Source organism: Nicotiana tomentosiformis, chromosome 11 (assembly GCF_000390325.3).
Source record: "Nicotiana tomentosiformis chromosome 11, ASM39032v3, whole genome shotgun sequence".
NCBI classification, from domain to species: Eukaryota; Viridiplantae; Streptophyta; class Magnoliopsida; order Solanales; family Solanaceae; genus Nicotiana; species Nicotiana tomentosiformis.
The window spans coordinates 40,891,977-40,964,065 of record NC_090822.1 but is presented as its reverse complement, the minus strand read 5'-3'; the positions used below and the strand labels follow the sequence as shown (position 1 = coordinate 40,964,065).

Here is a 72,089-nt window from a genome sequence, read left to right as displayed (position 1 = left end):
CATTTTAAAACATACTCGAGCATCACACCAATGACAATGGTTTATATCAACGCTTAAAATCCAACATAAGAACTATTGACATCTTTCTTCAAAATTAGGCTCATGCAAAGACTATTTAATATATTTGTGTGACTCTTCTAACATCCTAACCTCAAAAGATGACTCCAATACATTCCCTACTATAACTCACTTATTGTGCCAACTCAAAGTGCTTGGACTTTATCAATTCTTGGTAAATCATGTGCCCTCACCACAAATCAGAGATAGAAATTAGTCCACACACTCAAATATGCATTCAAGTATAATTTAAGGACTTACAAATCAAAAGAATTCACTCTCTCAAATTAATTCATGTGCATCCCGAGGTCGTACCATAGGCTTGCTCATAATGTATATCTCTACTAATCTAAGCTTGCGAAGTCCAGGATCAATTAGGTCTTTTCAGGTTGAAATGTAGGCTAAGGGATGGGTAGGATATATTTTGGTATAGTGACTAACCCTCTTAAGTGCTTTAATACACTACACTTAACTTTCAAATGCACTCTCTTCATGACCAATCCAAGCAATGCCACGAAACCATGTACAATTCGGCCTTTCTCTTTAAGCACAACTACACCTTCACTAGCCCGGATAAAAAGAATATGAGGTGAATTTTCTTTTCTTTTTTTCTTTCTTTTTTTTTCTTTATTTTCTATGACCTTCTTTTTTTTTAAACACTCTCCACATTTAGGTTGTCCAGCTAATGATCTTTCAAAACACACGTGAAACTTTGGCCTTTCTATGGTTCCACTCAAAAGCTACCTCAACTCTCACCTTACACTTCTAGCGACTTAAGTGCTTTTGGAGGTAAAGGTTCAAGAAGATCTAGTTAGAACAAAAAAGGGAACCAGCTTGTAATGTGGGTGCCAAAGAAAAGGTTTATAGGCTTAAATGCACTATCTAAGGATAATTTTATTTATGGTGGGATACTAGCTCAATGGAAAATCAAAGAAATGCCTACATCATCTCCTAGCTCACAAATCTTACTTATTTCGCTTCAACAAACACACGGGGCAAGTTCTAGACTAACACAGTATAGCACAGAATGTAATCAAGACCTCACATCACACAATGCACATGATTCGCTACGGACGGCTCAGGCCCGACTCTCAAGTTAAACAACTAAGCATAGTCATCATAACAATTAGGAGTAATCACAGGAGTCAGCAAATGAGCTTAAGCATCAAAAGAAAACCACACATATTATCAAGGCATGTAAAATAAAGATTATGACGAAAGTACTCAGTTCAAATGCTCCAGACTTGTAACGACCCGGCCGGTTGTTTTGAGAGTAATAGCTTCGATCCCCTATTTATTGCTTCTCCCATATCTATTTCTGCTATTATGACTTGCCGGAAGGTTTCGTTTTGGTTTTTGAAGTATTTTGGAACACTTAGTCCCTAAATGGAGGTTTATACCTTAGGATTTGGACCGTAGTTGGAACTATATGAAGACAACATCGGAATGGAATTTCGTCAGTTCCGTTAGCTCCATTAGGTGATTTTGGACTTAGGGGCATATCCGGATTATGTTTTGGAGGTCCGTAGCTTATTTAGGCTTGAAATGTCGAAAATCAAATTTTTGGAGATTTTAACCCGTAGTGGACTTTTTGATATCGGGCTGGGATTCCAATTCCGGGAGTTGGAGTAGGTTCATAGTATTGGATATGACTTGTATGCAAAATTTGAGGTCAATCGAACGTGGTTTGGTTGGTTTCGGCATCGGTTGTCGAATTTGGAAGTTTCAAGTTTCTTTAAGTTTGAATTGGAGGGTGATTAGTGATTTTAGCATTGTTTGATGTTATTTGAGGGCTCGACTAAGTTCTTACAGTGTTTTAGGACGTGTTGGTATATTTGGTTGAGGTTTCGGGGGCCTCGGGTGTGTTTCGGATGCTCAACGGATCATTTTGAACCTTGGAAAGATAGCAGATTTTTCTGGTTTTTTTGTTGCAGAAATTTGTTCTTCACGTTCGTGAAGGTGTGGCCAGTGGAAGCATTGTGAACGCAAGGAGTAGGACACGTTCGCATAGAGAAAAAATGGAATAGTTGGGACCCCAAGGATTTGTTCTACGCGTTCGCGTAGAGGAGAACGCGTTCGCGAAGTGTCTGGCAGGTGAAGCTACACGTTCGCGAAAGAGGAATTTTGATCAGTGGATTTTTGTTCTACGCGAACGCGAGGAGATGGCTGCGTTTGCGAAGAAGGATTTCCTGGGCAGTACTTAAACATTCCAAAAACTGGGGTTTTGCCATTTTATCAAAAACTTGAATTGGGAGCTCGGATTTGGACGAGATTTTGAGGGAATTTCAGAGATATCGATTGGGTAATGATTCTACACTCCGTTTTGGTTATACTCCACTAATCTATCATTAATTTCCTTTTTAATTTCGGATTTTGGGGTTGCAATTGGGAGAAAAATGGAAGAACGTTTTCAACAAAGATTTCGAGTTTTGAAAGGGGATTTGCAGTCGGATTTGAGTAATTTTTATATAGTTAGACTCGTGAGTGAATGGGTGTTTATATTTTATGACTTTTACCCGATTCCGAGACGTTTTGAGTTAATTTCGGAATTTTTGTTAAAGTGTTAATTTCATTAATTAAATGAGTCTATTATGGTTGTATTTATGATATGTAATTGCTTTTGGCTAGAGTTGGGCCATTCAGAGTCGAATATTCGTGGAAAGGGCATTGTGACCGATTGATTGAGCTTAATTCGAGGTTTGCCTAACTTTGTGTGGGGGAAATCCTCTTAAGATTTGGAACTATTATGATATGTGAGCGCTGTGTACTTGAGGTGACGAGTACGTACACGGGCTAGTTGTGGAAAAACTCGATTTTCTTACTGAGCAGCAACCTGTTTTCTTTTTATTTTTAGTTATACCATTTTAATGAGTATTAATATATTTTCATTCTTAATTGAGTTATTCCAACATGTGTAGCTATCCTGTTTAGTCTAATACAGCATGTCTACATGTCTTAATTGCTTATGTGAACTTTGTACAGCATGCTTAGTGAATTTCCTGCTCCTTCCTTGACTGGTACTTAGTCTAAATCATAAGGGTTCATGATGTAGTTGTATTTCTATTGTTTGCGCTTCATATTTACTTTGGGACTACGGAACGGTATTCCGGGAGATCCCTTTGTACTGCATATTTACTTTGGGACTATGGAACGGTATTCCGGGAGATCCCCCTGTACTGCATATTTACTTTGGGACTATCGAACGGTATTCCGGGAGATCCCCCTGTACTGCATATTTACTTTGGGACTACGGAACGGTATTCTGGGAGATCCCACTGTACTGCATATTTACTTTGGGACTACGGAACGGTATTCCGGGAGATCCCCCTGTACTGCATATTTACTTTAGGACTACAGAACGACATTCCGGGAGATCCCCGTGTACTGCATTTCTGTGTATTGAGCTGTTACCTTCTATGAATTCTTTCTTGTTAAATTTCAGTCTTTATTTTACTGCGATATTCATTCTTGCCTTGCTTTATTTTCATATTCGGCCTAGACCTGACCTCGTCTCTACTCTACCAAGGTTAGGCTTGGCACTTACTGGGTACCGATTGTGGTGAACTCATGCTACTCTTCTGCACATGTTTTTCGTGTGGAGATCCAGGTGCTCCTTATCAGCCGCACTATCAGTGAGCCGGGACAGCTTTGGAGACTTCAAGGTATATCTGCCGCATCCGCAGACCTCGGAGTCCCCTTCTACTCTTCCCCATGTCCATTATTTTCTGTATTTTTCTTTTGTTAGACTCTCATGTATAGAGGTACTAGATTTTTCCTTCTGTAGTTTATGATTGACGATGTTCCGGGTTTTGGGATTGTTGTGTATTTTTGAATAGTTGGTTGAATTTATATTTTCATTTCATTATACTGCAAAATGTTATGCTTACCTAGTTGTAGAGACTAGGTGCCGTCACGACGTCACACGGAGGGGAAATTGGGTCGTGACAAGTTGGTATCAGAGCTTTAGATTCATATGTGTTGTGAGTCACAAGCCGTTTTATTAGAGTCTCGTGGATCAGTACGGAGACGTCTGCACTTATCTTCGTGAGGCTATGGAACTGCTGGAAAATTTCACTACTTTGATTCCTTGTCGTGCAAAAATTGTTGACTTCAAAAATTCTAAACTTCTGTATTCTATTCTCTCACATATGGTGAGGACACGTACAAGCGGATCTGTTGACCAAGCACCTGCGCCCCCTGCTAGAGCCGCGAGAGGCTGGGGCTGGGGTAGAGGCCGAGGACGTCCACGTGGTGCAGCCAAAGCATCCGCACGAGCTGCTACAGAGGAGCCCCCAGTAGCTCCAGCTGGAGGGAAGACACTTGAGGCACCTGTTCCTGCACCAACCCTCCAGGAGACTCTAGCCCAGTTTCTGAGCATGTTCAGCACCTTAGCTCGGGCTGGTTTGATTCCACTTGCTCCTACCATATCTCAGACTGGGGGAGGAGCACAGACTCCCATCGCCGGTACTCCAGAGTAGCGGGTTCAGGTCGACCAGGTTCCAGAGATTGTACCAATGCATCCGATAGCTCCAACTCGGCCCGAGGTTAGGGCAGCAGCTTCTGAGGTGGAGCATCTCAGACTTGAGAGGTACAAGAAGTACCACCCACCTACCTTCAGTGGATTAGCTACAGATGATGCTCAGGGTTTTCTGGAGGAGTGTCATCATATTCTTCGTACCATAGGCATAGCGGAGATGAGCTGGGTTTCTTTTACTACATTCCAGCTTAGAGGAGCAGTCTATCAGTGGTGGCGTGCTTATGACTTGAGTAGTCCGGCTGAGGCAGCTTCACTTACATGGACTCGGTTCTCACACATGTTTTTGAGGGAGTATGTCCCTCAGAGCCTTAGGGACTCATGGCGCGTGGAGTTTGAGTAGCTGCGCCAGGGTGCTCTGACTGTGTCAGACTATGCAGTTTGCTTCAGTGATTTGGCCCGACATGCACCGGCCTTGGTTTCCACAGTTCGAGAGAGGGTTCGACGGTTTATTGAGGGACTCTACTCCAGCATACGGATTAGTATGGCCAAGGAGTTGGAGATGGATATTTCTTATCAGCAAGTTATGAGTATCGCCAGGAGATTGGAGGGCATGCTAGCCCGGGATAGAGAGGAGAGGGAGGCCAAGAGGTCTCGAGAGACTGGTTCTTATTTTTGTGCTCGTGCCCCAGCAGCTCGCCATGGTAGGGGTTATGTGAGTCGCCCCGTCCATTCAGCTCTTTCAGCCGCCAGTGGTATTCCGGTCCCTTCTAGGCCCCAGGATCCATATTATGCATCGCCAGTATCTAGTGTGCCTTCTGCATGGGGTGTTCCTAGCAGCCAGTCCAGCAGATCTGACCAGAGCCAGTCACAGAAGCCACGCCCTCCCAGAGCTTGTTTTGAGTGTGGCGACACTCGCCATATAGTGAGAGATTGCCCCAGATTTAGGAGGGGTGCACCTCCAGAGACTTCTCAGCCACAGCGTGCTCCATTAGGTCCTCAAGCTATGATTACAGCACCAACTGCCACCCCACCTGCTCACCCAGCTCGAGGTGGAGGTCAGGGAGGTAGAGGTGGCCCTAAAGGGGGAGGCCAGGCCAGATATTATGCCCTTCTTGCTCGTACACAGGCAGTTGCTTCTGATTCTATCATTACAGGTATTGTTCTAGTCTATCATAGAGATGCGTCGATATTATTTGACCCAGGCTCTACATATTTCTATATTTCCTCTTATTTTGCCCTATATTTGGGCGTATCGCGGGATTCTTTGAGTTCCCCTGTTTATGTGTCTACTCATGTGGGAGATTCTCTTATTGTGGACCGCGTGTATCGATCGTGTTTGATTGCTCTTAGTGGTTTTGAGAATAGAGCCGACTTATTATTGCTCGGCATGGTAGATTTTGATGTTATCTTGGGCATGGACTGGTTGTCGCCCCATTATTCTATTCTTGATTGTCACGCCAAAATTGTGACGCTGGCTATGCCAGGTTTACCGCCATTAGAGTGGAGAGGTACCTTAGAGTATACTCCCAGCAGAGTTATTTCATTTCTTAAAGCTCAACGAATGTTTGAGAAGGGGTTTGACGCGTATCTAGCTTATGTGAGAGATGTCAGTATTGATACCCCTACAGTTGAGTCAGTCCTAGTAGCGAGGGATTTTCCATATGTATTTCCAGCTGATCTTCCGGGCATGCCGCCCCATAGAGATATTGATTTTGGCATTGATTAGTTACATAGCACTCAGCTCATCTCTATTCCTCCATATCGTATAGCTCCTCCTGAATTGAAGGAGTTAAAGGAGCAGTTACAGGAGTTACTTGATAAGGAATTCATTCGTCCCAGTGTGTCACCTTGGGGTGCTCCTGTCTTATTTGTGAAGAAGAAGGATGGTTCTATGCGGATGTGTATTGATTACTGCCAGTTGAATAAAGTCACAGTGAAGAACAGGTATCCATTTTCTCGTATTGATGACTTATTTGATCAGTTACAGGGTGCCAGAGTATTTTCCAAGATTGACTTACGTTCAGGATATCATCAGTTGAAGATTCGGGAGCCAGATATCCTAAAGACTACTTTCAGGAACAGATATGGTCACTATGAGTTTCTTGTTATGTCTTTTGGGTTGACCAATGCCCCAGTAGCTTTTATGCACTTGATGCACAGTGTGTTTCGGCCTTATCTTGACTCATTCATCATTGTGTTTATTGATGACATTCTGGTATACTTCTGGAGTCGGGAGGATCATGAGCAACACCTGAGGACTGCGCTTCAGACCATAAGAGAAAGAAGTTATATGCAAAATTTTCAAAGTGTGAGTTTTGGCTAGATTCAGTGGCATTCTTGGGTCATATAGTATCGAGTGAGGGGGTCCAGGTGGATTCGAAGAAGATTGAAGCAGTGTAAAGTTGGCCCAGACCGTCCTCAGCTACGGAGATCCGGAGTTTTCTTGGTTTGGCGGGGTATTACCGTCGATTTGTAGACGGTTTCGCATCTATTGCAGCACCTATGACCAGGCTGACCCAGAAGGGTGCTCCGTTCAGGTGGACAGAGGAATGTGAGGAGAGCTTTCAGAAGCCCAAGAGAGCTTTGACTACAGTCCCAGTATTGGTATTGCCTACAGGTTCGGGGTCTTATACTGTATATTATGATGCATCGCGGATTGGCCTAGGCACGGTGTTGATGCAGGACCGTAGGGTGATTTCCTATGCGTCCAGAAAGTTGAAGGTACATGAAAAGAACTATTCTGTCCACGACCTTGAGCTAGCAGCCATTATTCATGCCTTGAAGATTTGGAGGCACTATTTGTACGGTGTCCCTTGTGAGATCTATACCGATCACCGGAGTTTGCAGCATCTGTTCAAGTAGAAGGATCTTAATTTGCGTCAGATGAGGTGGTTAGAGCTGCTTAGGGATTATGACATCACCATTTTGTACCATCCTGGGAAGGCCAATGTGATGGCCGATGCTTTGAGTCGTCGGGCTGAGAGTTTGGGGAGTTTAGCATATCTACCAGCAGCAGAGAGGCCGTTGACATTGGATGTTCAGGCCTTAGCCAGCCAGTTTATAAGATTGGTTATTTTTTAGCCGAGTCGAGTATTGGCTTGTGTGGTCTCTCGGTCTTCTCTTTATGATCGTATCAGGGAGCGTCAGTATGATGAACCCCATATGCTTGTCCTTAAGGACATGGTCCAGCACGGTGATGCTAAGGAGGTTACTATTGGGGATGATGGTTCATTGAGGATGCAGGGCAGGCTATGTGTGCCTAATGTGGACGGTTTGTGTGAGTTGATTCTCCAGGAGGATCGCAGTTCGCGGTACTCTATTCATCCGGGTGCCGCAAAAATGTATAAGGACTTGAGACAGCATTATTGGTAGAGGAGAATGAAGAAGGACATAGTAGAATATGTAGCTCGGTGTCTGAATTGCCAGCAAGTAAAGTATGAGCATCAGCGGCCAGGTGGATTGCTTTAGAAGTTGGAGATTCCGGAATGGAAATGGGAGTGGATCACTATGGATTTTGTTGTTGGACTCCCATGGACTCAGTGGAGGTTTGATGCGGTTTGGGTGATTATAGATAGGATGACCAAGTCAGCTCATTTCATTCCTGTGATGACTACCTATTCTTCCGAGCAGCTAGCTCGAATCTACATCGGTGAGATGATCAGGCTTCATGGAATACCAGTATCTATCATCTCTGACCGGGGTATGCAGTTTACATCACGGTTTTGGAGAGTTGTACAGCATGAGTTGGGTACTCGGGTTGAGTTGAGCACAGCATTCACCCTCAGATGGACGGACAGTCCATTTCGCGCTTGTGTGATAGATTTTGGGGGTGCTTGGGACCAGTTCTTGCCACTTGTGGAGTTTTCTTACAACAACAGTTATCATTCCAGCATTCAGATGGCATCATATGAGGCTTTGTATGGTGGGCGGTGTCGGTCCCCAGTGGGTTGGTTCGAGCCGGACGAGGCTAGATTATTGGGTATGGACTTGGTTCAGGATGCCTTTGAAAAGGTTAAGGTGATTCAGGATACACTTCGCACAGCCCAGTCCAGACAGAAGAGTTACGCGAACCGAAAGGTTCGCGACATTGCATTCATGGTTGGAGAGCGGGTCTTGCTCCAGGTTTCGCCTATAAAGTTATGAGATTCTGAAAGAAGGGCAAGCTGAGCCAAAGATTCATTGGTCCTTTTGAGGTGTTGCAGCGTGTTGGGAAGGTTGCTTATGATCTTGCCTTACCTCCCAGCCTAGCAAGAGTTCATCCGGTATTTCACGTTTCGATGCTCCGGAAGTATCACGGTGATCCGGCTCACGTATTCGATTTCATCTCAGTCCAATTGGACAAGGATCTATCTTATGTTGAAGAGCCAGTGGCCATTTTAGACAGGCAAGTCAGAAAGCTAAGGTCAAAGAACATTGCTTCAGTGAAGGTCTAGTGGAAGGGACAGCCGGTCGAGGAGGCGACTTGGGAGACCGAGCAGGATATGCGCAGTCGCTATCCTCATCTTATCGCCACTTCAGGTATGTCTCTATGCTCGTTCGAGGACAAACGATTGTTTTAAGAGGGGGGGATGTAACGACCCGGACGGTCGTTTTGAGAGTAATAGCCCCGATCCCCTATTTACTGCTTCTCCCATATCTATTTCTGCTATTGTAACTTGCTAGGAGATTTCGTTTTGGTTTTTGGAGTGTTTTGGGACACTTAGTCCCTAAATGGAGGTTTAAACCTTAGGATTTGGACCATAGTCGAAACTGTGTGAAGACGACTCCGGAATGGAATTCCGCCATTTCCGTTAGCTCTGTTAGGTGATTTTGGACTTAAGGGCGTGTCCGGATTGTGTTTTGGAGGTCCGTAGCTTATTTAGGCTTGAAATGGCGAAAATTGACTTTTTGGAGATTTTGACCGGTAGTGGACTTTTTGATATCGGGGTCCGATTCCGATTCCGGAAGTTGGAGTAGGTCTATAGTGTTGAATATGACTTGTGTGAAAAATATAAGGTCAATCGGACGTGGTTTGGTTGGTTTCGACATCGATTGTCGAATTTGGAAGTTTCAAGTTTCTTTAAGTTTGAATTGGAGGGTGATTCGTGATTTTAGCGTTGTTTGATGTGATTTGAGGGCTCGACTAAGTTTTTACGGTGTTTTAGGACTTGTTGGTATATTTGGTTGAGGTCCCGGGGGCCTCGGGTGTGTTTCGGATGCTCAACGGATCATGCATTGTCCTTAGATCATGCATTGTCCTTAGTGCATGCACAAAATGATAAAACAAGAAAAATGAGTAGGGTGTTAGGAAAAACTCCCTGGTCATGTTGCATCGTCGCCCTCATCCTCTGAGGCTGACCATTCTTCCTCCTGTGCATCCTCATCATCATCATCATCGTCCTCATCATCTGATTGGTCCGGCTCAGCCTCGGACTACTCAGGTGTGTTAATGTCCTCGTCATCTAGAAGTCTGTATCCATCACCTCGCCCAACCAGCTGTTGAGCATAAGCGTTGAGCGGGAACCGCTCATCCAATAAGGTCCTCTCCTCAGTCGTGACCGGCCGGCCCCCTATCCTTAGCTGCAAATCCATCTTCCCATAGAAATGGGCCATAAAACTATCATCACGAGCATTGCACTCGGTACCTGTCAACGATGGCATGGCAGCCTCTTCTTTCACCCAAACACTAGTGATGTTTGTCTGTCGTATAGGCTGATCAATGATGTGGTCAAACTCTGGCTCCTCCTCAACCTTCTCGTGTCTTAAGAACTGAGTTAAAAAATTGGCAAATGGCATTCGATCGACCTTCTTACTCGTTCTTACCGAAGACATTTGGTAGCAGATCAGATGACCCACATTCACCCTTTGACTCGTCATGAGGAAGTAGAGCACACAAGTCCTCTCTTGGCTAATGAGCGTGTCATGATTGCACGGTAGGAACCGTGCATTAATCAGTTTCAACCAAACTTGAGCCTCCGCCCTCATCTTCTTTTTGGGGAACTTCTTGTGCCGATTTGTTTTCTTATCACGGATCCACGCTGCCATAGAATTGACACCACATAACATGTGTCTCAGCTCTCTATATGTAGGACGGCGAATAAAGTAGTCCAATGGCTCCACATGAACATCTGGAGCACCTAAAACGTTACACATGGTTGTGGCTGAAAAGTTTATCAACCGTCCACGAATTAGCACCAGTTGTTCGGTATCTTGTGGATCAAACCCTGCATAGAATTCTCGCACTAGATTGAGATTAATATCCCTTGTGTTGTTAAAGACATAGTTCAACCCCAAATCATGGATGCCCCTCCAAATAGCCTGGTACTTTGCTTGCAGTCGGCGTTCATGGATAGCGGCTTTCGGATGTACATGTTTAGGCTTACAACGCCTGTACCAATCCCTAGTATGCGAGGGTATACTTCTGATGCCAAACTCCTGTTGGCCTTGGGGTTGTGGACGCATGGCTGCTACATGTGCCACAGCTTGTGCTCCTTCACCTCGACTTGAGGTAGCTTCTCTCCCTTTTCTCTTCTTTGGGGGAGGTGTGGAGGTCGCCTTTGCTTTAGCCGGATCAGTGGAAGTAGCCTTTTCTTTGCCGATGTCTTTTCTTGGAGGCATATTCGTTCCTACACAAGTAAACATCAATCAGTTAAAACTGCACTACGATATGACATACATGGTCTTGCCTAAATTTTCGAGGTTACTCATACTTCACCTCGCATTTTCTTAATCATGAGAATCAAACAACAACACATGGGTGCTTCCTCCAATTTCGAACCATCGGGCTACCAGTGAGGCACCCCACACTTAAGATTTTAACATGGTGAGCGACTACATAACACTAGTCTATTAATCCCGGAAACTCGGGCTCCAATGGGGACAAGGAATGACATTAAGGCATTATAGCAAACACTTAGCATGCACTAGTGCCATGGGAGTTCTTGTAGGGGTGAGGGATTGCCTCACCCTCCCAACTCGGCTTGGGAGTTCCGTACAACCACGTGTTCATACAATAGCAACACCATTCATATGGGGTTCATGGGGTTGGGACACACACACATTATTACAATGAAGAACAACCCCCAAATTTTGTGTCTAATTTCATACCTTCATCCAACTCGACATTGCAAAGGAAGGAGATAAAAATCATACCTGAGATGCTTTAAGAGGAAGAATTTGCCTTGGTACTGTTGTTGTGCAAGTGAAGGAAATAGGAGAAGCTTGCTTGACTTCAATGGAGTTGGGAGGGGAAGGGATAGCAGTGTTGCGTGAGTGTGTGAGGGCAGTGTATCTGCGTGAGTGTTTTGTGAGGAGTGAAGTGTTTTAGGTTAGGGTTTTGTGTTTTTTTTGGTTTTGTTTTGGGCATTTTAAGTGGGGGAGTTAGAAGCAAATAAGGGAACAAAAATTAAAATAAGCCAAATACTTACCTGGCGACGCCTACCTTATTACCTCGCCCTAGCCCTCGCGACTCTAAGTCAGACGCGAGCTAGAGGTCTTGCTTCGCGAGGCTTGTCGCTTGAACCATCTGGACTTTTCCCTTGTGACGCCAGATATAACGCGAGCCTAAGCTCACCCAAACCCATGCGAGGCAAGCTCTGTCGCCTGTTAAACTCGCCTCAACCCAAGCGAGGCGAGCTCCTAGGCCCGGTTTCCTTCAGGTGACGCATAATGCTCCGTAAAGCATGCCAAAATCACCTACAAACTTGTTAGGACCTAAAAACAAAAAGAAAAATTCTAACTACACTAAAAATCAACTACAAATTCGGTTGCCTCCCAACGAGCGCCTTAGTTAACGTCGCGGCACGACGGATACAACATTACAATGAGTTGCCTCCCATGAATCGCCTGATTTAACGTCGCGGCATGACGCAGGTAATCGCACTTAAGGCTCGCTTAACATTTATGGCTCGAGCAGATGAGTCACTGACACTACTTTCGCATCATCCATGCCCAAATAATGTTTTAACCTGTGCCCATTGACTCTAAATGTGCGAGAGTCATTTTCTGCAGCAAGCTCTACGGCACCAGTGGGGTGAATCTCTACCACACGAAATGGTCCTGACCATCTTGACTTTAATTTGCCCGGAAATAACCTCAATCTTGAATTGTATAGCAATACCATATCTCCGAGTCTAAAACTCCGCTCAAGAATATTTTTATCATGCATCATCTTCATTCTCTCCTTGTATAGTCTTGTGCTTTCAAAAGCGTGGTAGCGAAACTCATCAAGTTCGTGCAACTCTGTGACTCTACTTGTACCCGCAGCTTCCATATCGAGATTCAGCTGCCTCAATGCCCATAAAGCTCTATGATCTAACTCCACTGGTAAGTGACATTCCTCCCCAAACACCAATTTATATAGCGACATGCCAATCGGAGTTTTGAAAGCGGTACGATAGGCCCAGAGTGCATCATCTAACTTTCTCGCCCAATCCGTTCCTGTAGCATTCACAGTCTTTGTCAAAACGCTCTTTATCTCTCTGTTCGAGACTTCCACTTGCCCACTCATTTGTGGATGATATGGGGTGGCAACCTTGTGGCGTACATCATACTTTTCTAACAACTTTGCGAAGGCTCGATTGCAGAAGTGAGTGCCTCTGTCACTGATTATTGCCCTTGGAGTTCCAAATCGAGTGAATATATTCTTTTTCAAAACACCAATTACCCCATTTGCATCATTTGTAGGGAGCGTTGTAGCCTCCACCCATTTTTACACGTAGTCCACAGCTACGAGTATGTACATGTTGCCATATGAGCTGACGAAAGGCCCCATGAAATCGATTCCACATACATCAAACACTTCTACCTCCTAAATTAGGTTCATTGGCATCTCATGTCGGCGGGAAATATTTCCAATTCGTTGGCATTCATCACAACCCTTTACCCATAAGTGTGCATCTTTGAACAATATTGGCCAGTAGAAGCCCGACTCCAGCATTTTAGCAACTGTCCTTACTCCCCTAAAATGGCCACCATATGGTGACGCATGACAAGCCTGCAAAATAGAAGATTGGTCTATCTCAGGATACATCTCCGAATCATGTTATCAACACAAATCATGAACATATAAGGCTCATCCCAGTAATACATGCGACAGTCACGAAAGAACTTTTTCTTTTGAACAGAGGAAAGGTCATAGGGAACAATACCGCTTTCCAGGCAGTTTGCAATGTCTGCATACCATGGCTCTACATCAAGGCTCATGGCTAGTAGTTGTTCATCCAGGAAAGTCTCCACAATCTCTTCCCCCTCAACCTTCTTTTCGGCTCCTTCCAGCCTAGACAAGTGATCAGACACTTGGATCTCTGTTCCCTTTCGGTCACGGATTTCCAAGTCAAATTCTTGCAGCAGTAGCACCAATCGAATCAGGCGCGGCTTTGACTCCTTCTTATCAATGAGGTACCTGACTCCTTCTAAATTCATGAGACAGGCTGCTAGAGGGTCTTTAGCATTCAAGGTCTCATCTTCCTCCTCCAAAATTACATCCACGGCTTCTATTAGAGAGCAGTTAGCAAATTCACTTGGTCGCCGCATAGATTTCTGCACGTTGAATGTTATTTCTTCGTCATTTAGTCTCATTTTGAGCTCTCCAGTTTCACAGTCGATTAAAGCTCTCCCAGTGGCCAAGAATGGTCTTCCCAAAATTATGGGAATCTCATCGTCAACCCGGCAATCTAGAATGACAAAATCTGCTGGGAACACAAACATCGCAACCTGTACTAATACATCATCAAGGATACCAAAGGGCCTCTTCACTGTCCGGTCAGCTAGCTGTAGTAACATGGACGTGGGTCTAGCTCTTCCAATGCCTAACCTTTTGTAGATAGCCAAGGGCATCAAGTTTATGCTTGCCCCTAAATCACACAATGCTTTAGCAAAAGCATAGCTGCCTATCGTGCATGGGATTGTGAAACTCACTGGGTCTGACAACTTCTCAACTATGGGTCTCGTCACGACTGCACTACAGGTCTGTGTCAATGTAACAATGGACAGGTCTTGGAAGTGGAATTTGCGAGACATTAAATCTTTCATCATTTTGGTATACCCAGGCATCTCTCGCAACGTATCAATTAGTGGAATGTTCACCTGTATTTGTTTCAACATCTCCATGAATTTCTTATATTGCTCGTTGTTGCGACCAAACACACTCACGCAAGTATATGCGGTCGTCAAGTAATAAAGTGACTAAAATTCGGATGTCAAACCCACGAGGACTTATGATTAACTATTAACTAAATTAGACTATCCTAATTATCTAAACAAGAATTAAATCTAAAAAATATTTTATTCTAAACTAATTAAATAAAAAAATATAAATAATGAACTTTGAACAGAGAAAGAGCAAATTTTTTATGATATCAATATAATGAAAACGATCCAGGGTTATGGGCGATCTAACAATCCTATTGTATTCTTCAATTGAATTGACCGACTAATTTATCTAGCTTATTGGTTGACAGGGTTAATATTGCTCATAAGAATCTGTCGAGTTCTTACTCGCCTATTCAAGCTAACCTAACGCCTATATGTCTATGGAGTTAGAATCAACAAGAACGCATGTATAATTCCTGTAAATCAACCACGCAAGGCAATTAGGTATATGTCTATCCTAACCATGAATTCGTTCCCCGATGCCCGAGTTCAAGAACTTGCCCTACTCAATCCTATATGCAATATAGAATTCCCACTTTCGAGTTCAATTCTAGATTCGTAGATAATATTCAATTGGTGATCAAGCAATTAAATAATTAAGTGCAAGACTGAATAAATAAACTAATATGATAAATCAAGAAGTCAAAATCAATATCCGAATAACAATAGTCATGAAAGAACCACAACCCTAGAACGTGAAGTTTAGCTCCATATAGACATGGTAGTCAAACAACAAATCATACAAAGAAACATAAAGATTACTAAGTTTGGTGGGAGAAAGATGAAACTTGATGAATTTCGGCCTCCACAGCTTTGTCGTGGCTTTTTCCCTCTTCCCAATATGTTAGATGACCTAAAGGAGGCATTTTTGGCTTATATATTGCGTACAAAAGTCGTGGGCCAAAGTTCTCCTATTCCTAGTCCAAATCGGCTTCAGGGATTGATGCTAAGGTGGATGCGACGCATCCACCTCGTCCTCCATTTCTCAGCTTCACATGCGAGGGTGGATGCGACGCATCCACATCGTCCTCTATTTCTCAGCTTTGCATGCTAGGGTGGATGCGACGTATCCAACCCTTGTTCCTCCATCTCAGCTTTGCCCAGGTGCGGATGCTATGGCGGATGCTATGGGCCGACTTCACTGCTAAGGGTGCACGAAATCTGATTTTTTTCTAGATTGGATGCGACGCATCCAATCTCTCTTCCTCTACCTAGAGCACCTTTTCTTCATATTTTTGCACTCCAAACACCCTAATTCACCACACACAACTCAATTAGTCATAAAACCAATAATTAAACCATGTTGGGTATTTTAAAGATCAAATAACATCAAAAAGCGGTTAAAATATGGGTAAAGTAACATCAACACATATCGAAATATGCCAAACATCACTACCCCACACTTAAACCTTTGTTCGTCCTCGAACAAACCATCACTATAGTAGACAAAACAAAATTAAGATCTTATCATTCAAAGCACACCACACCTATGACCATGGTCATTTGCCACAATTAGGCTCTAGAATATGCATCATATGCACTTACCTTTACTTGTGTCATTCTTTTAAAAATATTCAAACAAAGACAACATGCTCACAACAATCCTAACCTCAAAAACCGACTCAATGTCACTATGCACTCATGGCTTGAACACCCAACATCATAGAGAAGTCTAATAACGTTACCTATCCCTCGTGAAACCATGTGCCCTCACAACAAGAACAAGAGAGCGAGTTCAATCCACACATTCGAATCTCATGATCAAATATATTTTAATGAATCACATATATCAAAGAAAATCGCTTACTCTCACAAAGAAGTCACATGCATGCAATTGGTACCGTAGGCTTGCCCTTAATGTAAATCTCTACTAATGTAAGCTCGCTCGATCTAGAATCAATTAGGACTTTTTCATGGTTGTAATGTGGGCTAAGGGACGGGTAGGATATATTTTAGGAATAGTGACTCAACCTCCTAAGCACTTTAACACATCACCAAATAACTTAAGCGCAAATTCTTCAACACCATTTCAATTTCAAAAATAATATCATCCCCGACAATATTTTCTCTTTCTTTAAGCACTACTTTAATTCATACCCACTAGCAAGAACAAGACAACAATTTATTCATCTATATTTTTCCTTCTTTTTTTTTCAACTATTTTTTTCAATTTCCGCTAGTGGTGTATTATTTTACAAAACAAGTGCACCTTTTTCTTCCTTTCATTGGTTCCACTCAAAAGCCACCCCACACTTAGTTCCTTCTTACTTCTTTTAGCGCTCATCTAACAACTAAAGTGCTTCAAGAGGTAAAAGGATCAAAATAATGTCAATTAAGAATAAAAAGGGTATAGGCTTGTAATGTGGGTACCAAATAAAAGTCAATAGGCTCAAAATGGTTAACTAGGGATAGATTTTATTTGTGATAAGCAATAAGCTCAAAAAGATCAAAGAAAGCCTAAAATCATTTTTCAAACCGAGCATCACCTCAAATTTCGCTTCAACTCACATACCGGGCAAGTTCTAGACACAAGTACAATACATGAACAACACAAAAACCTCACCCCACATGGCACATGACTCACTAAGGGACGGTCCCATTCCGACTCTCAAATAGTGCAAGTATTCACGGAGCCACGAGATATTAAGTATTAAGCGCAAAGTGAACACAAGTCAAGAAAACGAGAAATAGTCATCACAAAACATGCTATCCAATATATAAAGGCATCAAGATTAATATCAAAATATAGGGGAGATACTACACATGCCAAAGCATAAATATGCTACTATGAAACAAGTCGAGGGCGCTTAGGTTCATCATTCTTCCTCCTTTTATTTCCTAAATTCCTAATCTACTCGGAAAGAAAAAAACTACCCGGTTCAAACTACATCCCATGGAAAAGAACCGAGGCACAAAGAAAAATCACAGGGGATTATCACTACCTAAAGAAAGCTAAAAGACATATTTTGGATTTTTGTTTAGACTTTAATCCCTCAAGAAAACTGTCTAGGAGATCAATCATCGGGAAAAGTCCAATTTTTCTACTTTTTTATTTTTATTTTTTTCCACAAAAGCTACTACACTTAAGAATGAGTACTACAACTAAGCTAAAAAAGCACAGAAACTCATCCAAACGATCTCCTCACCCCACTTAAAATTTTGCAATGTCCTCAATGCACACTATAAATAATAAGAGGGTAAACGAGACTCCCTGGTAGGCCAAAGGCCGAAGCAATAGCGGCTCACGAGGTACTCAGACTTCCCCCAGGCATCGTCCTTTGTGTGGGCACCCCACACTTAGTCCTCACCATCTAGCTCGCTTTTGCACTCTTCTAATGGCTTTGCTTCCTATGCTCATAATCCTACAAAACAAAAATAAATACTACAAAATAATAAAAATAAAATAAAATAAAAAGTAAACAAAAATAAAAGAAAGCAGTAACGCTGGGTTGCCTCCCAACAAGCGCCTGATTTAACGTAGCGGCACGACGTGAACCACTTTTTTGCCTCCACCTCGAACTTATGAATTGAGCCCCTAACATGGCATCCAGTTTGCGGCTATGCTCTAGTGGTGGGGCTACAAAGATAACCAGGCCAAGTAATAAATTTTTCACTCTACACTTCTCGGCCTTTAGATGAGGAATGTATTTTTTGCTTTTTGGCATGACAAATTCAAGAATACAAGCACTCTCATCCTCACTCTTTGACTCCCTCATAGGCTCAGATGGCTTGATTACTATCTTACTATCTAAACACAATGTGGAAAAATGATTGGAATGAGGTCTAATGCGCCCTAACTCATGAATTGTACTACTATTTACATCCCCATATATACACACACTCAAGTCTCTCAAAGTAATGTTATCTATTCCCTCATATGACTCTAGAGCATTCTTCTCAACATTGGCATCTTCAAGAAAAACATGGTCTAATGATAGGTATTCTCGTTTTAGCTCCTCAATTTGGTCTAGAAGATTTTTTTCAGCTTCACACAACTCATCATTAAATTGTTGGCCATTACACGCATCAACCTTTTCATTCAAATTTGCATCCAAGTTATGCACAGCCAAGCCAAAATTATCAATTTTATGTGCAAGATCATCTCTCTCCTTAGACCAATCATTCACCAACGTTGTCAGAAGACAACGTCGTTACGCATATTCCCTTAATCGAGAATATACATCCCAATACCAACCCTTACTCCCATATTCAAATTCAGATTTCCAAGAGTTCAGGCCATGACAAGCCCAAAATAACGGGCCATATAAGTCTTCCGTCAACCAAGAGTCTTCATCAATAACCTTACCTCCATATATTTCATCCCCAGATGTCATGATGAAAGAACTAGAAACACACTAAGAGAAAAATCAAATAGTTATAAAAATAAAATATTTACAAAAAGAGAAGGAAAAAAAAACTTGTAGAGATAAAAGTAAAAGCCTAATGTAGAAAAATAGTTAATTTCTAAGTCCCCGGCAACGGCGCCAAAAACTTGTTGCGACCAAACACACTCACGCAAGTATACGCGGTCGTCAAGTAATAAAGTAACTAAAAGTCGGATGTCGAACCCACGAGGACTTATGATTAACTATTAACTAAATTAGACTATCCTAATTATCTAAACAAGAATTAAACCTAAAAATATTTTATTCTAAACTAATTAAATAAAAAAATATAAATAATGAACTTTAAACAGAGAAAGAGCAGATTTTTTATGATATCAATGTAATGAAAATGATCTAGGGTTATGGGCTATCTAACAATCCTATTGTATTCTTCAATTGAATTGACCGACTAATTTATCTAGCTTATTGGTTGACAGGGTTACTATTGCTCATAAGAATCTGTCGAGTTCTTACTCGCCTATTCAAGCTAACCTAACGCCTATATGTCTATGGAGTTAGAATCAACAAGAACGCATGTATAATTCCTGTAAATCAACAACGTAAGGCAATTAGGTATATGTTTATCCTAACCACGAATCTGTTCCCCGATGCCCGAGTTCAAGAACTTGCCCTACTCAATCCTATATGCAATATAGAATTCCCACTTTCGAGTTCAATTCTAGATTCGTAGATAATATTCAATTGGTGATCAAGCAATTAAATAATTAAGTGCAAGATTGAATAAATAAACTAATATGATAAATCAAGAAGTCAAAATCAATATCCGAATAACAATAGTCATGAAAGAACCACAACCCTAGAACGTGAAGTTTAGCTCCATATAGACATGGTAGTCAAACAACAAATCATACAAAGAAACATAAAGATTACTAAGTTTGGTGGGAGAAAGATGAAACTTGATGAATTCCGGCCTCCACAGCTTTGTCGTGGCTTTTTCCCTCTTCCCAATATGTTAGATGACCTAAAGGAGGCGTTTTTGGCTTATATATTGCGTACAAAAGTCGTGGGCCAAAGTTCTCCTATTCCTAGTCCAAATCGGCTTCAGGGATTGATGCTAAGGTGGATGCGACGCATCCACCTCATCCTTCATTTCTCAGCTTCACATGCGAGGGTGGATGCGACTCATCTACCTCGTCCTCTATTTCTCAGCTTTGCATGCGAGGGTGAATGCGACGCATCCAACCCTTGTTCCTCCATCTCAGCTTTGCCCAGGTGCGGATGTTATGGCGGATGCTATGGGCCGACTTCACTGCTAAGGGTGCACGAAATCTGATTTTTTTCTAGATTGGATGCGACGCATCCAATCTTTCTTCCTCTACCTAGAGCACTTTTTCTTCATATTTTTGCACTCCAAACACCCTAATTCACCACACACAACTCAATTAGTCATAAAACCAATAATTAAACCATGTTGGGCATTTTAAAGATCAAATAACATCAAAAAGAGGTTAAAACATGGGTAAAGTAACATCAACACATATCGAAATATGCCAAACATCACTCGTCCTTCTTATATTTTACCAATCTCTGCGGGAATGGTGCTGGAGGTCGCTTCTTTCCTGTGATTTGAGTTTTATCTTGCTCAGGCACTGCTTCTACTGTCGTTTCTTGTGCTACCTTAGTCTCCTTCGCAACCTCTTTTTCTTTGCTTGTGCTCTCTTATGAATGTTGTACCGTTATCTCAGTTAACCATGTTGAATCATCTATCTCAATGGGTATCGGCACAAGTGTTTCAATAGGTCGGCTTTCGCGAGCAATCTCTTGCTCAAGATCTAGGTCTCTACCATTTCGTAGACTCACTACCATAAGCTGTTTCGGGCCCTGATCTTTCAGATTGACTTGTGTGTTTGTAGGTAACGTCCCTTGGGGATGATTGTTTAGAGCCATAGAAATCTGTCCTAATTGAATCTCAATACCCTTTATCGTTGATTCATGTGAGTCTACTCTCTCTTGCATTTTTCCAGTGGACCCAATCAGTTGTTGCAACATTATGTTGTTGTTGTCCAGCATTCCCTTAAGTTCAGCGAACCCATCATCTTGTCTCACAATTTGTTGTTGTTGAGGTTGTTGATAAGCCAGCTGATGATTTTGCTTGTTGTAACCATGTTGCCTTTGGTAAGGCACCACTTAACCATGTGGTCGTATAGCTCCAGGATTGTTGTTGTTATTGTACTGCTGTTGTGCTGGTCTATATTGTTGATTCTGTTGTCCCCAATTCTAACCACCTTGCCTCTGTCCCCCATAGTTGGCTACATATTTCATATCTTCCTGATAGTGCTAGTTGTCACCTTCCCCACTCCACGAGCATACATAAGGTTGGTTAATGCATGGTGTACATAAGCCCCCATTAGTCTCATCAACTATGTGTACCTGCTGCTTCTGGCCTGATTCATCGATCTTCTTGGTGAGGATACTCATTTGTGTCATCTAAGTGGCCATATTTTCAGTTATAGAGTTGTTTGGGTCCAAAGCCACAGAGTGAACTACAGGAGTGCTCGTAGAGTCTCTTGTCATCCATCTTGAGTTTTGAGCCATTTTATCGAGTAGGATCTTACATTCTGATTTGTTTAGGTCATTCGCATTATTTTTGTTATTCGGATTTTCTATTACGTCATCCATGTCTGGATCGATTTGTTCTGTTGTTGTTTGCCCTTCTTGTTTGCACGATTCAGTGCCTTGAAAACTTTCTCAGGATCTTATAATGCTTCGAACAATTCACCAGCTTTTGAGGAGTTTCTAGGCATGCACCTATAGCACCCCAAGACTACAAACGTTAGAATTTTAATATATTTGGTTCAAAATGAAGAAAATTGACTACACTAAGAATTCTAGCAATTTTTTTAGCTGCAATTAATAACACCGTTAATTCCCCGGCAACGACGCCAAAATTTGATCACGCCCAATTATGCCTTATAAAAAGGACTAAACGGTCGTTGCAAATATAATTCGATTTACAAGTCCGGAGTCGAATCCCACAGGGAATTAACCAATCAAACACAACTACTAGACTCGCACGAACTCACGCAATCAATCTTCATAAATATTTAGGTAACAATTTGGATGTTTATTAACTAAATATTATGTAATGAAAGTGCAACAATTAATAACTAACTACTAACGGGTTATAGACAAGAATTGGAATGATCTAAGGTTGTGATTTTCCCTATTATCGGAATCTTTTTCGCTACATTTTCTATAAATTTGCCTAAGTTTTCTCTATCAATCATGAGCACTCTGACTGTCGTAACTCTCTTCCGAGTAATTACTATAATTTACTAGATATATTCTTCCGAATTACGCTAGTTGGCATTAAGTAAGACTCACTCGGATCGCATCAAGGTTTCGTTATCCCTAATCCCACCTTTAAACCCTTCGTATTGATCCCTCATATACGTTAGGAGTGATGTTATTTAACAACAACCTAAATATGCACTCTCTCCCGAGTAATACACACTAAATAGGCACAGTCGATTGAGGGCCCTTCAATCAACCACAATAATATTATAGTTGAACAAATAGAGAAAATACTACGGCAAATCTATATTAACGTAACAAGAAAGTCATCTTTCAATTGGTTCCATCAAAACCTTAGATTATGAGTTTAGCTACTCATACTCAGAGTCACAATATCCAAAGTATTTTGCATAATTAAATTACAAAGTAAGGATAAAGGGATGTAGAAATCAATGAGTCTAACTCCCAACGGTTGTTCTACGAGCTATCCTCGCCTACAGTTGCAAAAGTCCCCTCAAAAGTGGCATTTTAGGTCTATTTATATGTGTAGGAAAAACCTAAACGTGTAGGCCAAGTCCTAATTAAACCAGGAGACGAAATAAGCCTTCAAAGTTCGGAATGTGCGTGCCTCAGACCTGGCCTCGTGAGGCTTCACGCGAGCTGAAGCTTGCCCCAGACCTGGCGTCGCCAGCTTTAAACGCCCGGTGGAGCTCGCCCCAGGCCTGGCGTCGCCAGCCTTAACGCGAGGTGGAGGGCTCGCCCAGCCTGCTCTAACACCTGCTCTAGGCTTGGCTTCGCCAGCTTTTCATTTGTCAGCTCCTCACTTCTTTCTTTCTTCTTTTCAATTATTTTCGAGCACGCTTTAGTCTTTACTTATTCCTTTTGCTCTACTTTTATCTTCAATTCACCTACACATAAAATAGACTCCATTACGTGCAAATAAAGTATAATTTATCATTAAAGCATGTAAAATGCAAGGCAAATAATGTGCTAAACTATGGAATTATAGTCATACATCAGATCTCTCTACAATTAAAATTAAGAGATTAACAGAATAAAACTCAGTAATTATAGTTCAATATAGATATATATCCTTTAATTAACATGAAGTATCAAGAGCAGAATCAAAATTGACCAAAACCTTCATGATATTCTTTTCGGAAAATATACGGTGAATTCAACATCTTTATAGGAAGGAACAACAAGTTCTAATTAATAAAATATTAGTAGAAAATAACGTTTTCTCCTAAAGCACATCAATAGCTCACTCCTGTTCATAAACTGATAAGATATCAATGTTGTAAATCTGATTAAGAATAATATTTTCAAAGTCAAGAGCTGCATAACCTGGAATACCATATACACCAAGTTTTTATGTCCAAAATGATGATAATTGACACTACAAACAAATATAAAGGCATTATCAGAAAAATAAAATAGAACTAACATGCTTTCACATTAAAAATAATATTACTATGTATTTTGGGATCACCTTTTCAAGAAGTCACAATATTGTGGGCAATCAAGAATACATCCTCGCGCTGCCTCGCCACCACATAAAAAAGGCTTCTTTTATTATTTTGATGATTAAACATATTGTAACTTTTTAAATTCTCCGTGCTTTGAGAGAAATATGCGAAGAGATAATAATTTCTTAAGATAAGAATCTTGAAGGACGTTAAATTATACATACAATATTTCAAGAGATATCGCAATAAGTGTTGGAAGATGAAAGGAAATGAGGCATTGAATATCCATTACTATAGGAGCACTACTTTGGACTTCCAGGAAGGATCAGATAAAATATCTAAGTAATTATAGTCTTAGGGCTTAATTAATACTCTTGTGGTCCCAAATAGACATAATTAAGGACATAAAAACAGCCGGGAGAAGCCTAAGTGTCAATCCATTTACCATTTAACTGATTCATTGTACTTACAGATTTATTTATTTATCTTTTTGTACACCAATGTTGTTGAAATAGTTTTTGGATTGAAAGGGCAAAATAGTGACTCAACTTCGGATGGGTAAATTTGTAAATTGAAAAGGCAAAATAGTGACTCAACTTCTGATAGGTAAATTTGTAAATTAATTTTCAACTTAAAATGTTTTCCACTTTTAGTATATATATATATATATGTGTGTGTGTGATAACTTTCAACTTAAAGTGTTCCCACTTTTAATATAGTATGATGATAAATAAATATAAATATATGATATATGATTAATGTTGTGAATTTTTTAAAAGGGCATTAAGTACAAAATATCATTTAATGGGATGCAATTTTAATTTTAGGTAGATGATAATTTGATCATTCGGTTTTTGAAGGTTATTATGGTAAATTAACTTTACCTAAAAGTTTTCACACTTATAATATAGTACTAGTTCCTCGACACATACGTTGCACGTGTATGTCAAATCATAAGATACACAATTTTATACAATAATTTTTATATTAGTAAAATAAAGTTTTGAGTAAATAATTACATATAAAAGAAGATGGTCTAGTTTCTCTGAATAATTAATATGGATTGTCATATGGTGACTTATTTATCCAAATTAAGATGATGAATCTCTCATAAAGCAACAATTATATGATCATACTCATGCATGTTTTAAAATTACAAATTGCATGCATTACATTAACTTATCTGTATAGTACATTAAATGAACATTTTCCATGGAAATTCTTGTAATTTTAACTTACCTTACATTGTAACTTCATCCCTTTTCTCCTTCCATATCATTCTTTAATAAGTGGTTCTCACTTTTACTAACATAGAGTATGTTAATATTAGTGATAAATATCAAGTGATTATGTAGGAAAATAATTCATAAATTTCTAAAGATTATTACCTAGGCCAACGCGGTAATTAAATTTTTTCGCCTCTTCAAAAGATACAAAACCATTTGAATTGTCGCTGCCCTTTAAAGGAGCGGGCACAATGAACTGTAATTGTGAAAAGATTGGAAGATCTAGCCGAAGAAATTTTTTTGTGGGAGTGACATTGTTGGTGTTATTGTTCTGTATTGCTGTAATAAACAATTAAACTTTCTGAAATGTATAAACAAAACAGAAAGTTAGTAATACTTATTTACGAAATAAATTCTGGAAAAACAGTCTAGGAATAAATCGAGCCCACTGAATACACAGTGTGTCCTTAAGGAAATTATTCCCCTCAAGTACCCGAGGTGCTGGAATATATCCTCCCAGGATAGAACGATTTAACTCACCGGAGTGTTGGTACCAAAACGCCAGTGAACAATGAGCCACTCGAAGGCTGTAAAACACACTGAATTTTTGTGCAGAAGAAGAAGAAGAAGAAGAAGCTCAGAAAATTTCATAAGGAAAGATTCTCGGATTCAAACTCTATTTATAGAGTTGCTGGCATTGTTTCTGAAAAGGTTTGCAACCTTTCAGAAACAACCATGGCTGTTAGAACATGGTTGTTTGAAATATTGCGGGAAAATGGATTTAAAATAATTCGGGAAAGAAAATGGGCTTGATCGGACCGGGTCGTGGGTCATGGGTTATTTCGAATTGAATTTTTCGTTAATCAATCAATCGATCTTTGACCAAATCCAAATCCAAATCCGAAGCTGAAGTCGAAGCCGAAGCCGAGCGAGCGACGACGGCGGCGGTGCGAGGCTTGCCTTCTTTTTAACTCTTTAAGAGCTAGAAGAAGAGCAATTATATATATATACCCATCAAAAGCCTTTTCTTCCTCCAATATGGGACAATGTCTCTTTGCCAAGGAGGAAAACTCAAATATTTCATTTTTCCTCCATTTCTTGTTCCCCATCTTTAAGCTACACAAGTTTAAAATCCCAACAATCCTCCACATGAATGGGGAATGGCTATAAAATAAAGGAATGCACGGACGCGTGTGTGTTTTACATGCAAGAATTAATTGCATCTGGATAAGTAGGTTTCTCTTTGAACTTTTCGTAGTGAACTTATATTGGATATACTCGGTCAATCGGTAGATTTGATATCTTTGAACCGTCGAGCTTTGTTGTATACCTAGACAACATAAGTCACACAATCAATCCTTAACCATCTATGGTTCTCACGATTGTGTTCGTTTCAGCCATGAACACCGCCTAGTTTCATGAGTGCTTAGAGAATGGGCCTTTACTTTCATTCCCCTTGAAGCGGCTTACACTTCACACTCACATAGGTGATTTCTAAACGTGTAATACTATAGACACACTATGTGGTCATATCATGCCAGACTTAGTAAATTATTAAAAAACCTTTAAGCTTTGTTGACTCATCAAAAGGCCTTAATGCTTTACCTCGATTTCTTAACATTATCTTCATCACGAGAATGGGTTGAGTTATTTGACAATGTTGAACCGTCATTCATAACTTTGTTTGATCTCTTTGAACCTAACTCGTGGGATCTCCAGTCTGCTAGGTAGAGTTACTGCCATGATGACTTGTCCTAGACCTTAACCCCATTCCCTTTGATGATCTTTCAACTGCCTCTCTAGATAGGCCTTTTGTAAGTAGATCCGACACGTTATCTCTTGACTTTACGCAGTCAATTGTGATAACACCACTAGAGAGTAGTTGTCTAACGGTATTGTGTCTCCGTCGTATATGACGAGATTTTCCGTTATACATAACGCTCCCTGCCCTGCCTATTGCCGCTTGACTATCACAATTGTATACAAATAGGTGCCAAAGGTTTGGGCCAAAATGGAATATCTTCCAAGAAATTCCAGAGCCATTCATCTTCTTCACCGGCCTTATCTAAAGCTATGAATTCAGATTTCATTGTAGAACGGGCGATGCATGTTTGTTTGGATGATTTCCAAGACACTGCTCCACCCCCAATTGTGAAAACATATCCACTCGTGGATTTAACTTCAGATGATCAAGTGATCCAATTTGTATCACTATATCCCTCGATCACGGAGGGATATTTGTTATAATGCAAAGCATAATTTTGGGTATGTTTGAGATACCCCAATACTCGTTTCATTGCCATCCAATGTATGTGATTGGGATTACTTGTAAACCGACTCAGTTTACTAATAGCACATGCTATATCTGGTCGCGTACAATTCATGATATACATCAAACTTCCCAATACTCTTGCATAGTCCAGTTGTGAGTCACTTTCACCTTCATTCTTTTGAAGTGCATAACTCACGTCAATTGGAGTCTTGGCAATTTTGAAATCCAAATACTTGAACTTGTCAAGTACCTTTTCAATGTAGTGAGACTGTGATAATGCTAGACCTTGTGGAGTCTTGTGAATTCTGATTCCTAAGATCACATCAGCAACTCCTAAGTCTTTCATATCGAATTTGCTAGCCAACATGCGCTTAGTAGCATTTATATCTGCCATGTTTTTGCTCATTATCAACATGTCATCAACATATAAACAAACAATGACTTCATGACCTGGAGTATTTTTAATATAAACACATTTGTCGCACTCGTTGATTTTAAACCCACTTGCCAACATTATTTGGTCAAATTTGGCATGCCATTATTTGGGTGCTTGTTTAAGTCCATAAAGCGACTTAACAAGTTTGCACACTTTCTTTTCTTTACTAGGAACCACAAAACCTCAGGTTGTTCCATGTAAATCTCTTCCTCTAATTCCCCATTTAAGAAAGTTGTTTTAACATCCATTTGATGGATTTCAAGACCATACACGGCCGCTAGTGCCACTAACACCCTAATAGATGTTATCCTCGTTACTGGAGAGTAAGTGTCAAAGTAATCAAGGCCTTCCTTTTGTCTATAACCTTTGACAACAAGTCTTGCCTTATATTTGTCAATAGTGCCATCAGCTTTCACTTTCCGTTTAAAGATCCATTTCGAACCTAAAGGCTTATTTTCCGGAGGAAGATCTACCAATTCCCATGTATGGTTATCCAAAATTAATTGAATCTCACTATTGACTGCCTCTTTCCAAAATGCTGAATCAGAAGATGACATAGCTGCTTTAAATGTTTGAGGCTCATTTTCAAGCAAGAATGTCACAAAATCTGGTCCAAAGAAAGTAGATGTTCTTTGACGTTTGCTACGCCTTGGATCTTCTATACTTGGAGTATTTTTCTTTGGTTCTTCCCGAGGTCGTTTAGGTCTTTCACTTAACGACTAACATTTAGTTTTATACGGATAGATGCTTTCAAAGAATTCAGCATTATCTGATTCCATTACCGTATTAACGTGAATTTCGGGATTATCGGATTTATGAACCAAAAACCGACATGCTTTACTATTTGTAGCATATCCAATGAAAACGCAATCAACAGTTTTTGGTCCGATTTTAACCCTTTTAGGTAAAGGAACTTGTACCTTTGCTAGACACTCCCACACTTTGAAATATTTCAAGTTGGGTTTTCTTCCTTTCCATTTTTCATATGGAATAGATTGCGTTTTGCTGTGGGGTACTCTGTTAAGTATTCGGTTAGCTGTAAGGATAGCTTCGCCCCACAAACTCTGCGGTAATCTGGAACTTATTAATAAAGAATTCATCATTTTCTTTAATGTCCGATTTTTCCTTTCCGCAATTCCATTGGATTGAGGTGTGTAAGGTGCAGTAGTCTGATGGATAATTCCATATTCCAAACATATTTCTGCAAATGAAAATTCATATTCTCCACCCCTATCACTTCTAATCATTTTGATCTTTTTATTCAATTGATTCTCCACTTCATTCTTGTATTGCTTAAATGTTTCAATTGCCTCATCCGTACTATTAAGCAAATAAATATAACAATATCGAGTGCAATCATCAATAAAAGTAATAAAATACTTTTTCCCACCTCGTGATGGTATCGACTTCATATCACAAATGTCAATATGAATTAAGTCTAAAGGATTTGAATTCCTTTCAATAGACTTATAAGGATGTTTAACAAACTTAAACTCAATACATATTTGACATTTTGATTTATTACACTCGAATTTAGGCAATACTTCTAAATTAATTAACTTCCGTAAGGTTTTGTAATTGACATGTCCTAAACGAATATGCCATAAATCATTTGACTCCAATAAATAAGAAGAAGCTGAAATTTTATTCATACTGTCAACAACCATTACATTTAGTTTGAAGAGGCCCTCTGTGAGGTAGCCCTTTCCAATATACATTTCATTCTTGCTTACAACAACTTTATCAGAAACAAATACACATTTGAATCCATTCTTAACAAGCAAAGAAGTAGAAACTAAATTCTTCGTAATAGTAGGAACATGAAGAACGTTGTTGAGCGTTAACACCTTGCCGGAAGTCATCTTCAGGAATATCTTCCCATAACCTTCAATCTTGGTTGTTGCGGTATTTCCCATGGAAAGCTCTTCTTCGGGACCAGTAGTAGAGTAAGTCGCAAATGCTTCCTTGACAGCACAAACATGTCGAGTGGCTCCAGAGTCAATCCACCACTCCTTCGGATTTCCAACTAAGTTGCATTCCGAAAGCATTGCACACAGATCATCAATGTCATCATTCTTCTCCACTATGTTGGCCTGTCCCTTCTTCTTATACTTTTTTGGGAGACGACAATCAGGGGCTTTGTGATCGATTTTTCCACAATTGTAGCAGCTGCCCTTGAATTTCTTTTTGTTCTGCTCCTTAGTCTGTCCAGAAGACCTCTTTCTCTTCTTACTTTTTGGAGCAGTCTCCTCAACGATATTAGCTCCCATGATCGTTGAATTTTCACGAGACTTCTTCTCGGCTGTTTTGTTATCTTCCTCAATCTTGAGACTAATCACAAGATCTTCCAACTTCATTTCTTTGCGTTTGTACTTAAGATAGTTCTTAAAATCTCTCCACGAATGAGGCAATTTTTCAATCATTGCAGCCACTTGAAATGCTTCATTCACGACCATACCTTCAGCAATAAGGTCATGAAAAATAAGTTGAAGCTCCTGAACTTGGGTTCCAACAGTTTTGTTGTCTATCATTTTATAGTCTAGAAATTTGGCAACCACGAACTTCTTCAAGCATGCATCTTCAGTCTTGTACTTCTTCTCAAGTGCGTCCCATAATTCTTTCGAAGTATTCATCGCACTGTACACATTGTACAAGTCATCCTCTAAAGCGCTTAAGATATAACCTTTGCAAAGAAAATCTGCCTGCTTCCACGCCTCAACAATCATGAATTTTTCGTTGTCCGGCATGTCCGCAGCAGGCACTGGAGGTTCTTCACTAGTGAATTTCTGCATACCAAGTGTGGTAAGCCAGAAGAATACCCCTTGCTGTCATCCTTTGAAGTTAGCTCCGGAAAATTTCCCTGGTTTCTCTGTCGGCGGAACAAGAGTCCGGCTTGACGAGGCTATCGTCGTTGCCGCAACAGTTGCAGAAGAATTTCCATTATAAATTGCCATTTCTCACTGTAAACAACAGAAGAATTCAATTAATGGAAAAATCAGAACAGTAAACAATATTGTTTTTAACAAAAAAAAAATAGTATGTATAATAAATAAAACCGAAGTTTTTTTTATATATACTGTTTCACAGAAAATGATGAAATTTTAATGTTCTTCAAATCGTTTTATGAATTTTAATATTCTGATGAAGTTTTTTATATCTTCAAATCAGAATAGTAAAATTCAGAAGGAGTAGAAAACCACACAGGTTTTAATCTCCACAAACAAAATACAGAATATAATAAAATAATTTCCTTAAGATTGTTATTGTTCTGTATTGCTGTAATAAACAATTAAACTTTTTGAAATATATAAACAAAACAGAAAGTTAGTAATACTTGTTTACGAAATAAATTCTGGAAAAACAGTATAGGAATAAATCGAGCCTACTGAATACACAGTATGTCCTTAAGGAAATTATTCCCCTCAAGTACCCGAGGTGCTGGAATATATCCTCCCAGGATAGAATGATTTAACTCACCGGAGTGTTGGTACCAAAACGCCGGTGAACAGCGAGCCACTCGAAGGCTGTAAAACACACTGAATTTTTCATACCAAAACGCCGGTGAACAACGAGCCACTCAAATATTTCATTTTCCCTCCATTTCTCATTCACCCTCTTTAAGCTACACAAGCTTAAAATCCCAACAGTTGGATTCCTTTACAATGGTGTTGTTGTCATTCCATTTATTTGTGCACTAAGAGTAGTTGGAGTTAACATAATCTAATCGACCATTCATAAAATAGCAACTCTTATTTGGTTTAAAGAAGTTCTTTCACTTTTCTACATGATTATTGAAAAGTATTGCTTGGATCTTGTCATATAGTAAGGACTTAATCGGTATTTGATGTTATTAATAAAGGCATATAAATAAGTAAAGAATATAATATAAATTTAAAATGGTATTACCTCTTCTTCAATTAATATTTATAGTCCTAAAAACAACTTCATGTCTTGGATTCTTGTATGGTGTTACTGAACCTTCTTCGAATTAGTAATATTATTATCACCGCATCAAATGAATAAGGAACATCATTAACTTGGTTCCAAATAAGAAAAACATTGACGCTGACATGGGAAAATAATGAAGATACTTTGATTTTGGCGTTCTCAACTACAAACATCTACTTCTCTGATCTATTACTAATTTTTATTATGATTTAATCAAGAAAATTTGTGTTTTTTGAATTTGTAACTTCACCTAAATCCAAATAGGTCCGACAGTACTACGAGGGTGTTTGGCTAAGCTTATAAGCTGATCAAACTAGCTTATAAGCACTTTTCGGCTTATCTACGCGTTTGGTGAAGTTAAAAGTGCTTATAAGCCAAGTGCTTATAAGCCAAAAGCCATAAGCTAGTCGGTCAACCCCGGGAACTTGCCTGAACCAACCCCGAAAGCACATTTCTCGGGGTTGAGCTTCATGTTGTATTTCCTTAAAATCTCGAACGTTTTCTGCAAATGAGCCAAATGGTCCTCTGCGCGCAGGGACTTAACTAGCATGTCATCAATATAAGCTTCCATTGATTTACCTATTTGTTCTTCGAATATTTTATTTACTAGGCGTTGGTAAGTAGCTCCTGCATTTTTTAGCCCGAAGGGCATTACATTATAACAATATGTTCCATACTTGGTGATAATGAAGTCTTTTCTCGGTCTTCCGGGTTCATTTGAATTTGATTGTACCCGGAATAGGCATCGAGGAAAGTAAGGATCTCGTGGCCGGCCGTGGCATCGATCATACGATCGATGTTAGGTAGTGGAAAAGAATCTTTGGGGCACACCTTGTTTAAATCCTTATAATCTACACACATTCTAAGTTTGTTCCCTTTTTTAGGGACTACAACTACATTGGCTAACCATTCGGGATATTTCACCTCCCGAATGGACCCTATTTTGAGAAGTTTAGTTACCTCATCTTTTATGAATGCATGCTTTAGCTCGGACTGGGGTCTTCTCTTTTGCTTCACCGGTTTGAACCTAGGATTCACGCTTAGCCTATGCGTCGCTATCTCCGGTGGGATCCCTATCATGACTAAATGGGGCCAAGCAAAACAATCTATGTTATCAATAAGAAATTGAATAAGCTTTTTCCTGAGTTCGGGGGTTAATCTCATTCCCAGGTATACCTTTTGCTCGGGTAGGTACTCGATCAATATAACCTGTTCCAGCTCTTCGACCGTTGATTTGGTGGCGTCAGAATCTTCGGGAACAATAAAAGTTCGAGGGGTCAGAAAATCCTCCTCTTCTTCTTCTATCTCCTGCTTCCCCGATTCGGTCGAGGCTGGTGGCTGTGATTGCTATTTGACTTCCTGTTTACCTTTGATGCTCGACCTTTCCAAGGTTGATAGTGTCGATATCAGTGTTACCTCATCGACCGCAAATATTTCCTTTGTAGCATGCTGGTCCCCGTATACTGCTTTTACACCGTCCGACGTCGGGAATTTCATCATTTGGTGGAGAGTCGAAGGGACTGCCCTCATATTGTGGATCCAAGGCCTTCCAGGCAAGGCATTGTACCTCATGTCGCACTCGATTACGTGGAACTCGGTATCTTGAATGATTCCAGCCACGTTCACCGGTAGAATAATCTCCCCTTTAGTTGTTTCACTGGCCATATTGAAGCCGTTTAAGACCCGAGCTGCGGGCATGATTTGATTTTGTAGGCCGAGCTACTCCACGACCCTCGATCGGATGATATTCGCCGAGCTACCTGGATCCACTAGAACACGCTTAACTTGAACTTTATTTAATAAGATAGAAATTACCAGAGCATCGTTGTGGGGCTGAGAAATGCCTTCTGCTTCTTCATTGTTGAATGATAAAGTGCCTTCGGGCACATAATCTCGGGTTCGTTTTTCCCTAGTGATTGATACCTTAGTGCGTTTGAATATGGGTCCCTGTGGAATGTCGACCCCACCGATAATCATATGAATGACATGTTGGGGTTCCTCCTGTTCATTTTCTTGTTGGCGTCCCTTTCTCTGAAATGATTCTTGGCTCGATCGCTGAGGAACTCTCGAAGGTGGCCCTCATTGAATAGACGGGCTACCTCCTCCTTTAACTGCCTGTAATCATCGGTCTTGTGACCATGCGTGCCATGATACTTGCACATCAAATTTGGGTTTCTTTGGGAAGGATTGGTTTGTATGGGTCTAGGCCACCTAGTATCTCTGATCCTTCCGATTTCCGATACAATGCCCGATGCATCGATGGTAAAGTTATATTCGGATAACTGAGGTGCCTCTGTGGGATCGACATACTTGTCAAAACCACTTTTGCTCATAAGTCCCCGAAAATTTTGTCCTCGGTCACTTCTTCGATCGTTCCAGGCGGAATTGCGTCCTGAACCATTGTTCCTTCGATCTACGGTATATGGTTGATATCGGTCTCTGTTCGACCTTGGCTCCATGTCGATGTCCCTCTGGTTTTTAACTGCCGACTTGTTTGGATGTACTGAATCGGAAGGGGCTCCTAATTGGTCGTCCTTGACCTTGATCTTCGATTGATATCGATTGTGCACATCTGCCCAAGTTACAGCTGGATACTCGATCAAATTTTGTTTCAACCGACGTGATGCTATCGAACTCCGCTCGTTCAACCCTTAGGTGAAAGCTTGAACAACCCAATCATCTGTGACCGATGGCAACTCCATGCGTTCCATTTGAAATCGGGACACGAACTCTCTCAATATTTCATCTTACCTTGTTGCGACCTTTATGGCCCCGACGTGTACCTTTACGAAAGAATCTGCTAATATGGTAAATGAGTCGATGGAATTTGGTGGCAGGTTGTGATACCAAATCATTGCTCCCTTCGAAAAGGTCTCTCCGAATTTTTTCAACAGCACATATTCGATTTCATCATCTTCTAAATCGTTACCCTTGATGGCGCATGTATATGAAGTAACATGCTCGTTGGGATCGGTGGTCCCATTATATTTGGGTATGTCTGGCATACGAAATTTTTTTGGAATAGGCTTCGGAGCCGCACTTGGAGGAAATGGGTTTTGTACAAACTTCTTCGAATCCATCCCTTTAAGATTGGCGGTGCCCTCGGTATCTGATCAACTCGAGAATTGTATGTCTTCACTTTTTTATCGTTGGCTTCGATTCTCTTCTCCCCTGATTCAATTATTTTGGTGAGCTCCTCGAGCATTTTCATTACCGCAGGATCAGTCCCCGATTCGTTACCATTCGACCTTTCAGGTACTGGCTCGGTACGACGAGTAATTTCCGGCTCGACCCTATTCGGAGCTCTATGTTAATTTTGTAACTGAGCAATAACGGCTTGCTGAGCTTGAAGCATCTCGAATATCACTTGGAGACTGACTCCTTCGTCTCCTCTTCCCTGTGTTCCTTGGCCACTAGATCGACCTTCTCTGCGTACACTCCTATCAAGATTTGTACCTAGGTCTACGTTTAGAGCAACGTGCGAACTGACATCGATTGGATTGGCAACCGGTGATCCCCCGAGATTAGCCTGTGGCACCTCGACTCCTGGAGCAATCACATTTTCGTTTTCACTTGGAATCTGAGGCCATTGTCACCGTGTGTGGATGCGTTTTGTGAGTTTGACATGTTTTAACCTGAAAGCAAAGATACTTGACAAGAACAAGCGTAAAATAGTGTATTTTACCAGAATTAGTACTGAACAATCACTATTATCCTTAGCCCCACGGTGAGTGCCAAACTGTTTACCCTAAAAATTGAGTAACAATTAAACTTATATTGTGGTTTTAAGGATATGTGATTTATACCAGTACCAATTGATAAACAACGAATTAAATAGATAAATTGGACAATAACATAAATCAAACCGGTCTGCAAACAATGCCTCGACCTCGATTCGAGATAATCTCAAGGTTAGTTAATAAGAACAGTAGAGGATGGACTAAATAACGATGAACAATAAGTAAAACAAAGAAAGCAGCGTGTGTATATATTCTTATCAGTGAATAATTATTGTCCCTTACAGGTGAATGGGATCTCTCTTTATATAATAAAGGAATCCTAAATAAGGTACAACTCTAATAACGGAAGTAGATCCCATGATTGGCACTAATAACCGCTTTGATTTGATCTATTCCGGGATTTCTGCCGTGATTTTTGACCGGTTATTGATATCTCGCCATTCCGTTATTACGCCTTACTCGAAGTCAGTCATGCTTGATCTCGATTGTTGCTGGCCTCGATCTCAATGAACACTTCGATCTCCACACTTGATGTTCTATCTTCGAGCCCGAGCCCAATCTATTATGAGATTACCCTCGAAGCAACTCCCCTGCCAACGCCCGATTTCGACCGTAGACAGCGTCAAAACCACATTTTTTTCCCAAAGTAGTTCACTCTATCCCGTAATTGAGGACTTTGGACAAAGACTCCTCACACGCAATAAGAAAAGTTTCTACGAGAATGGTTACTTTGGCGGGTAAGATCACAAATCACAACCCATAAGAAAAAAATATCTCTTGAAAACAAAGTAAAATTCCCATATTAAAAAATATTAAGGATATTTAATATAAAATTGATGAGAACTGAATATTTCATAACAAGAGGTAATTCGAATATATAAGATGAGAAAAAATAATTATGATAAAAATAATTTGCACCTAAAATTGCCAAAGCTTCAAACATTGTATCGCAGAATGAAGGAAAACAAATATAAGCCCTACGATAATAAAAATTAAAAAGAAACTTAAATATGTAACTTCATATCGGGCCTTGGGCTCCAGAGCTTTTTCACCAAGGATTAACTTATTCTCCTGAACGACTCGCTTCTTCTTTGTATTAGAATTGAAAGTGCCAATATTTTTGTATACTAGAGAATTTGGGAACATAATGATCAATTAAATCAGATAAAAATACGCTTGAATTGAATAATGGTTGTGACTAAAGAAAACGTTAGGGTCATAAGTCTCACTAAAAGGCATAAATATTGCTTTGTCTTTACGGTCAAATACCTTAATGTTAATTAGTACATATAGGCATTAAAATCATACAGAGAGATCAAGTAGCTTACCTGTTGAACATATGCGAATAATCCGAATATATAAAAATAGTAGGAACATAATTTAGATAAGTCATTAGACTTTCACCATGCTTTATTTACACATCCTAGTATGAGAAAACAACATCATCAAAGATGTATCAACCAAAATTTTGTATGACATACAACAGTCTAATATATTATTGATTACCTTAAGAAGATCATAAATAAGTTATATTCACTCCGTTTGAAAAGAAATGAACCTATTACTATTTGGGCAGTGAAACAAAATTTTCTTTGATAATATTTTTGCTAATAATTTTAAATATTTTGAATTGTTAGCTATTGTGACTTCTAGTATTTTTATATTGTTTCTGAATATGTAAACTTAATTTTTAAAAACTTAAAGAATCCATGTCCAAATTCACACTAAAAATTAGTCAACTTGACCCTTGTACTTCGAAAAGGTTCGAATAAATTAAAACATGCATATCCAATTATCTAACAGAGAATGTAAGAGAACACCAACAGTTTGTTCAGTGCTTGAAATTTTACTTTTTCAATACTCGCTAAGAGAAGTTCTTCTTTCAATATGGATTGGTGTGCAATAAATGCATGTGAGGCCGCACGGTTCGAATTTAACCAAGGAAGCACCAACAGAGAAGATGTGCCATAGGAGATTTGATTTTTAAAGAGAAAAGAATTGAAAGGTGGCAACTCTTCCCAACAGACGTGTCTCAGACATTGGAGTGTCTTCCTAAGGTAAGTTTTCTTAAAAAAATAAAATAAAATAAAATAGGATAATTAGGATAGTATGAAGGTTATTATGGTAATTTTATTTTAAAAAAAATAAAATTAAATAGGATAATTAGGATAGTATGAAAGTTACTATGGTAATTTAACTTTTTAGTTTAAGTCTTATAGAAGATGATATGATGATTATTAAAAAAAAAAAAACGGTACAACACGTCAACACGTACACAATAACATTCGCATTTCCCTGCATTTACAACTCAGCCAGACTCCAACACCCAACCCCGCCTTCCCCCATCTCCGATCATCCTTTTCCCCATTCCCCTCTCAGAATCTGCAAATCTGACAGTGGAAAGAAAAATGTCACAAGGAGACACAATACCTCTTAACTCCACATCCCAATCGGACATTGATGAAATCGAAAACCTCATCTATTCCCATCCTTCTACTGTCCTTCCAGCTCGCCCTCCTTCTCCTCCTCGTGCTGCCATCCCTGTTTCTTCTTCTCCTTTCATGCCTTCCAATCTCCGCCCTCCACCTCCCCCTACTACCAAAACCGACAATCAGAAGCCGACACATGTCCCTTCCGTTCCCGCTCCGCCTCCGCTGCCTTCATCAGCAGGACAGTCCAATATAGCCTCTACGGGATTCGGATCTCCGCCCAATACGCTTACCGAGCCCGTTTGGGACACGGTCAAAAGAGATCTCTCCAGAATTGTTAGCAATTTGAAGTTGGTGGTTTTCCCTAATCCGTATAGAGAAGATCCGGGGAAAGCGCTTCGAGATTGGGATCTGTGGGGTCCTTTCTTCTTCATTGTCTTCCTTGGTCTCACTTTGTCCTGGTCTGCTTCTGTTAAAAAGGTAACTCATCTACATTGCCATTTTTATGAACAATCACTGTTAATCCATTTGGTAATTTTCCCTTCCTATACGAAGGCTCCGGTTTAAATCCCTAGTTATGTCCAATTTTACATGTGTGTTGTGCTAGAAGGTACTGAATTGTGTAAACGTTCTAATATGCTCCCTAAAATTTGAAAATAAAGATAGGTTCATTTTAATTCGTACTACTTCAGTCCTAAACATATTAGACGTGTTTTAGATCAAGGGCGTCCTGTACGCTCAAATTATATCAATAGACTTCTGTACGGGGGAATAAAAAAATGAAAGCTTTGAAGATTGCGCGTGCCAGAGGAATAAAATACAAAGTAATCTATCCGCAAACGGCTCGATCAACACTTACATAGATCAAAACCATCAGTCACAAAACTTTTCATGCTACCAATCATAAGGGTTTTGGCATTTCTTTCAAAGCAGGTGCAGAAATTTTTCCAAGGAAAAGGAGAAATTTCTCATGCCTTTTCTCGTCCAGTGTAATCTTCTATAGTAATTTGTGAGAGAATGAATTATTAGCCATGTCGCTGAGAAGCCAAATAAGAGGATCTCAGCCAAAAACAACAGATATTTGAGGCATAACGGGCTATTGTGTTATCAGCCTGAAGGGTTACTCCTGTTTAATAAGCTGAAGAAATTCATAGGCAGAGTCATTTTTTGCGCACGAGTTGTCTGCACAAGTACGCTTCCCATTGACAACCTGAAATGAATCTTTGACATATGTTTTATTATCAAACATCAAACTGCTAACCACAAATATAGCGATTAACATAACATCCCTACACTGTTTCTCCTCCAAGAAGCCTAAATCCATTACCAACTTGGTAGGAGATAGCTGGTAATCGGTTGAATAGTCGAGGTACGCACAAGTTGGCTTGGACACCACTGTTATTAAAAAAAATTTGGCGTTAAAGACCTTGATTGACATTTTAAGCTCTAGAGGTAAGATACATGTCTCAATAGCGCCAATCAGAAAGCAATACCTGTTCCTTCCATTCCCACCCCGCCTTCGCTGCCTTCATCATAAGGCCTTCGCTGCCTTCATCATAAGGCCTTCGCTTCCTTCATCATAAGGACAATTGAATATAGTTGCTACGGGATTCAGATCTCCACCCAATACGCTTACGGAGTCCGTCTGGGACACGTTCAAAAGAGATCTGTCCAGAATTGTTAGCAATTTGATGCTTGTGGTTTTCCCTAATCCGTATAGAGAAGATCCAGGGAAAGCGCTTCCGGTTTGGGATCTCTGGGGACCTTTCTTCTTCATTGTCTTCCTTGGTCTAACTTTCTCCTGGTCCGCCTCCGTTAAGAAGGTAACTCGCCTACATTGCCAATTTTATGAACAATCACTGTTAATCCATTTGGTAACTTTCCCTTCCTATACGAAGACTGTGGTTTAAATCGCTAGTTATGTCTAATTTTACATGTGTGTTGTGCTAGAAGGTACTACGTTATGTAAATTCTGTAAGTATAGTCACTATATTTTGGTAAAAGAAGAAAATAGGTTCAGCTTAGTTCACTATAGAAGGTCCCAAATATGACTATGCCAATCCCGATTAGTTGGTATCGCCTATATAGATCTTTTTCTTCCACAATGTCTACTTGTCATTAAAAGTCTGCATGGATTACAAGATATCATTAAATTTCTATAAGAGGGAAAAGTTAGGTTAACAACACTACCTCCTTTCGAGTGCTTGATTATTAAGAATATGATGTTTGATTAGTTATTATTTTTAATTGGGAGAAGGACCAAAATTCCCCCTGAACTATGCGAAATGTGCTAATTTTCCCTTTATTTAAAAAAAACATTATGACTTAATTGTGGGACACGAGGCATCATGAGGTGCTAAGCTTCCGCCATTTGAAAGTAAGGGCAAATATAGCCCATTTTGGTAGCGGGAAGGGTACATTTGACCCCAACTATTAACGGGGCAAATCTGTTTCTATTTCGCATGATTGGAAATTTTGACCCTTTGCCCATTGTAGCAAAGAGAGTATTACTTTATATTATAGCCTATTTAGCCGTGCTTCTAAAATCAGAATAATTTAAAAAGTGCTTTTCAAAAAAAGTACTTTTGGTGAGAAGCAGTTTCGCTAATCAATTTGAAAAACAATTTTGAGCAACAGTTTGTGTTTGGCCAAGCTTTTAGAAAATGCTTCAAAGTTTATTTATTTTTTTTAAAAGTGCTTTCCAAAAAGTGCTTTTGGGGAGAAACTTACTTTTTTCTGCTTCTCAAAATTTGCTTCTGCTTCTACTCAAAGCATTTTTTTTCTTCTAAAAGCTTGGTCAAACTTTGAAAAAATTACTTTTACCCAAAAAAAGCACTTTAGGCAAAAAACAAAGCTTGGCCAAATAGGCTATTAGTCTATACTAAGATTTAAATTTTTTATTTCTTCACATTTCAAACTATTGTTGGACACACTATTCCACAAAATTCAAAAGGGAGAAGGGTCAACTTTGGCCCTAAACTATGCGAAAGATTCAAATTTGTCCTTCGTTTAAAACAGTTATGAATTAATGTGAGACACGTGGCATCACGATGTCCTAAGCTTCCGCTGTTTGAAATCAAGGCAAATCTATCCCATTTTGTAACAGCGAGGGCATAATTGACTCTAACTATTAATGGAGGGAAAATTTGTTCTATTTCGCATAGTTCGAGGGCAAATTTGACCCTTCTCCCTAATTTATTTGACCGTGATTGAGTAGACTCAGAGTGTATGATGTTATTAACTCCATGTATTACATTAGCGATAAAAAAATTAATATTATGGTTGAAAACTTATTTTTTTGGTGAAACTTACATCGAAGTTCTACATTTTGAATAGTCAAATGAATTTTAAACTCTTTTAAAGCTGTAAAAATAATGTTACCATTGGAATGGTTACTAGATTTAGAAAAGTCCAAAAGTAGAAACAATGACATAAATTAGAACTAAAGGAGTATTAATTTTTATTTGATTGATGTATAGGTTTTTCGTCTTTATTTACTTGCGTTACAGTTGTCTCGGTGAGCATTTCTGGGGAAACTGTCACGACCCAAAATCCTAACCTGTCATGATGGCGCCTATCGTGGTACTAGGCAAGCCGACATTTCGAAATAATTCCAACACCTTTAATAGAAATGAATTAAAGCAGTTTAAATAATAAAAAATCTCATAAAAACAGGGATAAAAACCCAAAACACAACGCGGAAGTTCCCAACTATCGGGGTGTCACATAGTACATGAGCATCTATACATCACAAGTCTGGAAAATACTGTATATGATAGTCTGAAACTAAATACAATAAGCGGAAAGATAGGGAAAGAGAGACAAGGTAGCGTGAAAGTAGTGACGAGCTTCACATCGAAGTGCAGGGTGTAGCGTGAGTACAACCAACTCAGTAAGTAACAATACTAAATAAAGAACTGAAAGTAGTGACGAGCTTCACAGCTAAAGTTCAATTACAGAAATTTCAACATAGTAAGGTAGGCATGCTTTCAGGTTCGACAATTAAGGCCAAAACAGTAATTCATGTCAAGTTCAACTGAAACAGAAGATAATATCTCTCATAAATTTCAAGACAGTGTTATATGACAGCTGAAGTGCAACAATAATGAAGTCAATACATCCTCTCAGAGCAACAATCACTCAGTCCTCCCATTCACTCCAACCTCACAATCTCTCTTTCCTCACAATCACTCATTCCTCTCAATCACTCGGCACTCGGCACTCGCACTCAGTAGGTATCTGCGCTCACTAGGGGTGTGTACAGACTCCGGAGGGGCTCCTTCAGCCCAAGTGCTATAACAAGCTAATCATGGCATACATCAGTAAAACATGTTGCGGCGTGCAGCCCGATCCCATAAACATCCTCACAATCAGGCCCTCGGCTTCACTCATTCATCAATCTCCCCAGTCTCTTGGGCTCTCAGAAATCATGATAAGCAGCCCAAACAACAATAATATTATGCATCAATAATGAACAATAGAGACTGAGATGTAATATACAAGTAAAACTGTGATCGAGTACAAAACACCAATTTAGCAGATAATTCAACATGTACCCAACCTTTGTGGGTCCCTACAGTGCCAACACATAGTCTAAACATGATTGCTAACATGATTTGTGGTTCAATTTCTCTAATACATGGAGAATGTACAGATAACAACAGATTATTCAACTACACAGTTCCATGAAATTTGACCAAGTCACAATTCCTAAGGTGCACGCCCACACGCCCGTCACCTAGCATGTGCGTCACCTCAAAACCAAATACATGACACGTAATATAGGGTTTTGTACCCTCAGAACCAAATTTAGAACTGTTACTTACCTCAATCCGTGCAATCTCTACTCCAACACACCCTTACCTCGCGAAACGGCCTCTGAATGCTTCGAATCTAGCCATAAACAATTCGATATAATCAATACGGGTTAAAGGAATCAACTCCATAAGGAAATGCTAAGTTATTAATCAAAAGTCAAAAATCGACTCAAAAGCCGCCCCCGGGCCCATGTCTCGAAATTCGATTAAAGTCACAAAACCCGAAAGCCCATTCAACCACGAGTCTAAGCATACCAAATTTATCAAAATCCGACACCAAATCGTCACCCAAATCCCCAAATCAAACTCTCCAAATTCCTAGCTTCAAACTCCCAATTTACACCTTAAATACACACCAACTAAGTGGGAAAATCAACGGGGAAGCAAGATTATTGATAAAAAATGAGCGCAAGAGACTTACCTCAAGAATCCCCTCGAAAACCCTCTCAAGAATCGCCCAAACCCGTGCTTGAAATGTTTGAAATGAAGCCAAAATCGCGAACCCTTGTTTTAATAATCTGCCCAGCACTTCCGCTTCTGCGACATCACACACGCATCTGCGGCTCATTCCGCTCCTGCGGTCCCTCACTCCGCTTCTGCGAGAACCCAAGCCGCCTCTGCGGACCAAGCCCATCTACCCAGTTCCGCTTCTGCGGTTCCCCTGACCGCAGATGCGGAACTCCCTATCGCACCTGCGCGCCTTCCGCTTCTGCGCACCTCTCACCGCATCTGCGGCCACGCAGGTGCGGAAAACTCCTCGCACCTGCGACCACCTGCACACTCCCCTCCAACTCGCACGTGCGCAAGCCAGCCCGCACCTGCGAGCTCGCACATGCGATCAAAGCTCCGCAGGTGCTGTTACACCAGCAGGGGTCCAACTTCAGCAATCACTCAACTTCAACTTTTGATCCGTTAACCATCCGGAATCAACCCGAGGCCCCCGGGACCTCAACCAAACATACCAACAAGTCCTAAAACCTCATACGAACTTAGTCGAGCCCTCAAATCACATCAAACAACTTCAAAAACATGAATCGCACCCCAATTCAAGCCTATTGAAACTAAGGAAATTAAATTTCTACAAACGACGCCGAAACCCATCAAAACACGTCCGATTGACCCCAAAATTTGCACATAAATCACATTTGACATTGCGGACCTACTCTAACTTCCGGAATCGGAATTCGACCCTGATAACAAAAAGTCCACTCTCGGTCAAACTTCCCAAAAATTCAACTTTCGCCATTTCAAGCCTAATTCCACTACGGATCTCCAAATCACAATCCAGACACGCTCCTAAGTCCAAATTCTCCCAACGGAGCTAACGGAACCATCAAAACTCCATTCCGGAGTCGTTTACTCATAGATCAACATCCGGTCAATCATTTCAACTTAAGCTTTCAACCTTGAGACTAAGTGTATCATTTCATTCTGAATTCACTCTGGACCCGAACTGACTACCCCGGCAAGTCACATAACAGCTATGAAGTTCAAAATGAGCAGTAAATGGGGGAACGAGGCTACAACTCTAAAAAAAAACCGGCCGGGTCGTTACAGAAACCTTCCATAGATATGTTAAAAGTTAAATGGAAACCTACCAACAGACATGTAGGTAAAATATATTTTGTTTCCGCCTTATGCATGATCTATCTAGGCGCCTGAACTTTTATTTTTCCTTTGTGAAAGTAGAGGGGGATCACTGGAAGATGTTTGTGCCATTTTGCAATATTGCTATTTTTCCATTCTCAATTTTCAATGTTTTGTACTTTCTTTTGGTTCTTTTTTTCGTCTTCCTGTTGTTGTTTTTACTTTGGTGTCCGTTAAGTATGTGTTGTATAGTCTAGAAGCAAACTTAAGTGCTATGGATTTCCTTACGAACCTTTATGCAAGTAAAAGTATGATATCTGGATTTGGCATGTTTGTTGGACGTGTTTTAGATGGATTTCTTTTTGTGACCGTGCGCGTGCATTCTTATAGTTCTGATGTATAATATGTGCAATTCTCATTTACTCTGGCACCAACGAAGTACCTTTAGACTCAATCGATCATGTCTGAAGTACAAAATAATACTTTGAAGATTACAAGTGCTAGAGGAACAAAAGGAAAAGTGTCATCCATTAGCAAACAGCTCGAAAAACTTGCATAGGCAAAATGGTCCATCAAAAACTTCCATACCAAACAAAAGGGTTGTGCATGTCTGAAGTAACTAAATTTCTCTAGCCCCATACGTATGTCATGCTGAATATCTGAAGTCTGCCTCCACAACTAAAAACCCATATCAATGGAAGTTCTTTAGCGCTCTGTGCATCACCTTGACAAGAACCCCACTCACATTTAATAATTGAGTATCAACTATCTCTTCATTTTTCTTGTGGAAGACCTAGCCAGAGAAAAGTGAGGCCTATGTGTTGCCCTTTCTCACATAGAAGTCTCATAAGAGGATCTTAGCCAAAAATAGTTGTTGTTTGAGGTATTACAGACTAGTGTGTTATTATCCGAAGCCTAATTCCTTTTTAATAAGTTGACGAAATGCACTGGCGGATTCGTTTTTCAGTCACGAGCTGCCCGCATGAGCATAGTCCCCACTACCAACCTCAAACAAATATTTGAAATGTTTGTCTATCAACGTTCGAAATTGTTAACCACAAATTATAATGATGCAACATAACATCCTTGTATCATTTCTCTTGCCAGATGCGTCCATCACCAACCTGATAAAAAATTTAGGAGTAAAGACATAGTTCCTATAGCTGTAAATCTCCTTGATTCCTTTTTGAATTTGTGAAATTTCTGATTCCACGATCCAAAATAAAAAAAAGGAACATATAAATTTATAGTGTTGGTGTGCCTGGATCTATAGTTCGGACTTCGGATAGTAACCATTCATGTAGAGTTTGCTGTAGCTTTCTTTCATCTAAGGTCTAGAGGTTTTTTCGCTTCTTTCTATTTTTTGATAAAGAGTTTTTTGGGTGTAACACAAAAGGTAAACATAGTTAAATAAGATATGCTGGGATGGTGTTACTCTACGAGGTAATGATTTAACTTGAAGTTGGACGTATCATACTCAAAGTTATGATAAAGATGTGGAGACTAGTTATTACACCTTTAGCCTAGAATTGGAGAAAGTAATATGCTCCTAACTATAATTAGGTCAACCCATGGAGAAAACTAGTTTATGCATCCTTTTTTAATAAACGGTGGTTTCCGGGCCCGCTTGTGCGCACCTCGACTAATTCCACGGGATACATGCTATCTTCCACCAGCAATAGGTACCAGTAACAGGTACTAGATAATTTTATCCACCAAGGTTTGGACAAAAATGAAGAATCACCTCGTGTTTTTTGTCTTTGCTGAGAATTGAACCTGAAACCTCATGGTTCTAACCTACTTTATTGACCACTATGCCACACTCTTGGTGTTAATAGAGTTAAACAAGGCCACACACCATTTTCTAAAATTAGAATATAAGCAAATGCTTCTTTACCCAAATAAAAAAAGAGTATCTACACAAGAGTTCACTTGTAAGCTTTAGTCACTCCTGCATCTAAACTATTACAAACAAGATCACATATTGAGTCTTAAGTAAAGTGGCCGTTTTTTTTTAAGTTTGTCATTCCTTGCTTGTTATATAATATTGGAATGAAACAGAATGAATAAAGTGGAACTTATCCAAAGGATTCATATAGCCAACTCCAACTAACTTGAGATTGAGGCATAGTTGTTTTATGCAGAGCCTACAACTTCTGTTGCTTGTGTCCCTCTCAAGTTCCAATTCTCTCTTCTTTTATTGCTGGTTCTCTTGAAAGATGGCTCTTCATTTCTCCCTGAATTTCCAGGAACATAATTCTGGCTGTTTCATCATCAAGTCCAACCAAAATGGAAGCTCTTAGGAATTGCAATTTTCAATTTTTACTAATCTAGCTTTTTATTTGCCATTATAGATCACATTGTTCTCATATTGATGGGTCCTAGACAGAATAACAACAACAAATCCAGTGTAATCCCACAAGTGGGGTCTGGAGAGGGTAGTGTGTACGCAGACCTTACCCCTACCTTATGAAGGTAGAGAGGTTGTTTCTGATAGACCCTCGGCTCAGTAAAAGCATAGACACAACAATATTAAAAAGAAATACAATAATAGATACAATAATAGAAACGAAGCTAGGAGCATTAACAACAATAAAATAATAAGGTAACCGAAGCAAAAGAAATAACTGATAGCACTATAAATTTAAGTATAAGAAAGTACGAGAATAATATTGATACTACAAGTATGAAAAGGAGATACGCTCGCCTACTAGTCTTCTATCCTAATTCTCAACCCCCACACCCTCTTATCAAGGATCATGTCCTTGGTAAGCTGTAGGTGTGCCATGTCCTGCCTTATCACCTCTCCCCAATATTTCTTTGGCCTACCTCTACCGCATTTCCTCTACATACACCTGAACTATCTCAGCCTCGCTTCTCGCATCTTGTCCATCACGGGGGCCATTCCCATCTTGTCCCGAATATCTTCATTCCTAATCTTATTTCTCATAGTATGCCCATACATCCATCTAAGTATCTTCATTTCCACTACTTTCAACTTCTGGACATGAGAGCTCTTGACTGGCCAATACTCTGTCTCATACAACATAGTCGGCCTAACAACCACTTTATAAAATTTGCTTTAAGTCTTGGTGGCACATTCTTATCACACAAGACACCGGATGCGAGCCTTTATTTCATCCACCCGCTCCAATACGATGTGTGATATTATCGTCAATCTACCCATTACCTTGGATTATAAACCCAAGATACTTGAAACTTCTTCTCTTCGAGATTACTTGTGTATCAAGCCTCATTTCCATTCCCGCTGCATGAATAATGTTACTGAACTTGCACTTCAAGTACTCCGTTTTAGTCCTGCGCAATCTGAAACTAGAGGTGGACATAAAATCCGAAAAATCGAATTCCGAACCGTGCCAAATTAATTCGGTATTTCGGTACTACTTCGGTATAGCTTTTTCTGTTATTCGGTATTTCGGTACGGTTCTTGGTATTGAGGTTTTGATATTTCGGTATATCGAAATACCGAAATATTAGGCTTAATCTCAATTCCCAAATATACCAGGCCAGCCCAAGTGCCCAACACAAATCTGATTCTGCTGAGCCCAATTATTTACCTTCAATTCCAAGTGCCCTACACCCCCTTAGGCCTTAGTGACCGAGCAAATTAGGTTTACACTTTACACAATACACATTCAGTTCTAGATAATAAAGCACCATTTTTTACCTTTGCCCTTACTCCATTGAATTCACATGGATGCATGTTTCGCTCAACATCTGAAGGCTTAAGAAATGTAAGAGATGCTGCTAATTTCTAGTGCTAACAATTTTCATCTTATTGGCTGGAGCTATAGAAGCATCATTCAAATTCAAAAGGAGTTAACTCGTTGAACGAAAACCTAGGACTCTAAATGATCTGATGTGGTCAGTTTCAAGCACTTGATTTCTGGTATCAAAATTGATAGGTCTTATCTTTACTATGACACATGCTGCATCTTTTAAAATTTAATAGGGGATACCGATTTCACTTGGTACTCGACCAAACAAACGTAAGATCATTCGGAGTTTATTGCACAACTTGTAGGATCTTTCTCTCATCTTTGTCTCCTTTCATTTCTGTTATGCAAATTGATAAATCGAAACCGTACCGAAACTGCATCGGACCAAATAAGAAATACCGAATCGTACCGAACTACTTTGGTACGGTATTCGGTATGCACAATTGATATATCGAATATCGAATTACCGAACTGTAGTTCTTCAAGACCGTACCGAAGTACCGAATGTCCACCCCCTACCTGAAACCCTTAGACTCCAGGGTCTGTCTCCAAACCTCCAGCCTAGTGTTAACATCGCCTCGCGTCTTATCGATCACTACTATGTCATCTGCAAATAACATGCACCATGACACATCGTTGCATCAATTCATCCATCACCAAGGCATTTTAAGAACGAGCTAAGGGCTGATCCCATTCCCCGGTGTAACCCAAAACAATCGAGAAGTGACCCGAATCTCCTCCCATTATTCTTACCCGCGTTTTGGCTCTATCATACATGTTATTAATTACCCTAGTGTACTCTATAGGTTCACCTCTAACCTCCAAGCATCTCCGTAGAACCTCTCTTGGCACTTTGTCGTATGTTTTTTTAGGTCAATGAACACCATATGTAAGTCCCTCTTCCTCTCCCTATACTGCTCCACCAATCTCCTCACAAGATGAATGGCTTTCGTAGTCGATCACCCCGGCATGAATCCGAACTGGTTCTCAGAAATAGACACACCCCTCTTCACCCTCATTCCACCACCCTTTCCCAAACTTTCATAGTGTGGCTTAGCAGCTTAGTTTTTTAAATATCGCCTTTGTTCTTGTATAACAGGACCATCATACTCCATCTCCATTCTTCGGGCATCTTTGCCGTCCTAAAAATAACATTAGAAAACCTAGTAAGCCACTGCAAACTTGCCCTTCCCGCCTCTTCCAAAATTCCACCGGGATCTCGTCCGGCCTGGTCGCTCTTCCCCTTCTATATTACGCATAGCCCTTTCAACCTCCTCGACCTTTATACACCTACAATACGCAAAATTCTAACGAATCTCAGAGTTCTCCAAATCACCTAGCACAATATTGTCCCCATCTTCATTCAAGAGTTTATGGAAGTATGTCTGCCATCTTCGTCTATTGTGTGCCTCTTCCACCAACACTACGCCTTTCTCGTCTTTGACGCACTTCACTTGGTCCAGGTCTCAGGCCATCTTCTCTCTCGCCTTAGCTAGCCTTTACAATTTTTGTCCCCGCTTTTGTCCTCAAGTTTTGCATACAAGCGTTCGAACGCTGCCGTCTTCGCCGCCGTAACTGCTAACTTCGCCTCCCTCTTCGCCATTTTATACACCTCCTTATTCATCCTCTTATCCTCCTCGTCTCTACTCTCCACTAACTTCGCATAAGCGACTTTCTTGGCCTCCACTTTCCCTTGGACCTCACCACCACCATTCCTCTCGATGCCCGCCAGAGTTGCCCCAAGAGACCCCAACACCTCTCTAGCTGCTTCCCTAATACAACTAGTTGTCCTATCCCACATGCTATTAGCATTGCCGCTACTCCACCAAGCCCACATCGCCAACAATTTCTCTCCCATTTCTTGAGCTCTGGTCGCAGTCAAGCCCCCCCCATTTGATCCTAGGCATGTCGTACAATACCCTTTCCTTCCTGTTCCTCTTAATCTCTAAACCCATCGCCAAGAGCTTATGTTGGGTTGTAAGATTCTCACTCGCAATAACCTTGCAGTCTTTACAAAGACCTCTTTATCACCTTTCCTAAAGAGGAAGTAATCTATATGTGTCTTAGCCACCATACCACAGAAGGTTATGCTCCTCTTCCTTCGGGAAACTCGAATTAGCTATCACCAACTCAAAAGCTTCCGCAAAATCCAAAAGCGCGACTCCTCCTTCGTTTCTATTCCCAAAGCTAAAACCTCCATGCACAACATCATAACTCCCTGAAGTAGTCCCGATGTGACCATTGAAATCTCCTCCCACGAATAGCTTCTCGGTGTGCGGAATACCTCTCACAACCTCGTCCAAGTCCTCCCAAAAACACTACCTCCTCATCCAAGCCCACTTGAGGAGCGTACACACTAATGATATTCAAAATAAGCCCTCCAACGACTAGCTTAATCATCATCATTTCATCGTTCACCCTCCTAACCTTTACCACCTGCTTCTTGAGATCCTTATCCACTAAAATGCCTGCTCCATTCCAATTCCTCGAGCCTCCTGAGTACCACAATTTAAACTCGTCCACATTTCGCGCCTTAGATCTTACCTATTTTGTCTCTTGGGCATAAGCTATATTGATCCTCCTCTTCTTGAGAATCTCTACTAACTCTATAGACTTTGCTGTCAATGTTCCTATATTCCAAGACTCAACTCTTAACCTAGAGGCTCCCTTATCCCACTTGCCACCTTTGCCCCTCGCTCCCTCCCCCAGCCCCAACCGAGGACGTGACCCTAGTCTACCATCGATCACCAGAGCCACTAAAGCAGGAATAAACTAATAGGAGGCTAGCTTACTAAATATGACAAATCCACTACATTATAATAAATGGTCGGCAGTCCAACACGCACAAAGTGTAATCTAATCAATAATAAAGCTAAAAACAAGAATCGATAATAAACATAAGCAAGCAAGTATAACGAGTGAAACATACTATAACGAAACATGAAATATAGAATGGTTGGTAATTGGCAATGTCAAAGTATTGCTGCCACGCTTCTCCACGCGATGCTCCTAGCATCTGCGAGTCTGGATTGTATTCCGCAATGCCAAAATCAAAATTTCTGTGTGCACAGGCCGCCAGTGCCGCCTGTCGGAACTCTCCTCGCTGCCAGTACTCCTAGATGGTTGCCGGAAACTCGGCCTAGAATCCTATCAAAGAAAAAAAAAGAAGAAGAAATGCAAAATAAGACTCCAAATAAAAAGAAAGGAGATGGAGAGAAAGCTTAGCCGTTGCCTGAAATCTGGTCGACGGCGGAGAAGACGGCTGCCGGTGGCTTTGCTGCTTCTGGGTGGGGGTGGCGGTTTCGGTTGCTGGTGATGCTCTCTTGGTGGTGCGGTGGACGGGGAGATGGAGAAAAAGAAAGAGAAGAGGGGCGCCTGTGGGGGAGAGAGAGAGATTGTTGTCACCAGTGAAGAGGGAGGTCATTGGTGGTAGTGGTGGACGGTGGGTAGTAGAAAGTAGCGGGAAAGAAAGGAGCCGTTAGGGCTGCTATAACATGGAGAGAGAAGAGCGAGATTGGTTGCTTATTTTTCTCTTTAAGTTAAATGCCTTGTTAATGTATTTGATGGGTCCTAGACAGAAGTGCGGATATTCATTTCTTCTGCTGAGCAACTTCTGTAGCTAATGATTGTTCCAAACTAGTCATCCTGATGTCTTTTTGTGGACACACTCTATGAACTTGATAGGGGGTCTTAAACGTAGTTGCTTGGTTACAAATGATAGAAAAATAGTGTGAATTGAAAGGTGTAAATGGTTGTATGTTTACTTTGTGCATTGAACTCCACCTTGCCTCGAGTTTGCAACGAACTCCTCCTACCTCTCTAATGCACCTTCGACAACTTATGTGATGGTGGGCAACTCAGTTGCTAAGACTCGGGTGCGGGTCTGCGATACGGGTGCGGATCTAGAGGTCGGATTCTTCATCACATAAATTTTAGGATTTGAGGATATGGATACGGGTGTTGGGAATTGGTCAATAAATGTATATTACGGCATATAGAGCCTGTTTGGAAACCCATCTAGGAATTAATTTTTGTGTAATTTGATGTAATTACATAATTTAGCATGTTTGTTTGCCAATGTAATTACTTGGTCAGCATGGAATTGGGCGTAATAGAAGGGGTATAACTACTCTCTCCAATTCCCAAGGAGTATGTGATAATTGGTGGTAATTACACTGTGCAATTACAAGTTAATGTAATTTTTCTTATTCTCTTTCATTTTTTTCGAATATATTAAGTACTATTCTTTTTACATTATTTCTCTTCCATTTCTCTCATTCTCATTTTCAACCTTCTAACGTGTTGCTTATGGTGTGCTTCTATATAATTTTGCAACTTCTCATATTTTGCTTTTTATTTATTATTTTTATATTCTCTTAAGGTGTGTTTGGTACGAAGGAAAATATTTTCCAGAAAATATTTCCAATTTTCCCATGTTTGGTTGGCCTAAATGTTTTGGAAAACATTTTCCTCATAAACTCATTTTCCTCCAATTGGAGAAAAATGTTTTCCCTATTAAGTGAAAGGAAAACATTTTCTAAAACTACTTCTCAACCTTCCCCATCCCCACTAACCCCCACCCTCCCCGCCCCACCCCCACCTACCCACCCCACCCCCAGTCCTAAACAAAAGTATTATTAATAATATTTTCTTTTCATGTTATAGATAGATTTTTTTTTTCATTTTAACAAAAACAATACTTTCTTTTCATGTAGAAAAAGTATTTTTTATCATTTCAACAAAAAATATATTTTCTTTTCATGATGTAAATTTTTTTTTTTTTTCATTTCAACAAAATGAGTATTTTCTTTTCATGATGTAGAAAAAGTATTTTCTTTTATTTCAATAAAATGAGTACTTTATTTTCATGTTGTAGATAGACTACTTTCTTTTTCAACCAAAAAAGAATATTTTCTTTTTAGTTATTGAGCACAAATTTTAACGTTTTTTTTTTGCGTAAAAAAGTAAAGCAGCACATTAGTTCCTTTGAGTTTGTGAATTTTTAGAGAATTTGGGGGGGGAGGGGTGAGGAGAGTAGCATAAAAAAAATATTTTCTACTCTCTAACCAAACACTAGAAAATATTTTTCACTCACCAACTAAACAAGGGAAAATAAGTGATAAAATTACTCATTTCTATGAACACAGTTTCTAGGAAACATTTTCTATGGAGAACATTTTCCTTCATACCAAACACACCCTTAGTTGTTAAAGACAATTTCGTAATTTACTTTCTTTGTTTTCTATCATTAGTATCAACATTAATTAAGAAAAAATGCTTTCTAAACTCAAATCTATCTTTTTATAATTTAAAAAGTGCAAAAAATCATAAAACTCATTATATTCATATGAGTTTGTAAAAAATTAACTTTATAATTGAAATTTTTATTAATTATTGTAAGTTAAGATATTTTTTGAAAGATAGTCAAGATACCGATTATTCTTTACGATATTAGTTTCCAATTTACAATTATTTAATACTTTTATTTTAAAGAAAACATTCAATTTAAATACCTAATTACAAATAATATCTGATAGTATTTCTTATATATATCTGATAGTATTTCTTATATATTAGTTTCCAATGTATTTGTCACACGTTAAATTTTGCTTACATTGCATTTTACTAGTTTATTTTCTTATCATTAGTATAAATATTTATCATAAAAAATACTTTCTTATATTCACATGAGTTGGTAAAAGTTAAATTCGTTATTGGTATTTTAATTAAATAATTTAAAGTAACAATAATATTTATTTGGAAGTTACCAAATGGTTTTATTATATTTTTTATCAATTTATAGTTTTTTAGTATATTTTTAGAGAAAAAATATTTATTTTAAATACCTCATAATAATTAATATTTGACATTTATTTGATATCTATTATTTACACATATGTTTGCCACACAATGAAACTTACCTATATGTTAATCTCAAAAAGAGTTTATTTTACTATGTAATTACACTTGTCCAACCAAACATGGCAGTGAGAATTACACTGTAATTATGTTCTGGCAAACAAACATGTCATTGTAATTACTATATTGTGTAATTACCAGGATGTGTAATTACTAGCATAGTAATTATACAGCTTGGTAATTGCACATGACTTTCCAAACAGACCTATAAAGTATATATTTCGATTAGTTAAAGTTATTGAACTAAATTCTTTATAAACACCTAATATTGTATTCATAAGCTATCTCGCGTGGTGGAAAAGCATTCGTATACTTTATATATATGGCATAAACCATAAATCAAACCAAATACTCCATTAATCTATACTTCTCGGTCTTAGGATGTAGTCAAAGTACCCAAGGTAAGTTGACTAAATATGGTGTGGATTCCACACCCACACCCATATTGTGTTGACCCGGGTGCGGTAGAGATTTTGAAGAGTCCACGCAACATAGGTGGGCAATTAGGTAACTGTGAGTAGATAACAGATAGCAGATGGTCATAGAGAGGAAGTTACAAGAACTGATCTGGCCATTTTGATAGCTTTGCTTAGAGGTGGCAAAATGGTTAAAAGAAAACAGTTATCCACCCATATTATCCATTAAAAAATTAGGTTGGATAATGAACTTTTTAAAAACGGGTCGAATATGGATAAGAACTATTTTATCTGCTTAGAAAATGGATAACCAATGGATAACTAATGTGTTTAACTTTTACATTTGTAAAGCCTCAAATTGGGGGTTTCTTAAGTTTGGGAGACTAGGAATTCTCCCATAAGTGATCTCATATTCAAGAAGCCATGGATAATATTGATATCCATATTATCCGCCGGATAACCCGTTTTTTATCCGTCTCAAATACGGGTCAGGTCGGATAATTTATCCTTTTTTTTGAATTACCCGTTTTCGATCCTGCTTATATCGGACTCGACCCGCCCGTTCACCGCCCCTAGCTTTGCTAAATAATCAAAAGTTGAGAAAATCAGGTATTTAGTAGTTAAAATTTTAAAAGCAGAAGTGGTGGAAGAGAATATGCAAGAAAGGGAAATTGAGTATGCACCAAACTCTCACAAGGATGCAAATAACAAACATCTGGTTCTAGATTCATATTCCTTTTACAAAGAAAACTGTTAAAGCTTGTATATATGATGGAAGACAAGTGTCATGTGTACTTTATAGACTCCAAAACTTGTTTTCTACAACTAAGACTTGCAGGGAAACTAACCTATTCAACCAGTAAGATGTCAGTGCGTATTTCAGTATACTTGGGGCAAAACATGAAACAAAGAACACAGTACAACTTACAATCTTTTGGAGTAGATGTGGAAATTATCAAAATAAAGGGGCAGTCCGATGCGCTAAACTCCCGTTATGTGGGGGGTTAGGGGAAGGGCCTGACCACATTGGGTCTCATGTACACTGCCTTACTTTTCATTTCTGCAAGAAGCTATTTTCGTTGCTTGAACCCGTGACCTCCCGGTCACACGGCGACAACTTTTACTGGTGCGCCCAGACTCCTCTCTGTGGAAATCATCAAAATGCTCTTAACTAATTGACTCTAAAGCTCCTCTATGTGGAAATCATCAAAATACTCTTAACTAATTGACTCTAAATCTCCTAAAGAAAGCAATGGCAGTAATGTTTTGAGGGCATATACTACTTTGTTTTACTACTCCGTTAGGCAGCTGCTGTCAACTACTCTTGGTGCAAATTCAATCAAGAGTATGGACTTCTTATTTTTCTTCTCGCTTAAAGCAATCACAAACAAGTATAGTTGTCACAAACCTTTCCTGTTGCTTTCCGAAAGGCACCTCATGTTCCCATTCTTGCAAAGTGGTCTCCAACTATAGGCGTGCATTCCCTATCTTAGTCTCTATATGATAATATGGTTCCACCAATAAACTTCTTAATTTATGTTGGTTTTCAGCTCATGAGCATGGTTCTCAAAGAGGCTTTTCTTCTGCTAAACCAATTGGCTGTACTCTTTCTGGCATTCAAACCACTAACTCGGTTATACATTTAGACATCTTTAGTGTTTGATGGGCCACCTGTCCATTTACTAGTCTTAGACAATATAGTGCTCAAACATTTATGTAGTCTTACATTTAAAAAAAGAAAGTAAAGTAGTCTTACAATAGAAACAGCTAAGGCATGTGCCTTAGGACCACATAGTTAAGTAAAAACTCCTTTATTATATGGAAAAGGACCTTGAACTCTCTGTATCCAAAAAAGAAAAAAACAAGGGAACCTTAAACTCCTCTGGTTCATTAACTGACAAGATTTCTTTTCATAGATGCCCTACAGGCTTTATATCGTATCAAAAGAGGCCTTACAGACCAAAGAGAATTTTGCACTTTAGAGTGGCTTATCGAGGAGAAATCTTTTAGTCCTAAGCACAAAATCGCTCAGTTATTGTGCATGTCAATGTTGATAGTTCTTAGTCATGTCTAAGTGAACCTTCAGTTGTTTTTGCCTTTCGTTTTTTCTGCTGTTACTAGTCGCCTGTCATATGACATGGTGAGAAGTTACCTATCTAGCTTGACAACGATGCTTCTGTGGGCCCAAGGATAAACCATTAGGAGGTTGTCGAGTGTCAAGAGGAAACACTTTTTGTGTAGATACTTTAGTTATCTCATACACATTTAATTGAAAGAATAATCTAAGATCATTTTATGTAACTGTTAATAATTGGGTCAGTCTGATACTTGCCCAAACATGACATGCTGTCTTGTTCTGGGCGCGCCTTCTATTTTTCTAGTTCTTTTATACTTCATGTAGGTGCATGTGGTTATGTAGCTGACTGGAAATAGCTTGCATTATTATATAACTGAACCAAGCTAGCTTGGACAGAGGCTTGTATGATTGATTAATTGATATTTAGTTGCCCATTGTCTTGAGTGATTTACAGACTCTCTATGATTAACAGGTGGACTAACAGATTCATTTTTCCTTAAATTTTCTTCCAGTCTGAGGTTTTTGCTGTTGCATTCGCTCTGCTGGCCGCTGGTGCTGTCGTTCTGACATTGAATGTCCTGTTGCTGGTAATGACTCTTTCTCAACCCATCCATCTAAAAGAATAAGGGCAAAAAGAGAATAACAAAAGAAAATGTAACACCCTAAAGTTGGGTATGTTTAATGATTTTTAGGCAGTTAGTAGACATGATAACGATGCAAAGAGATATGACATATTTAATGGATAGGGTAAAGGATAGCTAATTAGTCCCAAGGAACACAAGTCCGTAGGCACCTGTCAGAAAAGGAAAACCATTGTATAGGCACTTGTGAGAAAAGGAACCCAGTTCGTAGTCTTATACAACAAGTAGCAGTTTATTTTTAAAACAATTCTAAAGGATATGGGAGTTACGGAAATAATTTAAAGGCGAAATACATAAACGGCCCCTTTAAGTTGTCCTCAACGATCAACTGAATACCTCAACTGAGGCCATTTCCAGCTAGATACTTTATTTATTCACAAAAGAAGATCAACTAAACACCCGACCATGTCAGCCCCCATTGCGTGAAAATGCACTCTCTGGGACGCGAGTTGCTTACCTAAATTTAGGTTTTTTCTTTTTTGTTTCCTAAAATAATGTGGACCCCACCTAATTTTCACATCCCCTTCTCCTCCAATTCTCTCCTCCACCATTCAACACCCTTCTCTACCCTAAATCATCTCTGCCTCCATTACAAAAGAACAAAATTACCAAATATATCATCACACCAATTCAACAAATTTTTGAAATAGTATTCAAAATGGAGGTTCTTGGACAGGATGAGGATTTGGTTGGGGTCTATAATCAGTTCCATTTTATGGACAGAAACTTCACAACGCTTTCAGCCAAATTTTAATTTAGTTTATTGACTATTACTATCTTAAACAAAGCACAAAATCGGTCTAATGCCATCTTATTCGGATTTGTTTTTTTGGTACTTCGTACTAACCAAACCCATTCTTCTCTTTCGGCGAAAGAGATGAGCTTTTTCCGGCGAGGTCCGTCAATGATTCCTTAGTGGGTTCTCTGTTTTGGTTATTCTTTGTTGTTTCATATTTGTATTAGTTTTATGGAAAGATTTTAGATTTTGAATATGGATGGGTAAATTTTGTATAGGGCGTGTGGGAGAAGAAGGTGGGAAGGAGAACAGGAAGAAGATGAAGTTGAGATGAAGTTGGGGGGACGCAGAAGAGGGGCGGAAGGAAGAAGATGAATGCGGGGGGTGTGGTGGTGGTGGTGGGGGAGTAAGGAGTTGATCTGTGATTGGTGGGTTTTTTATCTTGTGGGGGGGGGGGAGGAGGGAGCGCTGCTTTGGTTAAACTGAAGGGAAAAGGTCTTTAAATTCATTTTCTTTTTTGGTTAATTATATATGTGTTAAGATTTTATTATAAATTACACGTGTAGTACACTAATTGGCTCATTTGCCACGTCATCGGCAAGTGTAACTCACGCATATGATCTGTTGCACTCGGGTATTTACTCGATCTACTTAATAGACACTTGAAGTGTCTAAATGATAAAGGGATCGGTTGAGGTGTTCAGTTGATCGTTAAGGACAACTTAAAGGGGCGCTTTATGTATTTCGCCTAATTTAAATGATGTTTCTTTACTTCAGATGGATTAATGATTTTGATCTGCAGGGCGGTCATATAATCTTTTTCCAAAGTCTCAGTCTGCTGGGTTACTGTCTATTCCCACTTGATGTTGGTGCCCTTATTTGCATGCTAAAGGACAATGTGATCTTGAAGGTGGTTGTGGTATGTGTTGCACTAGCTTGGAGCTCTTGGGCTGCATACCCCTTCATGAGTACAGCTGTGAACCCTAGGAGGAAAGCTCTTGCCCTGTATCCTGTAGTTCTCATGTATGTATCTGTTGGATTTCTCATTATTGCCATTGATTGATGTCAGTCATGCCTATTATATTAAAATTGTATCCAGCTTGATAGAAGGACATTGAAGTGGGGATATAATGTGTTGGACATTTTGATTACCTCAAGAATTTTTGTTGATATTTTTGGTACTGCCTCTGATATCTCACACTTTGTACTGCTGTCCGAGAAATGTCATATACATCTAGCTATGTCTGGTGTTATCTTGTAAAAGCATGAAATACAGTCTTCACTGTAAAAGAGATCTGTTATCGGTATGCCTTGACAAAGAGATGTATTATGTCAATGCCTCTGAACACTATGGTTATGTACTAGTGTCGTTAGTGCAATGTGTCAACCTTTTTCCCTGGTTGATTATCTTCAGGCAGTCATGATTAAAGAGGTAAAGGGAAGCCTTCTCTCCTTTTTTCATTGAATAATAGAAGGGTAGCAAAGTCTATATAGAATCATAAACCAGTATTTGTAGTTGCAACACTTCAACGAATAAAAAGGTACAAGCGTGCAGCGTAATTTCTCGATATTTCTATAACTCTTTCGTTTCTAATTTCATTTTTTGCTTCTCCAATGATTTTTGTTGGGATCATGATTATTGTTGTTGTTGTTGTTGTTGTTGTTGTTGTAAGCTTCTGTTTTGAACAAAAATAAAGCTACATGTTTGTGAAAAGAAGTTGGTGCTTAATGGATTTACAACGTCCGGTACTTACTCTTTCTACATTCCACTTACTTGAACACGCTGATAACGGCGAGGAAATCCGCCTGCCATCCTGAAAAGTGAAAACCATAGATATTGCTTTAACAGTAAATATTGAGTTTTTCTCCATCGCTATGTTTTTTTTTAAGATAATGAAGAAATCCGTTTCTTGCCCTAGTTATAAAACTCAATGGATGATAAGCATGTTCATCCACATTTGTTCAGTTAAGTATTAGGCTTAGTTCACAGGTAAAGATTCAAACTCACTAACTTATGCCTACCACACACCTAGTTTACCAGAGATGTTGTCACTTGATTACATACTCATATACAAATTAGTGAGAATCTGCTTTCTTCCCCACTAGAATCTCAATTATATATATATTGTATCAAACTCGCGAACCAGTACCAGTCTCCATTATTCAGCCTCCTTATGGACCTCAAAACAATGTCGTAAAGGATAGAGGGGTTCTGGGAGCCCTGTATAGAAGGAACATTAGATTGCGAAGAGGCTACCTGTACAGGAAACGAAGAGGTTGTGCTTCTCATTAAAAAAATCTGGTCTTGGATTTTCTACAGGGACGCTAGTTCTACTGCCAAAAACTTTTTCCTTTAACTTCCAAAGCAAAAGCGATCAAATCGAAGTAGAAACCATGTTAATCTATCTATATCTATATATATACTATATTAAAAGCACGAAACCCTTTATCGAAATATCGTTCGTCTTTTTTACCCTTTGAAAATAGATTTCATATTGGACAAAATTGTAATTTAAGCTAATATTTAGGACTTTAGCAGCTTGTTTGGATGGTTGCTACCCATTGTATGGTATTGTATTGTTATCCCAAAACAACGTTTGTTTTGATTGTTTCGTTAAAATTGGTTGTATTGTATTGTTAAATCCATTGTTCTGCAACAATGAAAAGTCCCATTTTTTGAAATAACCGATTTGGTGTGGTAGGATTGTTTCCTATTTTTCTTTCCAATTATGCCCTAACTTATTACTCCATAATTTTATTTTACCCTTTACCTTTTTTTTTATTTTAACTCCAAATCTCCAACCTATAACCTACTTTGTTTTTTCCCAGAACTTCTGCCGCCAACGTTAAAGGTGTTTTGCCTTCTTCTGTTTTATTTTTTCTCCTAATTTGCTTTTAACTCTAATTCTAATTAGCTGTGCTCCTTTGTTTTGCCTTCTTCTGTCTCGCTCTTTTGTTCTGCTTTCTTCAAAGGTGTTTTGCCTTCTATTGGGTGATAAATTAGTAGAAAGAGATTTTTTAAAATTATTTTTATGTATAATTTTTGATAAATTTAATATTTAAATAATTGAGGGTATTTTAATAAACTTATCAGTTACAGTACAGTACGATACAGTCAAACCAAATAACAAAATATTATTTAACAATAACAAACAATACAACTTATCCAAACGTTGTATTCATAAACGATACAATACATTGTAAAACGATGGGGAACAATGATACAAACAGAGTGTAAAAACTAGAATAACCGTTCCTTATTTGAACTATATATAAAGTCCTAACATTTAGGAGTTTAAAGATTTTACCTTATATAAATTATTTTCTTATTAAATAATATAATATTAAATTTTAATAAAGGCACAAAAAATAAAGACTTACATCCAGTGTATTTAGGACCTCAAATTCAATGTATATAGGGAAATTTAAAAACCTTTTACTACATGTAAGTTTCAAAGACCGAGCCTAACAGAAAAGAAAATTAACATTTTATTCTAATAGACAATAACAATTAAAATAAAACATCGTTTTTTTACATAGGTTTAATTTGTAGAACAGCAATTTACTTGTTTTTTTGGGGTCGAAAGACTATTGTTTTTTTTGAGAAGCAACCAAGTTACAATTTCAAAAATTAGAAAACGGCTAGTCTTGGAGGAATAATTCAAAATTACATAATACAACTTACCATTGTATGCTTCCAATAAGACATTAGAAGTAATAAATTAACAAACAATTCAATACTTAATTCATTACTAAAAGAAGACTAGTGAATATAGTTACTTGTAAATTTTTATTGTTTACCCTTAAAATTGGATAACAATTAAACTTATAATGTGGTTTTAAAGACACACGATTTCACCTAATACCAATTGATAAATGTGAAGATTAATAATAGAAATAAACTATAAAGTAAAGCGACCAGTATTGAAACGGAATTTAACTCTCGAGATAGGGTGCCCTCGAACTGATTGATACTAAAACAGTTAAAAATAAAGCAAGCTGATGAACAAGAGAGTATAAACTAAAGAGAGAGCGTTATATTGGCCTTTTTATGCGAGAACAATATATCTAACAAATGGTTAATACTCTCCTTTATATAGTAGATGAATTCTACTTATGGTATAACATTAATTACAGAAGAAAATCCCATGATTAGCTAATTAACCGTTCCTAATTTGATCCGTTCCGAGATTTTCGCCATGATCTTCGACCAATCACGGATATTTCGCCTTTTCGTTATTATGTTATCTTCGATCTTGCTCGATGCCTGTTTCATTCGGTCTCGATCGCTGCTGGCCTCGATCTCGACAAGTACCTCGAATCCAGAACTTGGTACCTTGTCCTCGTACCTTGGTCTGATCCACCACGGAGCCGACCTTCGATGCAGCTCTCTGGTCCCGGTCAGATAGAAAAATTGGGTGGGCTCGGTTTTAACCGTATACAATTATTACTAACACTAATTATTAAATAATATGTTTTCATAACCAACAAATACAAATATATTGTTATCAAACGAAATAAATAAAAAAACAAGATTTGAAGAGAAAAATATAAAGAATTGAATAATGAAGATGTAACAAAAGTTAAAACATGATGAATTTTTGGATGAAAGGTTCTATCATATTCACTTTCATTGCGTGAATATTAATGTTTGATCTCAACTTCAAAAATATGGTTCATAAATAAAGCTTTTGATGAGTCAAATGGTTGTTAATGGATTTTTGATAATCTACATATAATATTACATTGATTGCGCAATAACTTTTAGACGAGCTCGTGCGCAAGGCGTTGAGTGCATACCAAGCATACGTCTGGGGCGTTTGAGGCAGAAGCTTCATAGGACAAGAGCCCACATGTAATCTAAGAGTATTTTATGAGTATCTCGCCCAAGGCCAATTCAATTTTGCCTAACACCTATTTGGTATGTGGAAATAAAAATGATTAAGATTCAGAATTGAATGATCATCAATTTTTTTACCTTTTGAATTCTTTCTTATTTTATTTATGTTGGAAATCTTGATCTTTAGGATTAAGAGCAATCAAGATTTTATCTCATATAAATTATTTCCTTTTTGGTATAATGTAACATGACCATAACATTTTTTGGGCCTAACATGACTATAATTCATTCGATAATATCTTTGAACTATCTTGACTATCTACTCAAATAGTATTTTTCTTTTCATTATTGTTTTGTATAATATTTTAAGACGATACTCAACAATTAAATTAAATAACAAAAAATAAATATAGTAAAGATAGAGAGAAAGGAGGGGGGAGAGAAAGAGAGAGAGAAAAAATACTCGATAATCTTTATCATTGGCGGAACACTAAAAATCATAATATGTCATATTTCTTTATTTATTAAGCCAACCAAATAGGATCAACATTTATTATTTTTAGTAACTTATATATTTTTACTTCAAACATATTATTTAATAATATTTATATAATTTTTTAAAAAGGTGTATACTCACTAACTAGTTCATTAAAAAATCATTGACAACCATTAAAAAATTTTGAAGCTTTGAGTTTGAAAATCGAATTTTGTGAAATTATAATTTGTTTGGATTGAGTGTTGTTGCAAATGATTGAAAATATCCTTTGGAATTTATATCTCAATTTTGAGAGAATTTGGTGAAGATTCGAGTTAGTTTTGGTTGGAATTTCAAATTCAAACTCGAAGAAGAAGACATAAATAAATAATATATATATTGTATGTCATGTGTACAAATGAGATACTAAATATATACAACTAACATTATTATATACAAGTTGTATATAAGTTGTATGTAAATTGTTGCTTTTGTACAACAAAAAGTAATATTTAAGTTATAGTTTTTGATCGAATTTGTATATATGTTATAAAAAACTTTAGTTGCTTTCTATAAATAGAAAATCTAACCAAAATTGGATAAATAAATTAAAAATTTTGTATATATTGGATTAGGATTTTCTGTAATCTCTCAAAATCATATGGGTTGCCTTTTTCTTTAGTCTACTTGATGTTATTGATGTTTTATACTTCAATACCACACGATATGGGTGATTTGTGTGGTGTCTAATTTTTGCGTGCACTAATTTATAGAAGGACATGGTTCTTCTATGTGTTCCTTAAACTATAGTTGCAGAATAAGTAATGCAGAATGTAAAGAATACAAGTATTCTTACGTGAAAAACACTCGTCTCAAAAGGTGAAAAAACCACGACTTACTTTCCAGTATGATTTTTCTCAACACTTCACTAAAAGTCTGAGCCAAACAACAATGTTTGCAAAACTCTTGTAAACCTAAGGATTACCTCTAACCCTTGTAGAAACCAGCCATAGGCTGTTGCGACAGCTTCAAGTTAACTCTAACTTGAACAATACCACTCAAGTACCTAGTACAAGTTGCTTCTAGAAAACTGAAAGGTACAACTCAAAAGCCCTACTACAATTGAACTAGAATAATAGACAGACACATGGAACTGGTTCTTTTATCTGGTTCATGTAGTTCCAGGTTCGCACTTCTTAAAACACACAGGAATTGCTTGTAAAATGCTTTGCTATTTTGCTCTCAATTCTTGCTTAACTTCAGCGTGTGTGCGTCACCTATAAAAGAGAACACAACTGAAATATATAGAGTTAGTAGGATTAGGATTAACTACAAACCTGATGCTTTACTCTTCCTTGGTAGAAGAGTTTTAGTTAACTTCAATCTCTAACTCTTTCCTTATCTAGGATAGAGTTCTCTTCAAGTAAGGAGTCCTGCTCCTTATCAATTATATAACCTTTTCATTCAGGGAATATTAGATATAATCACTTATACTTATCCCTTGCACGTGTATGCCTTTTGCTTGAATTTGACTTTGCCCTGTGTACATTGTCCATGGACCTGGTTCATGCATGTGTTCCTTTACCAATCATCAAAATCAAAACCACTCATGCCAATAGATTCCCTCTTTTTTATGATGACAAACTCTGTGCTTTTCAGAAGCATGGAACCTGTTTCAACTCAGCTCAATATCAAACACAATGTTAGAACACTTTCCATTTAAAGTCACAAATCATCAAGGACCAGGTTCATTATGTTATAAACATCATAGTCAAAAGCAAAAGCACAACCTATCTTCCCCCTTTTGGCATCATTAACAAGTTGCATAATTAAGTTAAGTAACTAGATTTTAGCAGATCTTACTCATGGCCATGAGGCTACTTCAAATACAATCATGAATTTAATTCTCTTATGAATCTAGGATATTAGCTATCTAAGAAATATCAACAAACAATTAGATCAGAAATAGTGAATTTCATTGATAAGATTCTTCCACAAAGCATAAAAGAAATAAAAGCACTGAACCATGAGCAAAAAGCAACAAAAAAAAAAAAATCCCGCTTGGGTCACTGGTTACAAACTAGGCTTAGGAAGGGTTTAGGACTCGGAAGGACCAGGTTCTTGGTTTTTGGCCCGAAGCAGCTTCTACATTTCTTGAAGAATTCCCTTTTTCTTCTCTTTCTTCTTTGCAAGCTCATTTTTGAGAGAGTCCCTCTCAGTTTCTACTTCAGCCAGCCTCTTCTTCAGCCTTTCAATCTCAACATCCTTAGCCTCACTCTCCTACTCTAAAGCTCACTTTGCTGTTCTTGGGTACCCTCTTGGATGAACCAGGTTCTTTTGGAGCAGTATGGACCTCATAGTCACAGTCAGTCAAAGTACCAGCCCCAAAGTAGTCTTTACTCATGGAAACATCCCATTTCTTGAGGGGGGCCTTAAACTGAGCAAGCACAGCAGTGAAAATAAATCCATAGGGGATGACATGAGCTTTAGTTCCACAAACCACCCTATGAAGCAGCTGGATTATGAACCCTGGCTAATTGATCTGCTTCCCACTATCCAAGCATTCCATAAGGACTAGGTCCATGAAGGTAGCAATGTGCCTTCTCTCCTTCCCGGGAAAAACCACTTTGTTAACAAGCTCAAAGAGCACTTTGTGGGTAGGTTTCATTTCACTCTTATAGACAGCCCTGTATTCTTGCTCCAAGTCCCTATCAGTAAATTTTCTAGTGATGGCCAGTGAGGTAGGCAGATTCTCTAGACTAGGCCACTTTAACTTTTTGTAGTCATTATACCCCTCAACAGGTATACCTAGAATCTCCTCGAGCTCTTATCATCAAACCCCACCTTCACTCTTTTCACCTAACTATTGACCCTTCCATTTCCAATCTCATAGTTTGGAAAAAATTCTACAATCTCAGCCATGGCCAACCTCCCTTCTATCTGAAAGACCATGTTCTTCCAGCGTTGGATCTTCGATTTCTCCAGCAACAAAACCATCCCTTCTTCTTCTAAATCACCAAGAAGCCTCATTTTCAGGATTGTTCTCTTCTGGAACTTCACCACTTTGTATTTTTCTTCATCGGTGTCCTCTTCTTCACTCTCTTCCTCCCCAATCCTTTCAAAATAATCTCAACTGAAAGCTTTTGTGAAGATGTCATCTATTTGCTTATCAGTAGCACAAAATTCCACAGTGATCAAACCCTTTTTAAAATTATCCCTTAAAAAATGATGCCTAACATCTATGTGCTTAGTTCTTTTGTGATAAACCGGGTTCTTGATCATACTAATTGCACTAGTATTGTCACAAAAGATAGAAATACATCCTACATCAATTCCAAAGTCCAATAATTGCTGTTTAATCCACAACAATTGATCACAACATGAGGCAACATCTACATACTCAGCTTGAGCAGTAGACAAAGCCACAAAGTTTTGCTTTTTGGTGGCCCAAGATACAAGACATGAGCCAAGAAAGTGTGCCATACCCGAAGAGGTCTTTCTATCCACAAGAAAACCTACATAATCAGCATCAACATATCCTACTAAATCAAAATTACTACCTTTTAGATACCATAGAAAAATATCAGTGGTGCCTTTTAGGTATCTCAAGATCCTCTTGACAGCCTTCAAGTGAGACTACTTTTGATTTGCCTGAAATCTAGCACAAAGACCTACACTAAAAATAATGTCAGGTCTACTAGCAGTGAGATATTACAAAGAGCCAATCATTTCTCTATATATGTTTTGATCAACAGATGGACCATGTTCATCCAAATCTAATTTCGTGGTTGTTGCTATAGGAGTGTCAATTTATTTGGAATCTTCCATCTTAAATCTTTTGAGCAACTCTTTCACATACTTTTGCCGATGGATCATAGTTCCATTTTAATTTTGTTTAATATTTAAGCCTAAAAAGAAATTAAGCTCACCCATCATACTCATTTCAAATTCACTCCCATTAGCTTAGAAAATTCTTTACTTAACCTATCAGTTGTTGCTCCAAAGATTATATCATCAACATATATCTGAACTACCAAGAGATCTTTACCTTTTTCTTTCAAAAATAAAGTATTGTCAATTTTACCTCTCTTGTAGCCATGCTCAAGCAAGAATTTAGACAATCTTTCATACCATGCTCTTGGAGCCTACTTGAGCCCATAAAGTGCCTTGTCAATATTGTACATATGATCAAGACATTCCTTGCTTTCAAAGACAGGAGGTTGCTTGACAAATACTTCTTCTTTTAGATAGCCATTGAGGATGGCACTTTTGGCATCCATCTGATAGAGAGTGAATTCCATGTATGCAGCAAAGGCTATAAGGAGTTTTAATTACTTCCAATCCTGCAACTGGAGCAAAAGTCTCATCATAGTCTATGCCCTCCTCTTGACCATATCCTTGAACCACCAATCTTACCTTGTTCCTTGTAACTGTTCCTTCTTCATCAAGTTTGTTTCTGAAGACCCATTAAGTGCCAATCTGTTCTTTCCTTGGGTGTTGGTACCAGATGCCAAATTTGACTTCTCTCAAATTGGTTGAGTTCATCTTGCATTGCATTCACCTAATGTACATCCTGTAGAGCCTTAGAAATATTTTTAGGTTCAATAAGAGATTAAAAAGCATCAAAAGCACAGAGGTTCTTTAAAGAAGATCTGGTTTTAATTCCAGAGGTTGGATCAATGATTATGTTTCCAATGGGATGAGAACTTTGATACTTGTAAGGATTCACTGGTTTTCTTTAGATGTTCCTTCAATGTTTTGTTACTGAGGAACATGTTCATGGACAGGTTCCCTCGAGGTTTGGGGATCAGTTCCTCTTTGGTCAGTTCCCCCTGGGTAGAAGGACCTGTTCCTTCTTGTGGTGCAGCTTCAGGCTGGAATGTGGTTTCATCATTTGTGTTTCTTACCAGCCTAATCTCTTCATCATCTTGTTCCTTCCTCTCAGAAAGAATGTTAATTTCATCAAAAACAACATGTAAACTTTCTTCTACACACATAGTTCTTATGTTATATATCTTATAGGCTTTACTATGTGAAGAATACTCCCTCATCAATTCTGGGATCAAACTTACCTAGGGAGTCTTTTCTATTGTTGTGCACAAAGCACTTGCATATAAATGCCCTAAGGTGGGATATATTTTGCTTTCTCCCTTTAAGTAACTCAAATGGAGTCTTATCAATAAGAGGTCTAGTCATGCACATATTTATGATGTAGCATGCACTGTTCATAGCTTCTGCCCAGAAACTATGAGACAATTTACTAGCAAGTAACATAGTCCTAGCCATTTCCTCCAAATTCCTATTCTTTCTTTCAACTACTCCATTTTGTTGTGAAGTTCTAGGAGTAGAAAAATTATTATCTATGCCATGCTCATCACAAAATCCAAAACATTTAGCATTCTCAAACTTAGTACCATGATCAGACCTAATTAATGCAAGTTGATTACCTAGTTGTTTCAAAGTTTTTCTAACAAACGAAGTGAACATGTCAAATGCTTCATCTTTAGATGTTAGAAAAAGTGTCCAAGTAAATCTAGAGTAATCATCAACCAACACCATAACATATTTTTTACCACCTCTGCTCATTGACCTCATTTCTCCACATAAATCTATATGGACCAGTTCTGTCCTGGTAGTACTCACTATTTTCTTAGTTTTGAAAGAGGATCTTACCTGCTTCCCCCTTGCACAAGCCTCACAAACTTTATCTTCCTTGAACTTAATGCCAGACAGCCATATCACTAAGTCCTTGGAGACTAGTTTGTTGAGTTGACTCAGACTTGCATGTCCAAGTCTCTTATGCCACAGGAGGGGATCACTATCCAACACACTTAAGCAAGTGAGTTCATTATCTAAAAGTGTGGAAAGATCCACCACATATATGTTGTTCACTCTTTTTCCCTACAAAACTATTTTGTCAGTGGTAAGATTTATCACAAAGCATTTTGTAGAGGTGAAAGCTACCATGTTCCTCTATCACACAGTTGTGATACACTGATTAGACTGTATTCCAATCCATCTATCAAGTAGATATTCTCAATAGAGTGAGAGTCAAATTTACCTACCTTTCCAACCCCAATGATCTCACCTTTCTTTCCATTTCCAAAGAAAATATTACCTCCTTTAAGGTCCTCAAGTGAAAGGAACTGGTTCTTGCTTCATATCATATGCTTTGGGCAGTCACTATCCATGTACCATATTTGGTTGTTCTCCTTCACTTGGACCTGCAAAAGGAAATTAGGGGTTAGTCGTAGGAACCCAAACTAGTTTGGGTCCCTTTCTATAAGCAAAAGGATAAATCAAATTCTTTTTAGCCCAACTTGGCATCCTATTTTTTCCTAGAACAAAATTTTTGTTCCTTAGACTTGCCTTTTCTTTTGCAGCACATTCACTCTTATAGTATCCAGTGTTACCACAATGGGTGCAAATCTTGTTCAAGTGTGAGGTACTTGCTTTGGGATCCCATTTAGGTGCAGGGTTCCCAAAGCCAAGTCCCCTTCTGTTGCTACTATAGTGTTCTTGTAGCCCTGAAAGTGCATCAGAGGACCTGTTCCATTTACAAGTTCTATCTAGCTCATGCTTAACCTTATTCAGGTCCTCTTTCAAAATTCTCTTACATGTTCATCTCTTTTATACAACTCATCTTTTACCTTACCTAAATTTGCTTCTAGAGTGTGTTGTGTGTTTCTAGCTATATTTTTACCTGTTTCTAACTTCCATTTCAGATTTTCAGATCTAAGTTCTAGAAAAGTTGTATCAAGTGCATGAACCTGGTTCTTCAACACAACATGTTCATTTTTAGTTTCACAAGCCCTAAGTTCCGGGTTTTTGAACTTTGCTTTCAAACTGACACACTTCATTGACAATTGTTCCTTTTCATTATTCATATCTTTAGACTCATTAATTAGCTCTAGCAGTAATTCAGATAATCTTTCTTTAGACAAAAACTTAATCTTATCTTTTAATTGAAGGACACTTACCTCAGGTTCTTCATCAGATTCTCTAATAGCCATTAGAGATGGTTTATCATCATCATCATCATCATCATCTGAGCTTTCATCTGAGTTATCCCTCCAAGCAGCAACCATTGCCTTGGTTGATCCTTTGTTGTTGCCTTACTTGGGATGAACATGTTCCTTCTTCCGGTTCCTTCATGCAGCTCTTTCTTTCTTTGATTATGTGATCAGTCTTTCCACATTTATAGCATCTATCATTAGCCTGCTTCTCTGGAGCTTTTGCCTTGTTGTAGCTTCCACTTCTTGAAGAACCCTTTCCTCTTATTAGGTACTTCTTGAAGTCTTTGGTAATCATTTCCATTTCATCATCTTCCAAGTCAGAACCTTCAGCGATTCTGAGTGCCAGACTCCTTTCCTTCTTAGACACATCCATTTTCATAGTTCGCCTTCTAAGTTCATAAGCCTTGAGATTTCCAATCGACTCGTCCAACAGAAGTGTAGCAATATTCTTTGATTCCTGAATGGTAGTGATCTTACTTTTCCATGTGATTGGTAAAACCCTAGTTAGTATCTTCTCAACCCTCCCATCTTCAGGATTAATCTTTCCAAGAGACTTTAGTTCATTTGTCAATGTAGTGAACCTTGTGTACATTTCCTGAATGGTTTCTCCATCTCTCATGGCAAAGTTTTCATATTGAGAAAACAACAAGGTTCCTCTTGATCTTTTTACTTGAGTTGTTTCGTCATGGACTACTTGTAGTGTGTCCCATATTTTCTTGGCAGTGGAGCAGCCTTGGATTTGGCTATACTCATCTGGACCAAGTCCACACACAAGCCATTTCTTGGATTTGGCATTCGTCTCCAACTTCTTCAAGTCCTCAGCATTGCAATCAGTTCTTGTCTTTGGCACATCTTCTCCTTCGGCATTTTTCTTCAAAGTAGGCAGTGAACCATCAGTAATTATATCCCACAGCTTGTAGTCTTCTGCCTGCATGTGATCTCTCATCCTTGTTTTCCACCAAGAGTAGTACTGGCCATTGAAGAGTGGATTTCCCTTCCCAATTTCTAGGTGGTGTACTCATCTTGATCTTTTTCTAAGATGTTAGCATCTTCAAGGATAACCCGCTCTGATACCAATTGATATTTTATACTTCAATACCACACAAGAGGGGGGAGGGGAGATGTAACGAACCGATCGATCATTTTGTGTAATTGCACCTCGTTACACCTTTTTATGCTTCACACATGTGTGTTTATGATTTTATGACTTGCGGGGTTGGTTAGTTTTATTCCGGGAAACTTTCGGGTTGATTTGGACCCTTTGATTCTTGGCTTAGAAGCCTATATTAGAAGTGTTAACCAAACTGACTTTTGTGAAAACGACCCCAGAACGGTATTTTGATGGCTCTGATAGCTTCGTATAATAATTTCGGACTCGGGCGTATGCCCAGATTGATTTTGGAAGTCCGTAGGTTAATTTATATGGTTCTGCCAAAATTTGGCAATTTGAAGTTGAAAAGTTTAACTGTACATTGACTTTTATCTATCGAGTTCGGAATTTGATTTTTGGACTTGTCTGCAAAATTTGGTATCAATTGGAGTTTGTTTGATAGGATTCGGACGTTTAGTTGTAATTATAGAGATTCTTAAACTTTACTTTGAAATTCATGCATTTTAGTGTTCGATTCGTAGTTTTAGATATTATTTTTGTGTTTTGATCGCGTGAGTGAGTTCTTATGATGTTTTTAGACTTGTGTGGATGTTTTGGTTTGGAGCCCCTAGGGCTCGGATGAGTTTCAGACATGTTTCAGAAAGTTTTGAACTGAAAAACGCAAAATCTAGTGTCTGGTGCCTCTGGTATCGCAATTGCGAACACCAGGGTCACATTTGCAGCCTTAGCAAGAAAACCACAGTATCACAATTGTGATGCCTGGGTCGCATTTGCGAAGAAGTCTTGGGCTGGGCTAGGTTCACAATTGCAATATCTTTGTCGCTTTTGCGAGGGGAACATGGTTCGCAATTGCAAACCTATCTTTGCATTTACGAGAAGTTCCCCAACT

At 38.8% G+C, this 72,089-nt stretch overlaps 4 protein-coding genes across 4 annotated transcripts; 1 reads left to right on the top strand and 3 right to left on the bottom strand.

Annotated features, from left to right (window-relative positions):
* Positions 1–12,413: 12,413 nt before the first annotated feature.
* On the bottom strand, positions 12,414–13,022 carry LOC138901317 (uncharacterized). Its single transcript, XM_070189073.1, has one exon. It carries the CDS (start codon positions 13,020–13,022, stop codon positions 12,414–12,416), a length of 609 nt encoding a protein of 202 aa, XP_070045174.1.
* Positions 13,023–13,528: 506 nt separating this feature from the next.
* On the bottom strand, positions 13,529–14,296 carry LOC138901316 (uncharacterized). Its single transcript, XM_070189072.1, has one exon. The coding sequence runs from the start codon at positions 14,294–14,296 to the stop codon at positions 13,529–13,531; it is 768 nt and encodes a 255-aa protein (XP_070045173.1).
* A 23,333-nt stretch (positions 14,297–37,629) lies between these two features.
* Positions 37,630–59,328, top strand: LOC104119633 (protein YIP4b-like). Its single transcript, XM_009631191.4, has 3 exons — positions 37,630–38,305; positions 56,894–56,968; positions 58,561–59,328. The coding sequence occupies exons 1-3, from the start codon at positions 37,805–37,807 to the stop codon at positions 58,819–58,821; spliced, it is 837 nt and encodes a 278-aa protein (XP_009629486.1). The 5' UTR covers positions 37,630–37,804; the 3' UTR covers positions 58,822–59,328.
* Positions 59,329–70,138: 10,810 nt separating this feature from the next.
* Positions 70,139–71,035, bottom strand: LOC138901315 (uncharacterized). Its single transcript, XM_070189071.1, has one exon. The coding sequence runs from the start codon at positions 71,033–71,035 to the stop codon at positions 70,139–70,141; it is 897 nt and encodes a 298-aa protein (XP_070045172.1).
* Between the last annotated feature and the right edge of the window lie 1,054 nt (positions 71,036–72,089).

What these genes read in the sequence shown, in the direction of transcription:
- LOC138901315 (XM_070189071.1), bottom strand. Translation starts at nt 71,035, where the DNA reads ATGAGAGATCACATGCAGGCAGAAGACTACAAGCTGTGGGATATAATT.
- LOC104119633 (XM_009631191.4), top strand. Translation starts at nt 37,805, where the DNA reads ATGTCACAAGGAGACACAATACCTCTTAACTCCACATCCCAATCGGAC. An exon ending in GGTCTGCTTCTGTTAAAAAG is followed by an intron (nt 38,306 to 56,893) that starts GTAACTCATCTA and finishes ATTTTCTTCCAG; the next exon opens with TCTGAGGTTTTTGCTGTTGC. An exon ending in CATTGAATGTCCTGTTGCTG is followed by an intron (nt 56,969 to 58,560) that starts GTAATGACTCTT and finishes TTTGATCTGCAG; the next exon opens with GGCGGTCATATAATCTTTTT.
- LOC138901317 (XM_070189073.1), bottom strand. Translation starts at nt 13,022, where the DNA reads ATGAGTGGGCAAGTGGAAGTCTCGAACAGAGAGATAAAGAGCGTTTTG.
- LOC138901316 (XM_070189072.1), bottom strand. Translation starts at nt 14,296, where the DNA reads ATGTTACTACAGCTAGCTGACCGGACAGTGAAGAGGCCCTTTGGTATC.